The sequence below is a fragment of the Rhinatrema bivittatum genome, chromosome 19 (genome assembly GCF_901001135.1).
Source record: "Rhinatrema bivittatum chromosome 19, aRhiBiv1.1, whole genome shotgun sequence".
Classification (NCBI taxonomy): domain Eukaryota; kingdom Metazoa; phylum Chordata; class Amphibia; order Gymnophiona; family Rhinatrematidae; genus Rhinatrema; species Rhinatrema bivittatum.
In genome coordinates, this window is record NC_042633.1 from 39779410 (window position 1) to 39851258 (window position 71849).

The following is a 71849-nucleotide window of genomic DNA, read 5'->3' on the forward strand; positions in this document are numbered from 1 at the left end:
CCTGTGTTATTAAGGACTCGGAGCTGCCAAGGGACCCCGATTCTGGAGACAGTCTTGAAGCTAGATCTGACGCGCGCACTCTCCCTAAAGCGCTGATTTCTGAAGGAAAAGGGCTGTGAATACCATAATGCGGTGGGGATGCAACCAAGCCAAGCGATCCCCTTCATAAACCAGAGGACTAGCTTTCCAGGGGGGGGAGGGGGGGGCTGCACACTGAGGTGAAGGAACAGGCTCTCCGGTTGAGTCCGGGGGTGGTGGGTATGGGACTCGTGAGGCCCGAGGAACGGGAAGGGCTCGGCTCAGTCAGCCTGTAATAAAAGTAGGACTCTACAGTGCTATGGGCAACCATCCCCAACTGCTCCACGAAATGCCAGAGCTTCTGACTTTGTCCAGGAGCGTTTGCACGAACTCTGGGTCAGAGAAAAAAGCAAATGCGTCTGCAGTGAGGATCCGCAGTCCCCTGGAGGAGAAACAAGGGAAGTGCCTGACCAGCCTGTGCGCGGCAGAGCGCAGGGGATGCAGATAACCCACCGGTGTAGCTTGGCACCTTATTTACGCAGTCTCGGGTCGACAGTGAAGCCATTATGCCTGCCTGACTCGGCTGTCACGGTGAGTGCCTCTGAAAAAGGTTAGGGGCGCCTTGGAGAATTGTTCTGTTCACAGTTTATCTCCTCCAGGATCGGGGCCGTCCCCGGGTGCCCTTTCATCCGGCCTCCCTCCTCCTCCTCCTGAGGAATTTACCTAGATTGGTTTGTGGGACTTTAGTAATCCTGTCTTCTCTGCACGCGGTCCTGAGACCTGTTTGCCGGGCTGTCCCCCACCCACAAAAAAAGCGAAACCCTTAAACAGTGCCTGTCATCGGATTTCTTGTCTCGCCAGCTGAGTTACTTGCTTGAGGGAGCATAAAAATAACCTCATTGACAAAATCCACAACGATTGTGCAACTCTTTTTTTGTATATCATGGTAGCTAATCTGTTTAGGCCTCTGCACCGAAAGCAAAGGACCTTGCTGTGGTTTACAGAAAGAGAGAGAGAGAGAGAGCCAGAGCACACACTGCACTCTCTCATTCCCAGGCAGGCCCCCAGCTCCCAAGCCAAATCTGACCCCAGCTGCTAACACTTACCAGGGAGGTGGAAGCAAGAGGAACATTTTCCCATGGATGAGCTCAGCCCCCACCCAGACAAGGGAAGGGTGAAATATGAGAACACCCCCCCCCCCCCCCCCCCGACGGGACATGAGCAGCCTGAACACTGCTGGAAAGTTCAGCCGAATGTACGCCTGCTCTGAAATCTTCAATCAGCACTAGATATTAGCTAATTCATCTTTGGATTTTAAGTATTTCATTCTGGAGGTGATATTAGCATTTCACATTTCTAAAAACTCTCAATTGGTGAATTCTACTGTTAGACTGAGTAAATCAAGGGGGTTCTGTTGTGCTATGGTCTGAGACACTCCTCTCCACTTTCTCCTGTCGGTATCACACAATGGTAATCATCCTATGTAGGCTTTGCATTGACACACATAAAGCACAGACGGCTGAAGAGCAGATCTTCACCAGAGCCCCATGCAGGCGTCACACTGATACACATAAAGAATGAATACAGCACAAACAGCTGAAGAGCAGATCTTCATCAGAGCCTCATGCAGGCGTCACACTGATACAGGTAAAGCATGAATACAGCACAAACAGCTGAAGAACGGATCTTCATCAGAGCCTCATGCAGGGGTCACACTGATACACATAAAGCATGAATACAGCACAGACAGCTGAAGAGCAGATCTTCATCAGAGCCCCATGCAGGCGTCACACTGATACACATAAAGAATGAATACAGCACAGACAGCTGAAGAGCAGATCTTCACCAGAGCCCCATGCAGGGGGTCACACTGATACACATAAAGCATGAATACAGCACAGACAGCTGAAGAGCAGATCTTCATCAGAGCCCCATGCAGGGGGTCACACTGATACAAGTAAAGCATGAATACAGCACAGACAGCTGAAGAGCAGATCTTCATCAGAGCCCCATGCAGGCGTCACACTGATACAGGTAAAGCATGAATACAGCACAGACAGCTGAAGAGCAGATCTTCATCAGAGCCCCATGCAGGCATCACACTGATACACGTAAAGCATGAATACAGCACAGACAGCTGAAGAGCAGATCTTCATCAGAGCCCCATGCAGGCGTCACACTGATACACATAAAGCATGAATACAGCACAGACAGCTGAAGAGCAGATCTTCATCAGAGCCCCATGCAGGCGTCACACTGATACACGTAAAGCATGAATACAGCACAGACAGCTGAAGAGCAGATCTTCATCAGAGCCCCATGCAGGTGTCACACTGATACACGTAAAGCATGAATACAGCACAGACAGCTGAAGAGCAGATCTTCATCAGAGCCCCATGCAGGTGTCACACTGATACACGTAAAGCATGAATACAGCACAGACAGCTGAAGAGCAGATCTTCATCAGAGCCCCATGCAGGTGTCACACTGATACACGTAAAGCATGAATACAGCACAGACAGCTGAAGAGCAGATCTTCATCTGTACAGTCTCAGGTCCTGGTTTGCACGGCTTACAGAACAGCACTAGGGATGAAGAAGGCAGCGGCCCAGTTAGTTGGAACTTCCCCTCCTTTTATCACGTGAGTTTCCCTTGCCTGATGTCCTCCTTGTCATCCTGGCCTGCTTCACCAGGGCAGACCACCCGCCCAGCCAAGCCTATGATGGGACTGGATGCATTTCAAATGGCTTCCTGCCTTGGGAAAAGGCAGTTCTCCTGCACATGCTGACCCCAGCCCCAGGAAGTGGAACACACAGGGCTCTGGCCCTTCTGCTAGCAGTTGCAGCCTTAGCTAAGTGACCCGACAATTGCCTGTTTGTTCAGAAGAATGACAGCAGGAATGGGGGAAAACCTGTGGAACCAGAGCTTACATATTCCTCTCTGCTTGCATACGGTGCATCTGTTCTTTTGGGTGCCCACGCTCTAAAAGGACACCTCTCTTTCTCTTCCCCATCCCTCCTCCAAACCTCTAAAGTGTAGACCCTGTGCCCAGCCGTTACTTTTTCTGATGCGCAGCAAAATCAGATCCATTCAAGACATTCTTTTCAACCTTTTCTTCCAATTTTAATGGTTCAGTAATGTCTGGCAATTTTCAGTTCCTGTGTTCTGGAGTCTCCTCTGGTATTTCCAGCCCCTGCGCTCTCTGCATTTCTCAGGAGTCTCCTCTGGTATTTTCAGCCCCTGCACTCTCTGCATTTCTCAGGAGTCTCCTCTGGTATTTCCAGCCCCTGCGCTCTCTGCATTTCTCAGGAGTCTCCTCTGGTATTTTCAGCCCCTGCGCTCTCTGCATTTCTCAGGAGTCTCCTCTGGTATTTTCAGCCCCTGCGCTCTCTGCATTTCTCAGGAGTCTCCTCTGGTATTTTCAGCCCCTGCGCTCTCTGCATTTCTCAGGAGTCTCCTCTGGTATTTTCAGCCGCTGCGCTCTCTGCATTTGTCCAGAGCCTCCTCTGATATTTTCAGCCCCTGTGCTCTCTGCATTTTGCTACAGCATCTGGCATTTGTAGGGCCTGCACTGCCCTTGCAAGGAGAGGATGCCTGCACTCGGGGAGATGTCTACAGTGCAACTCAGCACTGTAACTCTGGCAGCCTAACACCAGAATGAGCCGCATACCAATGCATTTAGGTTTTCCCCTGAGTTCAGAACCTTTTCCCTTTGACAGCAATAATTTGATCTGGGCAAAATCTTGGTTAAGGGGGATCCCTCAAAGGGGAAAGGAAGCGGTGAGATCTTTCCTGCTGTTTGGTCGAATTAGAGGGCGCTTTTCTGGCTATTGTGTCTACCCAGGCAGTCGAGCCCGAACCTGATTGCCTTCCCCGCTTCACCTGTCGTCACCTAAGCGACTGCTGGCCCTTTAAATTGACTGGCTTGGTGGCACGCCACCGCCGGCGCTCCACCTAAGCCGCACGTACTGAAGGGGCGCGCAGCTTTGTCTACTTCGTCCAGCTTTGCCTAGGGAAGTACACTATATGCTCATGAAACGTTCAAAAAAATTCTTAAAAGAAGTATTGGCGTATAATGATGACCATATTCCTTGTATATCTAAAATCTTTTACCTTTCAAGTCAGGCTGGCGGAAGGACTGAATCTCAAAGGGAAGATGGTGATAACATAATTAGCCCAGGAGTTTTCTACTTTTCTAGAAGAATCGGGTGATACAATAAATAAAAGGGGTAAAGAATTAGGAACGGAGATGCACTCTTTTGTGGCCAGAAAATCTTTGTTTTCCCTGATGCAGGCTCACAGGAGACCACTGGGGCCACTTTCTTTTTAAATAAAGTTCCCCTGTAAATGTTTTGTTACTTTTCAAGGCAAGAAGTGTATATTTTCTGACCCCTTAGACCTGGAGGCTTTTCTGTTAGATAAAACCACCTTAAACGAGAGCCCACCTACCGCTAATTAATTTAAGACTCATGTAATTCTCTCCTCTCCCCAAAGATTATCTGTTATTTCTTTGTATTTTGCCTTCCCCCTACTTTATTATTGAGTTCTTGTATGCAGAAGTTGTATTAGTTCTTGTTTCTTGATGTATATGTATTCTGCAATGCAAGTTTTGCCTTTACTTTGCTTTTTGTATATAATTGAAAAGCTTAATAAAGAAAAAATTAAAACAAAATATTGGTTAATAGCTGGACGATATGTAGTGTTTCATTCATTGCTGTAGTTACACGATGTTAGGTTCCATATTAGGAGCTACCACCCAAGAAAGAGATCTAGGCGTCATAGTGGATAACACATTGAAATCGTCGGCTCAGTGAGCTGCGGCAGTCAAAAAAGCAAACAGAATGTTGGGAATTATTAGAAAGGGAATGGTGAATAAAACGGAAAATGTCATAATGCCTCTGTATCGCTCCATGGTGAGACCGCACCTTGAATACTGTGTACAATTCTGGTCACCGCATCTCAAAAAAGATATAATTGCGATGGAGAAGGTACAGAGAAGGGCAACCAGAATGATAAAGGGGATGGAACATCTCCCCTATGAGGAAAGGCTGAAGAGGATAGGACTTTTCAGCTTGGAGAAGAGACGGCTGAGGGGGGATATGATAGAGGTCTTTAAGATCATGAGAGGTCTTGAACGGGTAGATGTGACTCTGTTATTTTCACTTTCGAATAATAGAAGGACTAGGGGACACTCCATGAAGTTAGCAAGTAGCACATTTAAGAGTAATCGGAGAAAATTCTTTTTCACTCAACGCACAATAAAGCTCTTGAATTTGTTGCCAGAGGATGTGGTTAGTGCAGTTAGTGTGGCTGGGTTCAAAAAAGGATTGGATAAGTTCTTGGATGAGAAGTCCATTAATGGCTATTAATCAAGTTTACTTAGGGAATAGCCACTGCTATTAATTGCATCAGTAGCATGGGATCTTCTTGGTGTTTGGGTAATTGCCAGGTTCTTGTGGCCTGGATTGGCCACTGTTGGAAACAGGATGCTGGGCTTGATGGACCCCTTGATCTGACCCAGCATGGCATGTTCTTATGTGCTCATGAGAAGTGGTCATGCTTATTCAAAGTTCTCAGCACTGATACCCCCCACTTCCTGTGAGTCTGATAGTGGGGATGCACAGGCTTTCCGTTCTGTGGTTTAAACCTTCCTTTTTCAGAAGTCTGCAGTGTGCAATATTTAGAGAACCTCCCCCACTGTGACCAGAAACAAAGCTGCACCAGAGCAATGATGTCCTATAGTGTGTTAAATTTATAGCACTAGGGACCTATGACAATAACACAAATTAGTCAGTGGAAGTGTCATTTTTTTTTTGTTATAACATTGAAATATCCAGGGAAAATAAAATACAAAGGTCCCTAAATATAGTTAGGGTCACCCAATTTGCTCCATGCCCAGTGGGACAAGCTGTACCAGAACTGGTGATGCCCCGCTGCAAGCAGGGAAATGTAGTTCCAGTTCCCCCAGAAGTGCACGAGAGCATCTCCTTACGTGGTTCAGACTGCTTCAGCCATAGAAGGGCCGCGGGAATATCACATTTAGTGCTATCGCGGGCAGAAGGTGATGCCAGGATTACCCCGTTGCCTGACTTCAAAAGGGGTGAGGATGCGATGCGATCCATCGCCGTTTCCGTAGGAAGGCTGCACCTGCACGCCGACCGGTAGGACCTTGGCAGCCTTCAGTGATTCTAGGGCCGGAGCCGTCAACGCCTTCCCAAGCACATCGGCTTCAGCATTTTCAGCCACTCTTTTTTAAGTTTGCATTGAGATAGAAGGTGAATTCCAACCAAAGTCTCCCTCCGGAAAGTGGCCACGCTGGGTGGCTTTCCGAGTGCCACGCTCGGGGTATGCCCTGTCGCGCGTGAGAGAGACAGCATCTTGAGTTCTTGATGTGGTTGGCAAGGCTACACGGCTTCATCTCGTTGGCACCTCTGCACTCTTCACCCCCTTCCCCTTAGGAGCTCTAAGCCAGTGCCCCCGCCCCCTCATTCCCCGGGGCTGATGGCGCTTCACGGGCAGAAGTGTCCCTCAGTGCCGTGCCGGGGACACTAGGGCAGTAGCAGGGCAGAAGGAAGATCCCCCGTGGCCCCTGACATCTCAAGGAGCTGCAAAGAGAGAAGTCCTTCAGGTGAAGAATGAGGGAGATGGCCCTGGACGTATCACAAAAAAGAATTTTAATACAAAAGGTTTCGGTACATTTTTCTTCATAAACACAGGTTGTTTGTTTGTTTTTTTACAAGCCCTTCAGGACGTGACTTGTGGTTTGCATACAATACAGCTTAAAGTAGTGTTTTTCCCAGGAGATTGTCGCTGCTTCGGTGGGAAACGTTTCTTCTCAGGAACCAAAAAAAAAAAAAGAGACAGGAAGCCGGGAACGTTCACCTTTCAGATACCACAGGAGGGCAGGTAAAGACCAAGTGCCCCATCCAGTTACAAATCTTCCACCTCCCCCCCCCCCCTTCCCATCTATGTCTTACCACCTCCTCACAGCCCCCCCCAAACTCCCCAGGCTGCTGTCCAAATCCCCCAACGATGTTAGGGTTCCTCCCCCGTGCAATATCCCCCTCTGCCTTGTGCAACGCGATGAGAAATAAGAGGGACAGACAGATCCCCCCCAGGCAAGCGAGACGGGCAGGTCACTCATGACATAACCGGGGGGGGAAAAGGACAGCATAATGATAAGGGGAAGAGTCAGCTCTGTGCCCGACTTTAAGCCCCCCGTGTAATAAGGTATAACCTGAACTTCAACCCATGGTTTCTTAACCTGAGCGCTATAAAAGGAACCGATGGTAGGGCTACTGCGGTAGTTCTCAGCCCAGTCCCCGAGACACACCTAACCAGTCAGGGTTTCAGGATGTTCACAATGAATATGCATGAGATAGCTTTGCATGCAAAGCTATCTTATGCATATTCATTGTGGATATCCTGAAAACCTGACTTGCTAGGTGTGTCCCCGGACTGGGCTGAGAACCCCCGGGCTAATGCATCACGAGTTTATATAAGATACGCTAACCCCCGAAAATATGTCCACAGAGGCACCAACTCCAGCTTCAGCCCCAGCCTAGAAACGTTACCTCTCACCAGGGGGCATCGGGGAGTCCTAGCCGACTCCTTGATTAATGTGGGATTGGCACTGTGGCCTGCTACTTTCCATGTTAAATCAGGAGGAAAGGCAGGTGTACAAAAATGTGTGCAGCCTCACGCTAACCTGTGCACACAGCCAAGCTGCATGTCCGTAAGAGCAGCTGATGGTCTTACGGACATGCAGGACAGCAGGATGACATCAGCCAGAGCTCAGTGGAGCACGGAGACCTCACAGCGTGCACTACAGAGAACCTGGGAGCCCTATTAACACATCAGAGACTTCCAACGGGAACCTCGGGATCTATAAAAACGCATTATAAAATTATATAATTTAACTTCAGGAAGCCCTGAGAGCCTTCGAGTAACATAAGGGAATCCCCAGGAGCCTTGTAAGCAGAATGAAAAGCTCATAGCTAAATTGCAGGGAGCTTGGGAGCCTTGCAAGCACATTCGTTCAAACAGGATTCCCCAATGTGCTTTGTAAGGCAATGCATTGCCCTCGTTTGCTTCTTGGCCCATATCTAAGGATGGGGCGAGTCCCGGCCCAGACCTGCACCGTTCACTGCTTCAAAATCCTGCCTTGTCTTCTGTCTCTGCTTAAAAAAAAAAAAAAAAGCAAACAAATAACAGACTAGGCAAGCTGGAGGGAGGCTCTCCCACCACTTGTGCTGGGAGTATTTTTGCCTGCCCCCAACCCTCCCCAGGATGCAATTCTGGTGCAGGAGGAAGGGGGACTACAAATACCAGAATGCATTAGAATACATGGTGAACTACAACCGGGCTGGGCCAGAGTCGGGTCCCCTGGTGGCTTTCCGAATGGCCCTAGCGAGAGCGAGAAGTTTATTTTCACAGGACCCCCCTAACGAGCTCGGCAGATGGGAGCCGAATGTCACCAAGCTCCTGCGTTTTTTGGTTTGTTTTTTTTTTTTACAGACCAAACCGTCACACGGGCCACATGGGAATCAGGCCCCGGAGTTTAACAGCGACAAACATCGCGCTCCCATCAGTGCCTTCCCTCGTTTTTTTATGTACGTTATTTTACGGGGGCGTGCGATGGTAAAGCCACCTGTCTGCATACACAAGGTACGTAAAGGACCAGAATTTCCAGAACAGGATCTGGCTTGGAAAAATAAAAGAGGGGAGTGACCGAGCGGCCATCGACTGGGGCCAGGTAACACAAGTAGGAGGTTAAAATTGTCTTCAAAAGCTGTAACTGGTAATTACCAGCGTCTTGTCCTGACTTGTGCACGCGTGTTTCAGAGAGGTGCCCATGGTGGTTAGGTGAAGCAAGCTTCGGGATGCCTCGGCTGCTGCTTCTTGTTTGGGGGGGGGGGGGGGGGGGATGGGTTGGTGTTCACCGTCTCTCTCTCTCAGGCCCTTTGCTTTTTGCTGGGAGGTGAGTCGTGTGGTTTTCACACCCCACTGCCTCCTGTGACTGCATCATGGCTTCCGGGGCCCCGGGGGCCTGGGATGATAGGAGAAAAAGCTCCCATCTCGGGCCGAATAGGAGTCTGAGATGCACGAGCCATGCCCCACTGATCGCCCTGGGGTGGGAGGGGTGGCCTGAGCTACTCACGTCAAGGGCATCTGCTGAGCTGCAGATTTCAGGGCTGCCTGGGAGCCAGGTCTCTGCAAACAGCGCGGCTGAACACTACTTGGTGGGGTTGGTACCTGGCTCCGTGTCATAAGGAGGAGGCCGATCCAGTCCTGGTTTGTTTTTTTTTTTTCCCTGTCATATGCTGAGACCCGAGTTCTGATTGTGCCATTGATTTATCTAAGAAAATCAGAACTGGAAGCCTCTGCATGCGATAGGGTGAAAGCAGGACTAGAGTAGCCCTCTCCTTCCGACCTGGAGCCAGGTGGCAGTAGCTGAGCAGTCGGAAAGCCCTCTCTTTCCAGGCGGGTTTCTTTTGTACGTAACTTCGTTCGGAAGCCAGGGAATACTTTCAGTCTCTCAGCTTTACTGCTAATGCCTTCTTAGTACTTGCATTGCGGTAAAGAGCCGGCTGTAGGGCTTTCTCATGTCCCTGCTCTGCTCGTAGCACAAAATTAATATTTCCAGCAGCAGCAGGGAGCCCCCACCCTCCCCCCCTAAGGTTAGGACTGCTTACAAGCTCCAGTTCTGCCACTCAGGCTTGCAGGTCCCAGGGATTAAAAAAAACCCAAACAGGACTGGCGCGGTCTGCCAAGCAGAAGCAGAGCCGGCTGACGCTTTTGTTTGTGTCTGAAGCTTTAGCGAGAAGCACGAGGGCCCTTTTCACATTCCCTGCAGTCACGAGTGCCAGCGTTTTAACGTTGCGCTCGCGCATCTGATGCCTGCGCACGGATCCACGACGCCCGGGGGGGAACTGCACCGCCTTTTCCAGAGACACCACCCCCTCCCCATAGGCGACGGAGACCTCTATCCTGACTGCAGCTCTGTGGCAAAGCTGACATCTTTGGGCTCAGCGAGATCCAGCCTGGCCACAGTGATTTTTATCAACCACCGGACAAAGGCTGGAGGATAGAGCGTCTCAAGCAAACAGCAGGAAGGCAGGAAGTCTGTGCGTGAGTCACAGGAGACTAGAGCCGCTCAGATGAATGGCGCTTTTCATCTTTGCACAGGGGCGGGCAGGCGCTGCGAGTGATGCCTCTTAGGGCCCGAGATCCCTCGTCTCCACTCGCATTCGTTGGAAGGGGAGGCACGTGCTGCGAAGCCTAGGACTAGGACGATGTGGCCTGTGGAATAAGAATGCAGCTTACACAGCACCTGCCGACTTATTGCAAAAGCATCCTCTTACATACCTGTTTGTTTTAAATTAGGAAAACAGAGCAGCCCCTCCCTCCCGCCTTTTTTTTTTGCACACTGGAATATTCCAGTCCTGCAAGAGCACGGGAATGGGGGTGCGGGGCGAAGAAGAGTGCGAAGGCCAACCGGAGCTGGTCAGCCCCGTCTCCAGCGCGCTAAGGCAGGCCGTGAAAACGAAGGAAGGCAATTTTCAAAGGCATTTCCACGGGGGGGGGGGGGGGGGTCCTCAAAAACTAGTTTTACGTGCAGGGAGCAGAGGCGTTCCTGGGGGCGGAGTCTGAGCGGGGTCAGCCCTCATGCCCACACATACCTGCGTGCACACACGATTTCACAGATAACACCTGCGGCTTTCCCCTTGAAAGCCGATGCAACGTCTGCGGGTGAGAAGAATTATCCACAAACCTTACGCTTCTGTGCCCAAAACTGGCCAGGACATCAGAAACGAGCTTCCTATGGCAGAATTATTATTCCTTGGTTTGTTTCTCAGTGCTCTGTAAGTCCATGAGAATACTGCTACCAAGCCCTCCCCACTTTCCCCAGTGTGCAGCCTCCCCCCCCCCCACAACAGCGAGGGCCGCTTCACCACACCTAAACTCACACAAAGGTCGTGCAGTCCCGCATGATGGGGGAGCTGGGGAACTCGTGCTTGTGCGTGCAGCGCTCCAGGGAGCTGGAGCTGCGCAGGGGCGCCATGCAGCGGTCCGAGGCCTTGCTTCTGCGCAGCGCCCCCCAGCAGCAGAGCACCCTCACGAACTCTTTCCTCATGTCCTTGCTCCGCAGCGTATAAATGAGCGGGTTCATGGCAGAGTTCAAGGTCGCCGTGCCAAAAAAGTAGTCTGCCTTGTACAGGATGGGGCAGGATCTGACAGCGCAGGACACGTCCATCAGCAGGATGGAGAAGGCGGGAAGCCAGCAGACGATGAAGACCCCCAGCACAATGGTGACCGTCTTCAGCAGCGACAGCGTGTGGGGGGCAGCGATTTCGGCCTGGCTGGACTTGACAATGAAGTAAATGCGCACGTAGAGGACGACGATGGACAGGAGGATGGCGGTGAAGATGGTGACCACAAAGAGGATGTACTTCTTGGAGTACAGCGGGAAGACGGTGGAGCACTCGTCCAGCTTCTCCATGCAGTTCCAGCCCAGGATGGGCAGGCCTCCGATCATCATGGAGGTGACCCAGCAAGCCCCGATCAGCAGAATCATTCGGCAGTTCTTGTTGCTGCTGTAGACCTTCACCTTGGTGATGGCCACGTGGCGCTCAATGGCGATGGCCAACAAGCTGAAGACCGATGCCGACAGGGTGGTGAACGCAGTGCCCTCCCTGATAAACCACTGGACCGGAGTCAACGTAAAAGTCGTCTCACCGGAGAGCAAGATATTGGCGATGTAGGCTGCCCCGGTGAGAAGGTCCGAGAAGGCGAGGTTCCCGATGAAGAAGAACATAGCCGAGTGGAACTTCTTGTTCCTCCACACTGAGGCCAGCACCAGCAGGTTCTCCAAGATGATGATGCAGCAGATGATGATGAAGATGATGGAGATGACCTGCCGGGAAGAGTTTTCCTTCTTGCACACCTCCTTTGTGTAGTTGTAATGTTCGCAGATCTTCTGGGTGTTAAGGTAATTCTTATATATGCTTCCCATTGCTGTGGCACCGCAGCGCAGGCAGAGGGAATGGGCCAGACGGCCCTCGCCTCATGCCAGCACACACTGAAACGGGTTCAGCACTTGACCAAGAAGTGTCCAGGCTTGGCAAGATCCATCTCTGTTTCGCTTTCATCCAAAGGTGAAGAGTCTACCGCTAGAAAAAAAAAGAGAGAGAGAGAGAGAAATGTATTAGAAAGAGCAGCGAGACAGCCAGCATAATGGGATGGTGGTCAAATCTTCCCCAAAACCATATTTAAAGGAGGTATAGCTCAACAATATCTCTCTAAGCAGTATCTGAAAGTTGGCCGCCTTAGCTGTTTACAGCCTCCCGAGGACGGGATCCGGCTGGCCCCCGACTCCACGCCTGTTCCGGAGCTCAGCAGTAGAAGGAAGCCAGGCACAGCTGGATCCCAATTCTTCTCCGGCATTCACGGATGTGAGCCTGAGGCTACACAGCCAGCCCTGATCCCGCTTGCCTCCCACCAGGGCGTCTCTGAAGATGGCCCCCGGTCACGTCCTTCCACTTTCTCCAGTGGCCTCCTTCTGAACTCCCACGGCACCGGCGCTACAGAAATGAGAGAGTCCAGCCTTGAACCAGATCCCAGAACCTCAGAATACAGCAATCCCACCCGTAACTACTGGTGAGAGATCCCGCCCTTCAGGTGACTCCTAACTCACATCTGCTCGATGCGCTGCTTCCCAGTTACAAAACTTGCTGGTAAGACAAGGTAGGGGGATCCTGAATGCTCATCTCTCTAGGGTGGCAGAGAACCAGCAAGGCAGGCAGGATATCGTACAGGGGGTCCTGCGCCATATAACTGGCAGCATGCACAAGAATAACAGGGTCTTGTCTTTTCCTGCCATCAGCTACTATGGGGGGTGGGGTTGAATTTTTAAAAGCTTTACCTGGCTGTAAATGTTGCCCATTCAAAATGTCCCCCCTTTACCCGGCTGAATTTTGTGCATGTGAAATAGCTCCCCACACAATTTTTAGCTGAGAAAGGGAGATTCCCTAGGTGGGCTTTTCAGACGCAGCCCTGTAAAAGTGGGGCCTAAAATCTTAACCACGTGATCAGACAGATAAGTGCAGCTGAATGTCCAGATAAAAAGGACCAGCCTTCTACCCCTATGTGAAAACTGCGGTCGCTGGAAAGTCGGGATGTGTTGTCGGTATCCAGTGATAGCGTCGGCCGCAGAGAGCACACTTCTGAAATTAGTACGTCATTGTCAATCTGAAATATCCAAACAGAGGGGGGGGAAAGGCATTGATCTTTAGCCAGTAAACCGTGCAAACGTGAGCCGGAAGTCTCCAGAGCCAGCGACCCGAGAGCCACAGGCTTTTTATGACTGGAGGGGGACACTTCAAGAGCCAGCATGCGTCTCTTTGCGGTATAAGAGACACAAGGTGACGTAGGCCCCTGCTGCCTGCGCCCAACGTGCAAGCGGAGGATGTCCGTTGCAGACATGGTGCCCGGCTCGTGGACATCCTCTCTTTAATGACACTGGGCCAGATTCTTTACTGACGTGCAAGTTAACGTTACTGTTTCCTGCCGGGTTGGACTCGCTGCGCCGAGATCCGTCGCCTTGGGCATCGAGGCACAGTCCGTCCCCCCCCCCCCGACTCCTGAGCCCGAGCCTGCAGCAGCACCGTGACCAAACAGGGCGCAGGCAATGCCGCAAAATGTGTTTCTTTTTTGTTTTTTACCTAGCGCCTTTTTTTTCAGTTCCTCCCACTCAGGATCTTAAGTCGGAGGAACTACAGAGAAGCAGTATTTTCTGCTTTTCTGTGCACTTTCGGGGGGCTGCTCCAAACTTAATGCCTGCTCCCCGGGCAGGGGGTTAATTTCTGAGGGTGAAAATGTGCGCGTCGGGCGCAGTGGTATTTGTTTTGTGTTTTTGCACCAGGAGGTGATAAGCCGAGAGCCTCATCAACGTGACGTTCACGTGTGCCGAGCGCCGCCGGCACGTTTTGGACGCGCTGATCCCCTTACTGCCTCGGACCGCGGGTGTTTTTCCCTCGCACTCCACAGCCCCCGCGTCCCAGTCTGTGAGCGTGGAGCGTGGGGACGGAGGGCACGATCAGCAGAGTCATGTTTTGGGGGTCCCTGAATAGAAAGATTTTGGGGAGGGGGGGAAGGGCATCACAAAAAAAAAAGGGATGAACAGGAACAAAAATAATGAAAACATTAAATAAAAAAAAAAGGATCCCATTAGTGATTAAAATACAGGGGTGGGGGGAGGATTCCACTTGGTTTCACCTCCCCACTCCTTATCCATATTGCACCACAGCCCCCCAGCCCTCAGGGGACCCATGAGACCAGCTGGCGACCTATGGAGCTGGGAGAAGGTGACGTCCGAAGAGAACCTCGCAGCAAAGGCCTTGAGAATCATTTAAGGCGAGCGAGAGGGAAAGAGAGAGGGGGCCGGGATTAAGGCAGCGGTACCGGCAGCGTTGACCGACTCTGGCCTCTCCCGTCCTGCTCGAACCCAAGCCCGGTGCCGCTCTCCCTTCAACTCCGGCTGATCCCGGCGCTCGCCACCAGAGGATTCCCACGCAGCAACCCGGAAGCGGTCGTCCCTCCCACGCCCGGCCGGGGCCCGGATCCTGAAATGCACCGGGGGGGGGGGGGGTGCGGGCTTCAGGGCCGGGTTTAGGATGCAGGCATCCGCAGGTGGAGCTGCCACGGCGGATCGCCCTAAGGCAAGCCAGACATAGGCTTCGCTTTTGGCCTGGACACCCAGTGCCTTTTAAAACTTGTCGCCCTAGGCTGTTGCATTACAGTCTGGCAAAGTCCCTCAGGAGTGTGCAAACAAGAGGGAGTTGCTCTCGCTGCTCTGATCCCCCGCCCTCTCATTTCTGCACCTCACGCCAGGGCTGTGTCCCTGTGACCGGGCTCAAGCGAAGGAAAGAGCTCTTCTGCCTCTGAACAGAAATAACTTAAAGCAAGGGACACCAGAGTCGCAGCCCCGGGTCTGGCACGGGGTTTGCCGGTGCGCAGGGTCAGTGCAAGAGTATTTTAGCGTCCTAAGCAAACCTTGGGCTATTTGCCCCCTCCCCACTCCCCCTCACAAAATAATTCTAGCACAGTGCTCCCCGTTAGCAGCAGAAGTGGCGCCGGCACAGCGCCTCTCTGGGCTGATGGGGCTTCTGCCACCCTCAAAGGTTTGGCGCTCTAGGCAACCACCTAATTTGCCTGACGGAAGCACCAGCCCTGTCTGCCTGGCTTTGGCTGCCGCCTGTAATTATTCGATAGGAGCATGACCGGCGGGCGCGCAAAGGGTGCCGACCATCACCCTCCTTATTAAATCAGAACTGCGGAAAAACCATCGAGCCTGCATGGCAGCAGTGTCCAGTGGTTGTGATGACGACTTTGGATCACGGCGGCGAGGTGACAAGTGGTCAGGCCACAGAGCTGTGAAAGCAGGAGACCACCGCTCTCTCACACATTTATCAAGTCCTTTTTTAACCTCCACCTGTTCCCAAAGTCAGACCCCAAGCTCTTGGGGGGGCTGGGACACGGGGAGCCCGTTGCTTATTCTTCCACAGCCCCATGTGTGACCTGACAGTGACATAAACACATTTCAGGAATTTCCTTCCTGCTCAGGCATTGGGGTGAGAGGACAGGGCCGGTCCCTGGCCAATCTGGGGCAAGCGATGTCACAGAGCCAGGGCCGGCTTCAGGGCAGGGCGAGCAGGGCAGACGCCCAGGGCGCCCTGCAGCAAGGGGCGGTTTCCTGTGGTAGGCGCATGTGTCGCGGGCCATCCATCCCTGGAGGCGATAGGGAGGAGCAGCGGGCTCCTCAGCGTACAGGAAGCGCCAGGCCAGGAGCTCTGAACAGTGCTCGCAGGGCCGGCAGTGAGGCGGGGGAGAGGCGGAAGGAGCTCTGCCCTTAAACAGGAATTTTGCCTGGGAGAAGGCAAGGGGAACATGGGGGAAGAACAGATGAGGGGGGAGGAAGAGAAAGGCAGGAAACGGATGCCAGGAGACCTGGAGTAGGGATCAATTGGAAGAGGGAGACACCATCAACGATTTTCACCAAGGGATCCATTTGCCCTAGAGCTGGCCCTGGACAGAGCCCGCTGCTTCGACTAGCACATGACATCCCAAAGTCCAACACACACAGTCCCATCTTCTATCTGTACACAAAATTCACTGTCACTCCCTCCTACGTCACACACACAGTCAGTAACAGCCAGGGATTAAGAACTAAGAATCAAGGATAAAGTGACAAGCCCCAGGGTCACACACAGAGCATCAGTGACAGAGCCGGGGATTAGAGCTGAGGCAAAGGGGATAAAGTGACTCCCCCTGAGGTCACACACAGTCAGTGACAGAGCCGGGGATTAGAGCTGAGGCACAGGGGGATAAAGTGACTCACCCTGAGGTCACACAGAGAGAGTCAGTGACAGAGCCGGGGATTAGAGCTGAGGCACAGGGGGATAAAGTGACTCCCCCTGAGATCACACACAGAGAGTCAGTGACCGAGCCGGGGATTAGAGCTGAGGGACAGGGGGATAAAGTAAATCACCCTGAGGTCACACACAGAGAGTCAGAAACAGAGCTGGGGATTAGAGTTGAGGCACCGGGGGATAAAGTGACTCACCCTGAGGTCACACACAGAGAGTCAGTGACAGAGCCGGGGATTAGAGCTGAGGCACAGGGGGATAAAGTGACTCCCCCTGAGGTCACACACAGAGAGTCAGTGACAGAGCCGGGGATTAGAGCTGAGGCACAGGGGGATAAAGTGACTCCCCCTGAGGTCACACACAGAGAGTCAGTGACAGAGCCGGGGATTAGAGCTGAGGCACCGGGGGATAAAGTGACTCACCCTGAGGTCACATACAGTGACAGAGCTGGGGATTAGAGCTGAGGCACAGGGGGATAAAGTGACTCCCCCTGAGGTCACACACAGAGAGTCAGTGACAGAGCCGGGGATTAGAGCTGAGGCACAGGGGGATAAAGTGACTCCCCCTGAGGTCACACACAGAGAGTCAGAAACAGAGCTGGGGATTAGAGCTGAGGCACCGGGGGATAAAGTGACTCTCCCTGAGGTCACACACAGAGAGTCAGTGACAGAGCTGGGGATTAGAGCTGAGGCACAGGGGGATAAAGTGACTCCCCCTGAGGTCACACACAGAGAGTCAGTAACAGAGCTGGGGATTAGAGCTGAGGCACCGGGGGATAAAATGACTCACCCTGAGGTCACACACAGAGAGTCAGTAACAGAGCCGGGGATTAGAGCTGAGGCACCGGGGGATAAAATGACTCACCCTGAGGTCACACACAGAGAGTGACAGAGCCGAGGATTAGAGCTGAGGCACAGGGGGATAAAGTGACTCACCCTGAGGTCACACACAGAGAGTCAGTGACTGAGCTGGGGATTAGAGCTGAGGCACAGGGGGATAAAGTGACTCCCCCTGACGTCACACACAGAGAGTCAGTGACTGAGCTGGGGATTAGAGCTGAGGCACAGGGGGATAAAGTGACTCACCCTGAGGTCACACACAGAGAGTCAGTGACAGAGCCGGGGATTAGAGCTGAGGCACAGGGGGATAAAGTGATTCCCCTGAGGTCACACACAGAGAGTCAGTGACAGAGCCGGGGATTAGAGCTGAGGCACAGGGGGATAAAGTGACTCACCCTGAGGTCACACACAGAGAGTCAGTGACAGAGCCGGGGATTAGAGCTGAGGCACAGGGGGATAAAATGACTCACCCTGAGGTCACACACAGAGAGTCAGTGACAGAGCCGGGGATTAGAGCTGAGGCACAGGGGATAAAGTGACTCCCCCTGAGGTCACACACAGAGAGTCAGTGACAGAGCCGGGGATTAGAGCTCAGGCACAGGGGGATAAGGTGGCTGACCCCGAGGTCACACACAGAGAGTCAGGGGCTGAGGAGGGTCTTGCATTTGTGTGCCAGGACCTCTGCTGACTCACAGCTGGTCCTCTCAGCCCTTGTTCAGAAGACAATCTGCTGCAAGCCTAAACTTAAGAGCTGGTGCATTTTTGCATAAAGCTTTTACTGCAGTCCTAGAGTGGAGTAGGGAGACTTTCCAAGGAGAAGGAAATAATCCCTCTATGACGATTACCGCCCTAAGCAATATAAATAAAGGATCATAAAATACTTACCCTCCTTTTTCTGCTGTCCCCCGTTACCTTTCTCACGGGCTCCTCTTCTGTTTGTAATATACGTCATTTTCCGGACACCATCTCTCCCGATATTTTGCTCCCAACCGCAGAAAAGCTACAGAAAAGGACCAGAACCGAGCACCATAGTGACTGCAATTTCCTTCACTGCTGGGGGACGGTCCGGCCTGATTGCAGGAAGGGACGTTTGTGCTAATTCAGCACCCGTTTGGTGTGGTGAGGACGGCATCCAGTAAGCCGCCGCCACTCCCGGCTGCACAGGTGACAAGCACTCAGGCTGGAGAGGTGCAAGGGATAAAGATCAGCAGAGCTGCGTTATAAGTTCAGGTGCTCCTTCCTTCCTTCCTTCCTTTCTTGGTTTTTGTTTTTTTTCATGTAAAGAGAAAGCAAAATGCCAGGGAGTTACTTATCGTTTCCCTTGAAACAAAACGTCAACGAGCGGGTCGTAGGCGATACCATTTCCTGGCGTGAAAATCTGCAAAGACAAACCCGATGAGGTCTCCTTGGGGAAACAGAACAACTTTCTGGAAGCTGGAGGGCCTTTCAGCTCCGAGGCAACGTCTCGCAGGCATCTGGATCTTCCAGTCCAACCGTGCATGAAATGTCAGGCTAAAGAAACCAAGCAGCTTCTCATAAAGCGAAAAGAGAAGCATGCAAAACGCAGACCAACCTTGCCAAGTGCAGTGTGAGGGGCCATAAATCAGAAACAGAAGCTCCGACCCAGAGTGAACTGGAAACCCCGAAGAAGCAAAACCCTGCGTGCAATGCAGCACCAGAGACCAGGACGACATTTCCTCCAGTATTGTGTGCAACATGCAAAGAGAGAAAGAAAGCTGAGAGCAAATCAGAGGAGCTTGGTATGACTATGTGGAAAGAGAGGAAATGGCAACCCAGAATCTCTAGGACTGGAGGGCTCAGGGGTTGGGAGCAGGGATACGGAGCCCGTCACCTCTAGGACTGGAGGGATCAGGGGATGGGAGCAGGGATACGGAGCCTGGCACCTCTAGGACTGGAGGGATCAGGGGATGGGAGCAGGGATACAGAGCCTGGCACCTCTAGGACTGGAGGGAGCAGGGGATGGGAGCAGGGATACAGAGCCTGTCACCTCTAGGACTGGAGGGATCAGGGGACGGGAGCAGGGATACAGAGCCTGTCACGTCTAGGACTGGAGGGATCAGGGGACGGGAGCAGGGATACAGAGCCTGTCACCTCTAGGACTGGAGGGATCAGGGGATGGGAGCAGGGATACAGAGCCTGTCACCTCTAGGACTGGAGGGAGCAGGGGATGGGAGCAGGGATACAGAGCCTGGCACCTCTAGGACTGGAGGGATCAGGGGATGGGAGCAGGGATACAGAGCCTGTCACCTCTAGGACTGGAGGGATCAGGGGATGGGAGCAGGGATACAGAGCCTGTCACGTCTAGGACTGGAGGGATCAGGGGACGGGTGCAGGGATACAGAGCCCGTCACCTCTAGGACTGGAGGGATCAGGAGACGGGAGCAGGGATGCAGAGCCTGTCACCTCTAGGACTGGAGGGATCAGGGGATGGGTGCAGGGATACAGAGCCTGTCACCTCTAGGGCTGGAGGGATCAGGGGATGGGAGCAGGGATACAGAGCCTGTCACCTCTAGGACTGGAGGGATCAGGGGATGGGAGCAGGGATACAGAGCCTGTCACCTCTAGGACTGGAGGGATCAGGGGATGGGTGCAGGGATACAGAGCCTGTCACCTCTAGGACTGGAGGGATCAGGGGACGGGAGCAGGGATACAGAGCCCGTCACCTCTAGGACTGGAGGGATCAGGGGACGGGGGCAGGGATACAGAGCCTGTCACCTCTAGGACTGGAGGGATCAGGGGACGGGAGCAGGGATACAGAGCCTGTCACCTCTAGGACTGGAGGGATCAGGGGATGGGCGCAGGGATACAGAGCCTGGCACCTCTAGGACTAAAGGGATCAGGGGATGGGAGCAGGGATACAGAGCCTGTCACCTCTAGGACTGGAGGGATCAGGGGACGGGAGCAGGGATACAGAGCCTGTCACCTCTAGGACTGGAGGGATCAGGGGACGGGAGCAGGGATACAGAGCCCGTCACCTCTAGGACTGGAGGGATCAGGGGACGGGTGTAGGGATACAGAGCCCGTCACCTCTAGGACTGGAGGGATCAGGGGATGGGAGCGGGGATACAGAGCCCGTCGCCTCTAGGACTGGAGGGATCAGGGGATGGGTGCGGGGATACAGAGCCTGTCACCTCTAGGGCTGGAGGGATCAGGGGACGGGAGCAGGGATACAGAGCCTGTCACCTCTAGGACTGGAGGGATCAGGGGACGGGAGCAGGGATACAGAGCCTGTCACCTCTAGGACTGGAGGGATCAGGGGACGGGAGCAGGGATACAGAGCCTGTCACCTCTAGGACTGGAGGGATCAGGGGACGGGAGCAGGGATACAGAGCCTGTCACCTCTAGGACTGGAGGGAGCAGGGGATGGGAGCAGGGACACAGAGCCTGTCACCTCTAGGACTGGAGGGAGCAGGGGATGGGAGCAGGGACACAGAGCCTGTCACCTCTAGGACTGGAGGGATCAGGGGACGGGAGCAGGGATACGGAGCCTGTCACTTCTAGGACTGGAGGGATCAGGGGACGGGAGCAGGGATACGGAGCCTGTCACCTCTAGGACTGGAGGGGTCAGGGGACGGGAGCAGGGATACGGAGCCTGTCACCTCTAGGACTGGAGGGATCAGGGGACGGGAGCAGGGATACGGAGCCTGTCACCTCTAGGACTGGAGGGATCAGGGGATGGGAGCAGGGATACGGAGCCCGTCACCTCTAGGACTGGAGGGATCAGGGCATAGGAGCAGGGATACAGAGCCCGTCACCTCTAGGACTGGAGGGATCAGGGGATGGGAGCAGGGATACAGAGCCTGTCACCTCTAGGACTGGAGGGATCAGGGGACGGGAGCAGGGATACAGAGCCTGTCACCTCTAGGACTGGAGGGATCAGGGGACGGGAGCAGGGATACAGAGCCTGTCACCTCTAGGACTGGAGGGATCAGGGGACGGGAGCAGGGATACAGAGCCTGTCACCTCTAGGACTGGAGGGATCAGGGGACGGGAGCAGGGATACAGAGCCTGTCACCTCTAGGACTGGAGGGATCAGGGGACGGGAGCAGGGATACAGAGCCTGTCACCTCTAGGACTGGAGGGATCAGGGGACGGGAGCAGGGATACAGAGCCTGTCACCTCTAGGACTGGCGGGATCAGGGGACGGGTGCAGGGATACAGAGCCTGTCACCTCTAGGACTGGAGGGATCAGGGGACGGGAGCAGGGACACAGAGCCTGTCACCTCTAGGACTGGAGGGATCAGGGGATGGGAGCAGGGATACAGAGCCTGTCACCTCTAGGACTGGAGGGATCAGGGGATGGGAGCAGGGATACAGAGCCTGTCACCTCTAGGACTGGCAAGATTGGGGATGGGAGCAGGGATACAGAGCCTGTCACCTCTAGGACTGGAGGGATCAGAAGATGGGAGCAGGGATACAGAGTCTGTCACCTCTAGGACTGGAGGGATCAGGGGACGGGAGCAGGGATACAGAGCCTGTCACCTCTAGGACTGGAGGGATCAGAGGATGGGCACGGGGATACAGAGCCTGTCACCTCTAGGACTGGAGGGATCAGGGGATGGGAGCAGGGATACAGAGCCTGTCACCTCTAGGACTGGAGGGATCAGGGGATGGGAGCAGGGATACAGAGCCTGTCACCTCTAGGACTGGCAAGATTGGGGATGGGAGCAGGGATACAGAGCCTGTCACCTCTAGGACTGGAGGGATCAGGAGATGGGAGCAGGGATACAGAGTCTGTCACCTCTAGGACTGGAGGGATCAGGGGACGGGAGCAGGGATACAGAGCCTGTCACCTCTAGGACTGGAGGGATCAGGGGATGGGAGCAGGGATACAGAGCCCGTCACCTCTAGGACTGGAGGGATCAGTGGATGGGAGCAGGGATACAGAGCCTGTCACCTCTAGGACTGGCGGGATCAGGGGACGGGAGCAGGGATACAGAGCCTGTCACCTCTAGGACTGGAGGGATCAGGGGATGGGAGCAGGGATACAGAGCCCGTCACCTCTAGGACTGGAGGGATCAGGGGATGGGAGCAGGGATACAGAGCCTGTCACCTCTAGGACTGGCAAGATTGGGGATGGGAGCAGGGATACAGAGCCTGTCACCTCTAGGACTGGAGGGATCAGGAGGTGGGAGCAGGGATACAGAGTCTGTCACCTCTAGGACTGGAGGGATCAGGGGACGGGAGCAGGGATACAGAGCCTGTCACCTCTAGGACTGGAGGGATCAGAGGATGGGCACGGGGATACAGAGCCTGTCACCTCTAGGACTGGAGGGATCAGGGGATGGGAGCAGGGATACAGAGCCTGTCACCTCTAGGACTGGAGGGATCAGGGGATGGGAGCAGGGATACAGAGCCTGTCACCTCTAGGACTGGCAAGATTGGGGATGGGAGCAGGGATACAGAGCCTGTCATCTCTAGGACTGGAGGGATCAGGAGATGGGAGCAGGGATACAGAGTCTGTCACCTCTAGGACTGGAGGGATCAGGGGACGGGAGCAGGGATACAGAGCCTGTCACCTCTAGGACTGGCAAGATTGGGGATGGGAGCAGGGATACAGAGCCTGTCATCTCTAGGACTGGAGGGATCAGGAGATGGGAGCAGGGATACAGAGTCTGTCACCTCTAGGACTGGAGGGATCAGGGGATGGGAGCAGGGATACAGAGCCTGTCACCTCTAGGACTGGAGGGATCAGTGGATGGGAGCAGGGATACAGAGCCTGTCACCTCTAGGACTGGAGGGATCAGGGAATGGGAGCAGGGATACAGAGCCTGTCACCTCTAGGACTGGAGGGATCAGGGGATGGGAGCAGGGATACAGAGCCTGTCACCTCTAGGACTGGCGGGATCAGGGGACGGGTGCAGGGATACGGAGCCTGTCACCTCTAGGAGTAGTGTAAGAATAGAGCAATCAGTAGTTAGTTAAGAGGATGGACTGGATTTGTTGGTATTTCTGGATAGGAGCTCAGAGCAGACAAATAAACATCTTCTGAGCTGCTGCTAATTATCCCTGCAGTTGTGGGTGCTGGGCAGAGAGCCTGATCTGTTGCCTTTGCTCTTTGCTTGGAAGGAAGTACAGGGGGAGCTGCTCCTTTCTGCCGGTTCTGTGGCCCCTGCCCTGCCAGCCGGGCCCTGTCTGCTTCTCTGTCTCCCTGGGTCCCCAGTAACTCCCTGCCCGTCTGGACTCTCAGGGTCTCATCGTAAAGCTCCCTCTCCGAGCAGCCATGGTGCCTCGGCCTAGGGCCCGTGATGCCTATAACTGTCAGTAGTGAGCTGTAATTAGCTCGCTGCTTCCAGGGGATGAGATAATACTGTTATTACGTGACACTCGGCGCTGTCTATTTATAGCAGGGATGATGCCCAGAGCCCCTTTAACCGCTTGTGGGGCTCATTTTTATTTTACTGATGTCAAACATATAAACACGAGGTGGCCGACGTAATAAGACCCCACTGTGAAATTGGCGTTCGGCGGTCCGGGGGGGGTAGAGAGCACTGTCTGTTCCCTTGACGCTCGCTCTCCGAGTGCGTGGGAGCTGGGCCAGCGGAGGCGCGGGGAACGCGGCCAGGATTTTTTTTTCTGCTGGCCTGCAGAACGAAAAAAAACCCAACATGCGGGAAAAAGTGCAGGTAATGCATGGTCGTCCCCCCCCTCCCAGAGCCGCATGGACACAGGGGGTTCCCGGGAAGAGCGGCCATGACACTGGCACATGTTGCTGGCACCCCCAGCTCGTCTCTCCGGGCGCTCACTTCACGGTCGTCTTTGGCTTTCTTCTTCCGGCCTCCCGCTCAGGGGCCACAGAGATGAGGGGTGTTTGGGATGCAGGGGGGGGGGGGGGGGTAATGCCGGCCTCCCTGCTCCATTCTGTCACCCCCCCCCACATCGCAGAGAAGCCCCAGACACTGCAGAGCGACAGCAGCTCTCTGATACCACTGCCCTTTCAAGTGGCCATTCAGGGACGTTAGGATCTGCTCGGCCCCCGCCGGGCGAGTTACTTAACCCGCACTTAGCGCTGCAGCTCCTTCCAGCAAACGGCCCATAAAAATGAAATGCAGATTAAACTTATGACATGCCTCAAGAAAAAGGGTGCAGAGGCATTTGTCTCTGGCCCAAATGTTTGTTTGCTTTTCTCGTGTGTTAACTCAGTTCCCTGTTTTTCTTTTCATGCTCCGTTTTGTTAATGTTGGGGGAAAAAAAACAAACAAACCCAGAGTCTGTTTGCATCAGAACCTGCACATGTTTTATAAATACAGAATATCCTCTCTAGCCTTTTGCAGCAGGCTCACGGTCCTTTTGGGCCCGTTTGAAAGCTGGGCTTCCAGACCCGAATGCCAGCTGCAAACAGCGCACATGCATCCTTCAGCCCTCTGCCCGCCCTCTCTCCCTCTCTCTCTCTCTATTGTGCGTGACATGGAGGGCTTTACCCCTCTGGTTTTGGAAGGGGGAGCAGGGAAGCGTCTTTGTCCATTCTCCAGGGGGTGCAAAGTCCGCTTTAAGCCATCCCGCCAGCCCCAAAGGATGCAAGGAAGGCCAGAAAGGCTGCACGGTTAGAAATAGACTCGTCAGTGTGTGTATGTGTGGGGGGGGGGGGGGGGCTTTAAAATAAGAAACATGGGAGGTTTTATTCAACTATTCGTTTTAAAAGGTCAGTTTCAGGGGTCTTTCGGGTTTCCGGGCCCATTGTATGGCGTGAAAACGGAGGGAACTGAAAAATCAGGAAGCAGGAGGAGAGAAACAGCAGAGAGCCCGGGAGCCAGAGAACTAAATGTGACCCGTACCTGAGGAGGAAAGGAGAAATAAACCCCCCCATCCTTAATGATTGCTCCTCTCTCTCCTCAGACACATCTGAACTTTAAAAAAATGTTTGTGTGTGGGGGGGAAGCAGAGTTGGAAAACACAGATGTGAAGAGAGCCAGAGCCCTTCCCAGAGGGGTCACATCTGGATTGCGCTCTTGCATCCTAAGGGAGGCCCACGTTTCAGCCTCTGCTCAGCCCCGTCCCTCCTCCCTCTCGGATATTTATTCTGTGGTTACACGAGGTCCCTTTCCCTTCCCACTGCGGATCTGAAATCCACTTCCTGACCGTTGACGGCTGTCGACCCGCAGTGACCACGAGCAACCAGGAAGGACCGGGGCACGGATCGGCCCCTTTTTTTTTTCATATTTAAGCTCTGATCCGATTTACTCTGAGGCCCCCCCTCCCCCCAATCCTTTTCTCAGCTTCTTGGAAGGAACAGGACCCGCGACCCCCCCCCCCCCCTCTCGCCCAGGAAGTATTTATAAAATCTTCCGTTGCTTATCCATTGCTATTCCTTCCCCCCCCCCCCCCCCCCGAAAACCCCACATTCTTCCTGTATCCGATGGGCATTGACTTGCGTTAATGATGCCTAAATCCCTCTCCTCTCCTGCCGCCGCCCCCCCCCCCCCCCCCCCACGAGAAAGAGATGCGTAATGAACTGCCAGGGCCTTGGTGATGTCATGGAGCGGTCTGACCGCTCCATGACATCACTTTCACCTGACCGTCCCCCCCCCCCCCGGGGAGGGCGGCGTCACCCCCACCACCTCCTGAAGCCCCCACAGCAGGGCCCTGAAACTCTTGGTACCAAAAGAGATCCCCGTGCGCGTTTCTGCTGAAAGCTCTTTTTTTGGGGGTTTTTTACCGGCTGCATGAATAATAAAGTTTTGCATAAATGATGGTTACAGAGATGGAAACCCCCCTCCCCCCCCCCCCCCGCGTCCCCGGCGAGGTGGAACGGCGGGGACGGAGCAGACGTTGAGTCAGCCCGCGCCCTCGTGTTCTGGTATCACGCCGCCTCGTTTCCGTAAGGTCCTTTGTGACTCAGCGCACGAGCGCCTGCAGGCTGGCACCTCTCTCTGGCTGTGGCTACCGGGCTGGTGACGCCGGCGTCTGGAAGCCCACGTTTGCGTCGTCACGTGCGGCGTGTAAGCGGAGAGACGCGGGAGGGGGCGAGGGAGGGACGGGGACGACCCGTGTGGTTTGCAACGCTCGTCTACACTGCAACTTCTTCTTTTTTGGTCACTTCATTCGAAGGTGGCACAGTCTCGACAGAACCCAAGTCCCAACGTGAATTCTGAGCAAAACTGCACCCTGTGCTTCTGTTCTTAGATGTTGTAAAGTTAGGGGTTCATTTTCCACTAATTAGGTATTCACGGGAGGGAAGGGGTTAAAAAAAATCTTGTTTATGCATTTATTTATGAATTTGTAGCCCGCCTCTCTAAAATGCCAGGCGGTTCCCAGTAGCACATACACGGTCAGCATTTATCCAACAAACACCTGCACTGGAGGGGGTTTTAATTAGCTAAAGCCCGAGCACCGATGGACAGGCCCGAACCTACGGCAGAAGCGCTGTCAGCCCTTCCTCCTCCTCTCTCTTCCCAACCCTCCGCCTCCACCGTGGCGACGCGGCCTGTAGTTTCCAGAAGCGGAATCGTCCTCGCTAGCTCAGCGGCTGCGGTAGGGCCTCCACCACTTGAAATAGCAACGGTCTCCCTCCTTTTTCAGAGGCAGAACACAAAAATGCTGCTTCAAATAATGTACGAATCAATTGTACAATCTGCAGCTGAAAGGCAGAGGCGGCGCACGAGACAGCGTCCGTGTCAAATAATCAGATGATTTAAAAAAACAACAAAAAAAAACCACACCCTAAAGTACCCCTGGCAAGGAGGAGGTAGTTAGCGGTTGCGTCCACTTGCTCAAGGTGTGTGACCCTCATCTACCCTAATCCCTGCCCGATTAGGTCCTTCTGCAGTGACCTGATCACAGACCTATTAAGGGCCCGATGGGAATTAAATCTCAGCTCATGCCTTCCTTACTCTTGCAGTGGAAACTGAGTTAATTCCCGATGCAGTGAGCCATGGGTAGGCTAACGTATCAGTAAGCCGCTGCAACAAGGCGCGCCCAGCCTAGCGCACAGGATTACTCACGGCTGGGCGCGCGAGATTAGCATCCGATTCAGTAAGGATCCAACAGAAGAAAATAGGATAATGCATAAACGTTGGCAAGTTAAATGTAAGACATTGATAAGACAGGCTAAGAGAGAATTTGAAAAGAAGTTGGCTGTAAATGCAAGAACTCACAGTAAAAACTTTAAAAAATATATCCGAAGCAGAAAGCCTGTGAGGGAGTCAGTTGGACCGTTAGATGATCGAGGGGTTAAAGGGGCACTTAGAGAAGATAAGGCCATCGCGGAAAGATTAAATGATTTCTTTGCTTCGGTGTTTACTGAAGAGGATGTTGGGGAGGTACCCGTAATGGAGAAGGTTTTCATGGGTAATGATTCAGAGGGACTGAATCAAATCACGGTGAACCTAGAAGATGTGGTAGGCCTGATTGAGAAACTGAAGAGTAGTAAATCACCTGGACCGGATGGTATACACCCCAGAGTTCTGAAGGAAATAAAAAATGAAATTTCAGACCTATTAGTAAAAATTTGTAACCTACCATTAAAATCATCCATTGTACCTGAAGACTGGAGGATAGCAAATGTAACCCCAATATTTAAAAAGGGCTCCAGGGGAGATCCGGGAAACTACAGACCGGTTAGCCTGACTTCAGTGCCAGGAAAAATAGTGGAAGGTGTTCTAAACATCAAAATCACAGAACATATAGAAAGACATGGTTTAATGGAACAAAGTCAGCATGGCTTTACCCAGGGCAAGTCTTGCCTCACAAATCTGCTTCACTTTTTTGAAGGAGTTAATAAACATGTGGATAAAGGTGAACCGGTAGATGTAGTATACTTGGATTTTCAGAAGGCGTTTGACAAAGTCCCTCATGAGAGGCTTCTAGGAAAAGTAAAAAGTCATGGGATAGGTGGCGAAGTCCTTTCGTGGATTGCAAACTGGCTAAAAGACAGGAAACAGAGAGTAGGATTAAATGGGCAATTTTCTCAGTGGAAGGGAGTGGACAGTGGAGTGCCTCAGGGATCTGTATTGGGACCCTTACTGTTCAATATATTTATAAATGATCTGGAAAGAAATACGACAAGTGAGATAATCAAATTTGCAGATGACACAAAATTGTTCAGAGTAGTTAAATCACAAGCAGATTGTGATAAATTGCAGGAAGACCTTGTGAGACTGGAAAATTGGGCATCCAAATGGCAGATGAAATTTAATGTGGACAAGTGCAAGGTGATGCATATAGGGAAAAATAACCCATGCTATAGTTACACAATGTTGGGTTCCATATTAGGTGCTACAACCCAAGAAAGAGATCTAGGTGTCATAGTGGATAACACATTGAAATCGTCGGTGCAGTGTGGAGCAGCAGTCAAAAAAGCAAACAGAATGTTGGGAATTCTTGGAAAAGGAATGGTGAATAAAACGGAAAATGTCATAATGCCTCTGTATCGCTCCATGGTGAGACCGCACCTTGAATACTGTGTACAATTCTGGTCGCCGCATCTCAAAAAAGATATAATTGCGATGGAGAAGGTACAGAGAAGGGCAACCAAAATGATGAGGGGAATGGAACAACTCCCCTATGAGGAAAGGCTGAAGAGGTTAGGACTTTTCAGCTTGGAGAAGAGACGACTGAGGGGGGATATGATAGAGGTGTTTAAAATCATGAGAGGTCTAGAACGGGTAGATGTGAATCGGTTATTTACACTTTTGAATAATAGAAGGACTAGGGGTCACTCCATGAAGTTAGCATGGGGCACATTTAAAACTAATCGGAGAAAATTCTTTTTCACTCAACGCACAATAAAGCTCTGGAATTTGTTGCCAGAGGATGTGGTTAGTGCAGTTAGTGTAGCTGGGTTTAAAAAAGGTTTGGATAAGTTCTTGGAGGAGAAGTCCATTAATGGCTATTAATCAAGATTACTTAGGGAATAGCCACTGCTATTAATTGCATCAGTGGCATGGGATCTTCTTAGTGTTTGGGTAATTGCCAGGTTCTTGTGGCCTGGATTGGCCACTGTTGGACAAAGGATGCTGGGCTTGATGGACCCTTGCTCTGACCCAGCAGGGCAGTTTCTTATGTTCTTAAGGAGATCAGCATTTAACATGGGGGGGGGGGGGATATAACTCCAGCTCTGGAGGTGAATTAAAGTTAACTCGCAGGTAAGGGCTCGCGAGAAACATTAAAAATCTATAGTCCTCTGTGTTGCGATAAATGTCTCCTCCTCCTTAGTATCGTCCCGACTCTTGCATTTACTGCTTGCGGTGGAGAGAAATATATGAACCTTGATTTGATGAAAAAGAAGCGCGCATTCCTTACCACCGCCTAATTTAGTCGCCCGGGCGTCCGATGGAATAAACGTCGGCACTGAAATTGGCACCTCAGCCAAATAACCAAAAAAATGCTTTACCAGCTAAAAACCTGACTTGTGCGATCACATTCCCAGTGCAGGACCCTCCCCCCCGCACTGCAGACTTCAGCCTCACGGACGGACGTCAGCCCAAGTGACTTCACTGCGGCTCTGAGCGGGAGCTCCGTTAAGCCTCGCGCGCCTCCTCGCATCGGCGAGTGATAGCCGATGTCTTCCTTCACACGGGATGTGCGTGGAGGGGGCGCTAATCCGTGTGCAGGGGTCTGTGCTGACCCGTGCGCACGGTTTTTTTGGTTCTCCGCATCGGGAGTAAAGTCTGAAAAAAAAAAGCGCGTCCGTAGGTGGTAAACCGTGCGCCCAGCCCAGCGCACCTCATTACGCTGGGGCTGCTGGCAGCTCGGGGGGGGGGGGGGGGGGGGTTTCCCGTTCAGTCCCTACCCGAGTTCATTCCTGGTGCAGCACCGTAGGCCCCCGAGTGGGTCTCTGGCTTCCCGTCCTCTCCCTCATTACAAAGGACCCCGTGGACTTTCTTTAATTCTGCTACTGCCAACTGGCTCCGGATTTCCGCTCCTGGTTTTACTCTCCCCTCCCCCCTGCACGCAGGACCTTATAGTTTTGCTTTTCCTAGGGGATGCAATAGGGAAAGGAGAATAAGTCCCAGCCTGCAGGACTGGAAACCTGGAGCCACTTGGCCACCCTGTATTGCCTTTCCCTCCCACCTCCATGCACCCTGTAGCCTCCTCTCTCTGAAGGAGTCTGCGCCCTCCCGGCCTCCGCGGTACTACTTCTTTATCGGCCTTTTACTTCCATAATTCCTATTTGGTGATAAACCTGCAGGCAGGATTTATGCTCAGCCGGGGCGGGGGTTGAAAGAAAAAAACTGAATTTGGCGAGGCACTTCCTGCCTGTGCTTGATACGTGGAACATTTCAGAGGCCGAGGGGCTGCTTTCCATTAGTTAAAAAGAAACAGACTCCTCCGATCCTCTTTCTTAAGAGAGAGATTCATTGCTCCTGGGGGAGGCTGCCTTTTCTTCTTTTCTTTTTTTACTAACTTGACCTGCAATTTCCAAGAAAGATTAAACAAGATTTGCAGAGCTCTGCAAGCGACAAAAAAACATTTTCTGTGCCTGCCTACAATCCCTAACTCTGTCACGAGTCAAGAACAAAACAAAAATGCTGGCATTTCTCCCCCTTCCTTAAAAAAAAAAAAAAATATATAAATATATTTATATTTCATTCATTTCTGCCGCGGACGTTTGAAGGAGCAGGCGCTAAAGGGGCCCTCCCGGGCAGTCCCACGAGCTGGCAGGGGTCGCTGGAGATATCCACGAGATCCCGGCCTCTCCCACGCGCGCACGGATGTAAAGTCGCGCGTGTTTCGTTGTGGGCAGGGCCGGGAAAAACCCCAACCAGCCGTGGGGGGGACGGGGACTCCTGGGACGGCCTTGGGAGGCCCCCTGGCAGACGTGTGCCGGGAGCACTGATGCATGTCAAGGGACCACCCCCCTCCCAGTCCAAACGCAGGGACGGGGGAGGCAGGGAGTGCGCGCTGGCGATTAAAGGTGCCCACGCTTGTATTCTCAATATAAACGGTAAAGACTGGGGGGGGAGGTGCGGAATGGCAAGGAGACCCCCGAAGAAGATTAAAAGAAGCTGCAAGTCATTTCTCTAAGTCCGATGGTCAGTGGCAGAGCGATTTAGAAGACAGGGCTGGGTCATCGGCTTCCCTAAAATCCATGGCAGACGCGGGCCTTCTCTGAAAGCTACAAACACCCTCTCTTGTGTATTTAACAAGCCTAGGAGCCCCCTTCCAACTTGCCAACCTCCCCCCCCCCCCCCCCATCTCCAGCAGAATGGGTCCACGGGGCCCGCGTCCGGCCAGATTTTGGTGCGGGGCCTTGTGTGTCCTGGGTCCCGTTCCCCTCCCCGGACTGGCCAGGGGCCTGGGGATACTCCAGAGGCAGCAATCCTAGCCCCTAGTGGTGGGGGGGGGAGGGAATCCAAGCTATATCCGTGTTAGCTGGGATTGGAGAGAGAGAGCCAGCCTTGCAACCCTCTGGCTAGGGACCGGAGGATGTAAAAGTCCCCGTCCCCCCCAGCTGAAGCTGCTAAGATTAGAGCCCACAGAGAGAGATCATAATTATAATCCCTTGATAGGGAAGGGGGTTGGTGAAAGAGCTCCTTTATTAAATAAGGCAAAAACCAGAGCTCTGCTTTACGTTACGCTGCTCCCTCGGCCTTCCTGATCTCAACACTGCCTTCTTTCTTTCCCACTCTGCATTGTTTGCTGGGGGAGAAGATGTACAGATAACAGATGTAAATATGCACTTAGATCTGGCAGGTGAGGAAGTGCAAGGCCGTAGGTGTCCTGGGGCAAAACGAGGAGTGGCTCAGGCAGTCCTTGAGGAGCTGAAAGAAGCCCCCTTTGTACCAAACCGCCAGGCAGCGAGAGCGCAGAGCTGGGACATCCCGGCTTCCCTCCGATTCCACCGCTGGCACCATCTCGGGCGTCCACCTCAGCACCTCATGCAGTCTTGGCTCTGCCCCGCGTCTGAACTCCGTGCATGCAGTGGGTGGCACCATCTCAGCCGTGTGACCTTGAGTCAGGCCACCTGACCTTCGTTCTCACATTCTGCTTGTAGGAGTTTTCAGGGGGTGGGGGGGAGCGTGTGTATGTGTGACTGACTTGCTGCCTCACTTTTCACCTACCTAGTTTTCTCTAAAAAAATAAAATAAATAAATGCCGTCATACATAAACTGTACTGGGTAGGGAGGATGTTTCAAGGCCGGTCCTGGTTTTTTCCAGTTACTTCCCAGTGCATAATAAGTATGTGCAGTCCTTCTGTATTCCCGTTTGAAATCAGCACTGCCAGGCACCAGAGTGCATGTGGACGGGGGAATGGTGGGGGGGGGGTTTTGTCAGAAAACCAGTCCCCTCCCCCCCCCCCCCCCCCCCGTGCGAACTGAATCACTGGGCAGCTCTGAGCATTGCCCAGCCACACCAGAGCAGTCTGGTGACGTGACAGGAGGTCCCAGCTTAACCAGACTTCCTCTGCTGTCCCCCCCCCCCCCCCCCCAGGTAGCCACGTGAAAAGCTTCCTGCATGCAATGGGCATCTCCCCTCCGGGCAGCCCCGGCTTGTGGGTGGCTCTCGGAAACTCCCGCTTACAAGCGCGGTGAGGGCTGCTCACACTTTGACAGGCCCTTTGCACGATCTCAAAGCAGGTGAAAGGAAGACCTGGGAGGAGAGGCTTACAAAGGTAGCCACCTGATATTTAAAGGGGATGTGCCTTGGGGAAAAGCCCACCGCACGATGCTGCAATTATAAATATTTCAAAGGACGTTTAGGTCTGGTTTGGTTCTGAGCCACGTTCTGGGTTCGCTCAGTAAAAGTTGCTGAAACTGTATCTCTATTGGTCGGGCCGTGGCAGATTTCACCAGATACCCGTTTCCTGCAGCGTCACGGCGCCTAAAGGCAGGCAAGGTCTGGTAGGACTTTACTGGGAGAGGCGAGGAGACCGGGGGAGTGCAGTTAACAATAAGGAAATGATCATTTCTGTGGATAACACCATGAGTGTTAGCCACAGAATGATGATGAGATGCACCGGTAAGACGTGAGCAGATGCGAGCTGGCCCCCCGCAGAACAGAGAAACGCACGCACGCCGGCACCAAGGACGGCAACAGGATATTTCCCGAAGCCTCAGAGGAACCGAATTTACTGCTCCGGCACCTTCCGGCCAGTACTGGGCGGGAGAGACAATCTGCAGACGGAGCTGGATTTTGCCTTCTGATAGGGAGTAGGACGGCCGTGGCAAGGACAAGAAGAGATATCCCCCCCCCCCCCTAAAAGTACTCTTTTTATCTCCCCAGCCTTCAGCGAGGAGCAAGGCCACCTTCCCGTTCTGCCAGGCTCCCTCCGCCTGCTGGTTTTGGCCTTCACCTTTGTGCGTGCGATGTGAGTGCGCCTGCTAACGTGACAGTGCAGCTGCGTGTACTGTGTGCGTGTCTGGAAATGAGCAAGTCTGAATGTGTACGGCGAGTCCACCAGCGTGTGGGATGGCGAGTGCACGGGACTTTGTGTGCGTGCCAGTGTACGTGCAGGAGTGTGTCATGCATGTGTGTTAAAACGTGTGCATACAAGTGAGCATGAGAATGCATGCATACGTGTTATCAATGAGTGTGTGTGTGTGCGTGCAAGTGTACATGCAGGAGTGTGTCATGCATGTGTGTTAAAACGTATGCATACAAGTGAGTGAGAATGCATGCGTACGTGTTAGCAATGAGTGTGTGTGTGTGTGTGCAAGTGTACATGCAGGAGTGTGTCATGCATGTGTGTTAAAACGTGTGCATACAAGTGAGTGTGAGAATGCATGCATACGTGTTATCAATGAGTGTGTGTGTGTGCGTGCCAGTGTACGTGCAGGAGTGTGTCATGCATGTGTGTTAAAACGTGTGCATACAAGTGAGTGTGAGAATGCATGCATACGTGTTATCAATGAGTGTGTGTGTGTGCGTGCCAGTGTACGTGCAGGAGTGTGACGTGCATGTGTGTTAAAACGTGTGCATACAAGTGAGTGTGAGAATGCATGCATACGTGTTATCAATGACTGTGTGTGCGTGCAAGTGTACGTGCAGGAGTGTGTCGTGCATGTGTGTTAAAACGTGTGCATACAGGCCTCCAAACCAAAAGGAACGTGTGCATACAGGCCTCCAAACCAAAAGGAACGTGTGCATACAGGCCTCCAAACCAAAAGGAAGAGCTGGACAGAGATCTGATTGAAGACATCCACAGGATAGCAAAGAAAGGAGAAGTGGTGATCGTTGGAGACTTTAATATGCCAGATGTAGACTGGAGAATCCCATCTGCAGAATCTAAAAATAGTAGAGAAATAGTAGATGCCCTGCAAGTAGCTTTATTCAAACAAATGGTAATGGAACCCACGAGAGAAGGAGCTATACTCGACTTAGTGCTCACTAATGGAGATAATGTCTCAGACGTCCAGGTGGGTGCCCACCTCAGCACCAGTGATCATCAAACGGTATGGTTTAATATCACAAAAAGGACACGAAAAAGAAGCACAAAAACCCAAGTTTTGATGTTCAAAAACACAGACTTTGATGAAATGGGGAAGTACCTGGAGGAAGAACTAAAGGCTGGGAAAACGAGAGAGATGTGGATCAACAGTGGACCAATCTAAAAGGAGCAATCACCAAGGCAACTAATCTATATGTTAGAAAAGTAAAGAAAAGCAAAAGAAAAATGAAACCTATCTGGTTCTCAAAGGAGGTGGCTGACAAAATAAAGGCTAAAAGAACAGCATTCAAGAAATATAAAAGATCCCAAAAGGAGGAACACAAAGAAGAATATCTGGTAGAACTGAGGGAGACGAAGAAATTAATCAAGATGGCAAAAAGTCAAGCGGAAGAGAGGATTGCCAAAGAGGTAAAGAGTGGTAACAAAACATTTTTCAGATATATCAGTGAAAAGAGAAAAGTTCAAAATGGTATAGTGAAATTGAAAGGTGGAAAGGATCAATGCGTGGAGAGAGACGAAGAAATGGCAGAAATATTAAATGAATACTTCAGTTCTGTGTTCACTAAAGAGGACCCTGGAGAAGGACCGACACTAGTTAACAAGAAACTGGAGGGGAATGGAGTAGATGTAACTCCATTTACAGTAGAAAATGTATGGGAAGAGCTGGTGAAACTGAAAGTGGACAAAGCCATGGGGCCTGATGAAGTTCATCCCAGAATACTGAGGGAGCTCAGAGATGTGCTGGCAGGTCCGCTGTGTGACCTATTCAATAGATCCCTAGAAACGGGAGTGGTGCCGAATGATTGGAGGAGAGCGGTGGTGGTCCCGCTTCACAAGAGTGGGAACAGAGAAGAGGCTGGTAACTACAGACCGGTTAGCCTCACTTCGGTGGTGGGAAAAGTAATGGAGTCACTGTTGAAAGAGAGAATAGTGAACTATCTACAGTCGGGAGAATTGCTGGACCAGAGGCAGCATGGATTCACCATTGGAAGATCCTGTCAGACAAATCTGATTGACTTTTTTGACTGGGTAACCAAGGAATTGGATCGAGGAAGAGCACTCGATGTCATCTACTTGGATTTCAGCAAAGCTTTTGACACTGTCCCGCACAGGAGACTGGTGAATAAAATGAGAAGCTTAGGAGTGAGTGCCGAGGTGGTGGCCTGGATTGCAAACTGGTTGACGGACAGAAGACAATGTGTGATGGTAAATGGAACTCTCTCTGAAGAGAGAGCGGTTTTAAGCGGTGTACCGCAGGGATCGGTGTTGGGACCGGTCCTTTTCAATATCTTTGTGAGCGACATTGCGGAAGGGATAGAAGGTAAGGTATGTCTTTTTGCGGATGACACTAAGATCTGCAACAGAGTGGACACGCCGGAAGGAGTGGAGAGAATGAGACGGGATTTAAGGAAGATGGAAGAGTGGTCGAAGACATGGCAGCTGACATTCAATGCCAAGAAGTGCAAAGTCATGCATATGGGGAGTGGAAATCCGAATGAACTGTATTCGATGGGGGGAGAAAGGCTAATGTGCACGGAGCAGGAGAGAGACCTTGGGGTGATGGTGTCTAATGATCTGAAGTCGGCGAAACAATGTGACAAGGCGATAGCTAAAGCCAGAAGAATGCTGGGCTGCATAGAGAGAGGAATATCGAGTAAGAAAAGGGAAGTGATTATCCCCTTGTACAGGTCCTTGGTGAGACCTCACCTGGAGTATTGTGTTCAGTTCTGGAGACCGTATCTCCGAAGAGACAGAGACAAGATGGAGGCGGTCCAGAGAAGGGTGACCAAAAAGGTGGAAGGTCTTCATCAAATGACTTATGAGGAGAGATTGAAGAATCTAAATATGTACACCCTGGAGGAAAGGAGGAGCAGAGGTGATATGATACAGACTTTCAGATACTTGAAAGGTTTTAATGATCCAATGACAACGACAAACCTTTTCCATAGGAAAAAAATCAGCAGAACCAGGGGTCACGATTTGAAGCTCCAGGGAGGAAGATTCAGAACCAATGTCAGGAAGTATTTCTTCACGGAGAGGGTGGTGGATGCCTGGAATACCCTTCCGAAGGAAGTGGTGAAGACCAGAACTGTGAAGGACTTCAAAGGGGCGTGGGATAAACACTGTGGATCCATAAAATCAAGAGGCCGTCAATAAAGAGTGGGTGGCTCACCAGAATGACGGCTACTGCCTGGAGATAATACCCTTATTCAATAAACATACACATGGTTACTGTGACTCCAACATCACTCTAAGCTACAACAGCAAGAGGAAATGTGGAAAAAAGGATTCGCACTCACAAAGTGGGGAGTAGCTGGCTTGTTACGGCGGTTACTACCCCAAACCAAATAAGCCTGATACTTCACTTTCAATACATATCCAGCATAGCTCTCTGCTTCAACGGCAGGGGAGAAGAAAAACTGATACTTCACGCATAGCTCTCTGCTTCAACGGCAGGGGAGAAGAAAAACTGATACTTCACGCATATCCAGCATAGCTCTCTGCTTCAACGGCAGGGGAGAAGAAAAAAGGATTCGCACTCACAAAGCGGGGAGTAGCTGGCTTGTTACGGCGGTTACTACCCCAAACCAAATAAGCCTGATACTTCACTTTCAATGCATATCCTGCTTCAACCGCAGGGGAGAAGAAAAACTGATACTTCACGCATATCCAGCATAGCTCTCTACTTCAACGGCAGGGGGGAAGAAAAACTGATACTACACGCATATCCAGCATAGCTCCCTGCTTCAACGGCAGGGGAGAAGAAAAACAACCAATAAGGGCTGAATAACACAGTCTGGGTAAAACAAACATGGGTGTAGCTTGCTTATTGCGGCGGTTACTACCCCTACTACCCCTAACTAATCAAGCTTGATATTTCACTTGGTTGCAGCTCCATCACTGCTCTCTACATTAATGGTGGGGGTGGAAGGGAAATAGAACCAAAGAGCTAAGAGAAACAGATAAGTATGAGAGAAAAATGTGAAGCTTGCTGGGCAGACTGGATGGGCCGTTTGGTCTTCTTCTGCCGTCATTTCTATGTTTCTATGTTTCTATGAGTGTGAGAATGCATGCATACGTGTTATCAATGAGTGTGTGTGTGTGCGTGCAAGTGTACGTGCAGGAGTGTGTCATGCATGTGTGTTAAAACGTGTGCATACAAGTGAGTGTGAGAATGCATGCATACGTGTTATCAATGAGTGTGTGTGTGTGCGTGCCAGTGTACGTGCAGGAGTGTGACGTGCATGTGTGTTAAAACGTGTGCATACAAGTGAGTGTGAGAATGCATGCATACGTGTTATCAATGACTGTGTGTGTGCGTGCAAGTGTACGTGCAGGAGTGTGTCGTGCATGTGTGTTAAAACGTGTGCATACAAGTGAGTGTGAGAATGCATGCATACGTGTTATCAATGAGTGTGTGTGTGTGCGTGCAAGTGTACGTGCAGGAGTGTGTCATGCATGTGTGTTAAAACGTGTGCATACAAGTCAGTGTGAGAATGCATGCATACGTGTTATCAATGACTGTGTGTGTGCGTGCAAGTGTACGTGCAGGAGTGTGTCATGCATGTGTGTTAAAACGTGTGCATACAAGTGAGTGTGAGAATGCATGCATACGTGTTATCAATGAGTGTGTGTGTGTGCGTGCCAGTGTACGTGCAGGAGTGTGTCATGCATGTGTGTTAAAACGTGTGCATACAAGTGAGTGTGAGAATGCATGCGTACATCTAAGCCATGAGTGTGTGTGTGTGTGCGTGCAAGTGTACGTGCAGGAGTGTGACGGGCATGTGTGTAAAACGTGTGCATACAAGTGAGTGTGAGAATGCATGCGTACATCTAAGCCATGAGTGTGTGTGTGTGTGCGTGCAAGTGTACGTGCAGGAGTGTGACGGGCATGTGTGCGCCGGTGTGATTGTAGCTGTTGAAAGCCATGTGATTGAATGTGGACTCCTGCCACACACATCCCAGCAGGTCGTGGGGGGGAGAGGAAGGGAGATCGCTTATTGGGGAAGTTGGACCGGGTGCTGTAAGTGGTCCGGTGAGGGTTTTACTGCTCACTCAGTGAGAACGCCAGAGGGGGGGACGAGGGATACTCAGTAGCAGGGCTGGCAGTGACCCAGTAACTGCTGTAGATGACAGAGCCCTCCCTGGGTGGGGGGAGAGATTCCCTAAAGCGAGTGACTGGAAAACCGGAACCGGCCGATCCAGTCCTGGTTTTACTCTATGGCCTGCAGGGACCTGCAACTCCCTGCATGCATGGGGGCAAAACCCAGGACTGGCTGAGTGGCTGACCCTGCAGGGGTGGGGAGGGCTCATCTGACGTCACAGAGAAGCAACCGGGGAAACGTCCTCTACTGAGGCTGCGGCCCAACCCGCTGACCACCGGGCTTCAGCAGGAGGCGGGAGGGAACGGCAGACTTCACAGAGCCAAAAAAAACCAAACCCCCAGAGGTAGTACCATGGGGTGGCTGAGCGTTCGGGGGGGTCCTGTTTGACGAGATTTCATTTGCGTAATTCTCAGGCTCGTCAGACCCAGGAAATATTCCTCCTCCCATATCTGCAGGGAGAAGCTGAGCCGCTCCTTGCATGCGTGGGCTTGCGTGATTGCTGGGCCGTGCAATCCTACCCCCCTGCAGCGCGCCTTGCCTACATCTGCCTCCTGTGCCTGTGCAAAGCCCTTGTGTAGTAGCACTAGCCCCCTTTAAATTGTACTCTTTCCTGTACGGGCAACCCATGCAAGGCTTCCAGCACTGGGGTAATGTCACACTCCCCCGTTGGTGATTACCCTAACCACTGTGTCTTGCATGAGCTGTGATACTGGCAGAAATGGATCCGGCAAGCCGAGACAAAGTGCACTGCACTAATCTAGCTCGCCCAGATCAGCCTCTGATATACTCCCCCCTCCAACCTGCAGAGCACCCTCAGCTTAATTCAGCCCGGAGTCCAACACAATCCCTAGATTTCTCGCCTCGTGAACAGCAGGCAAGGTGCGGCTCCCAGCAGACACAGAAGGCATGCACAGGAAAGGGCGCCGGATAGGACTTACGGACTGTAGGCACTATAATAATATTTTGTGATTGAGCGTGTCAAAAGCCGCCACCGAGTCAAGCTTGAACAGGCATGCAGGTGAACCGTCACTGAAGTCAGGGCGAAGTGAATCTGTCAGAGAAAGCAGCACCTGTGCCCTTTGGAACCCGTATTGGAGCCTCTCCGTAATCCCATTTCCCTGCAAACTGCAGGAAGACCTACTTTTCCCCACTCCCTAAGCTTTGCCAGCATTGTGTGCCTGCCAGCTTCAGCCCGAAGGCCGGACGCACCGGTTATCACTCCGGCCTTTCACGCTCCGTGCTGCAAAGAGTCTGCTCCTCAGGGATATCCAGCAAAGAGACTGCTCCTCAGGGATGTCCAGCAAAGAGTCTGCTCCTCAGGGATGTTTAGCAAAGAGTCTGCTCCTCAGGGATGTCCAGCAAAGAGACTGCTCCTCAGGGATGTCCAGCAAAGAGTCTGCTCCTCAGGGATGTTTAGCAAAGAGTCTGCTCCTCAGGGATGTCCAGCAAAGAGTCTGCTCCTCAGGAATGTCCAGCAAAGAGTCTGCTCCTCAGGGATGTTTAGCAAAGAGTCTGCTCCTCAGGGATGTCCAGCAAAGAGTCTGCTCCTCAGGGATGTTTAGCAAAGAGTCTGCTCCTCGGAGATGTCCAGCAAAGAGTCTGCTCCTCAGGGATGTTTAGCAAAGAGTCTGCTCCTCAGGGATGTCCAGCAAAGAGTCTGCTCCTCAGGGATGTTTAGCAAAGAGTCTGCTCCTCAGGGATGTCCAGCAAAGAGTTTGCTCCTCAGGGATGTTTAGCAAAGAGTTTGCTCCTCAGGGATGTCCAGCAAAGAGTCTGCTCCTCAGGGATGTTTAGCAAAGAGTCTGCTCCTCAGGGATGTCCAGCAAAGAGTCTGCTCCTCAGGGATGTTTAGCAAAGAGTCTGCTCCTCAGGGATGTCCAGCAAAGAGTCTGCTCCTCAGGGATGTTTAGCAAAGAGTCTGCTCCTCAGGGATGTTTATCTTTCAGTAAACTCCTCCTGCTTTCCCCAGTTCTCTCCTGGCCTGTTGGTCCCCGGCCAGGGCAAGGGAAGTGGGTGGGTGTTTTGCCCCACACCTGAGGAAGATGTTGTGCTTTGAAAGGAGGGCTCCGGTAATTCCACTCCCAGATAATCTCAGACCATGACAAAGTGACCTTACAGTAACTGGATCACAAAGTAATTAGACCGAAACGTCTTCCTACAGACAAGAATATTTTTAGCAGACACATTTCCGCTCTCTGGTGTTGTTTCTTAGAAGCTCCCCAGAGTGTTAGGTGATAAGCACGTGAATGTACGGACATTGTGCACCGTTCAGTCTTTCACAGGGGAACCCCCATGCACGCCTTTGAAATTAGAACGACATTTTCTCTTTCATTTCCATTTGTGTTTTTAAAAGAAAATGTTGTTTGTTTAGCTTTAAAAAAAAAACAACCCTCCACCCCCCCGGCCCCTCTCACCCTGCCTTCACGGGGCGGGATCGATCGCCCACCGCTGCCGCTGTTGGAAATGCTGCCGGCCTGGCTGCGTGACGAAGACGAAGCGCGGTGCCAGCACCAGCCTGGCCAGCACCATTCCCGACAGTGAGAGGGCAGGAGGACGCAGGGATCTTGTCCAGGGAGGGGGGGTGGAATGGGTGAGGGCCTGGGAGTGATTGCGTTTTCATTTCATTTTTTGTTTTTATTCTAAAGAAATGAAAAAAAGAAAAGCAACTGCCCGTGCAAACCCAGAAATGAATGCAACGAGAAGGCGATGTCTTCAGTACCCCCCCTTAGGAGGCCGCCATGTAAAACTATTTCTCTCTGTAAGACGCTGGGATCTTATTGGATCTTGGTCGTGGGATCCTAATCTCCTTTACAAAAAATGTCAAATGTTAGGGCCCTGAATTCTGCTACCTCCCCTGGGAGGCTGCTGAAGGAACAGCTGGGAGGAGCGGGGCCGGGTGGGCTCAGAGCTTCCTGGTGCCCCTTGCAAGCTGCCTCACCTCTCTCTCTCTCTCTCTCTTGCCTCCGCTGCGAACTTGAGATCAGGGAACGTCCTCCTGCACAGAATTCCTTCCTTTTGCTTCTTGTGAATATCTCTTTCCTCTCCTCTGGCCCTTAAGCCTGACCTTTGGTGAGGACTGCACCGCGTTGCTCGCGCCCTTTCTCTGGACCGCCTCCATCCTGCCGATATTCTTTGCGAGATCACGGCCTCCAGAAACGGATGGCAGTACCGCAGGCGAGCTCTCCCGCCACCTCCTCTCAGGTACGCGGAAGCCGCGGTGCTGCTGTCGGCTGTACGTAGGGGGGATCTCTGCGCCACATTCCTCACCTGCCCACCCCAAGTTATTGGGCTTAAGGGGTCCTAAGCTATCCTTTCAAGCCGGGGATGAGAACATCACCTGTGTGTGTGGTGACCTGCATGAATGGCGTCCTGTTCAGGCACCTTTTGGGCCTTTCCTGGCTGGAAGGCTGAAACGTAATCCCTGCAGACATTTGCCATGAGAATGTAGTCACTGGATGATGCCGAATCAACGGGGGGGGGGGGGGGGGGGGGGAGGAAGGCTGCTCCAGGCCCCCTGACTCCAGGTCAACAGAGGCGAACGAATCCAGTCCCGGTTTTCTGTCTACTCCAGTCATGAACTTTCAGCCTCCCCCTTCCTTCAGAAACTGGACCACGGAAACACCGGGAGGCAAACTGGCGCCGGTACCCGCCAATCCCTGGATTCTTCTGGTGACCTTACAAGGTCTCCTAGCAGAGAATGCAAGCGAGCAAGTCCTACATAGACACTCTCCGGGGAGCAGCGTGAAACGTCTGCTAGGGCCCCCGATCAGTTGTGCTGGGTGAACACGAGCCCAGAGGCCCCACAGACCGCTCAGTACGCCAAAATCAGAGCCGTCTCCTAAAATGATAAAAAAAAGGATTTACTGCGTGACTTCCATGATACCTGCTGTCCAGCTGCCAGCCCCAGGGAGCAGAACAGGGGCGAGGAGGGGAATGTGTGTGTAGCTTAGTGTGTAGGGCCCAGAGATGTGTGAAACCCACAAGCCAGGTTCTGGTTACAACAGCTGGAACTGCTCCGCCACAGTGGCCCAGGCTCCAAGGATGTCCTGGGTGGTTTTGCTCCGTCCGTCCATTCGCGGCCATGATTGTAATCCCGTGACAAGATGTCCGTAGGGCACAGATGCACCTGGCACTGCACATCCGGAAGGGAAAGCGAGGAAACGCAAAACAAAAGGAAAGAGAATAGGGAGCAGAGCAGAGCAGACAGCACGGCCATGGGACCCGCACCGCGAGGATCAGCCCTGGGGGTAAAACAAGTCGTCCTGTTCTAACCCGGGGGGGAAATGTTAAATGAATACCGATGGCCTCTGCCAGTGCCTTGACCGCTCCATGGCACACCGGACAGGCCAAGCCCGGGCCCCCACAGAAAGGCTTCTCCATCCAGTGCCAGGGGCTCGTAACCTCTCTCCTCCCTTATTATTATTGTTAATTCTCCCTTCTTTGTAAAGCAGCCCTTGTAGACCGATAGGATGTGACTCTAGCAATGTGGGTATAAAAAAGCCATGAAATAAATACATAAAGGAAGGTGTGGAAAGGACCGTAACCCCCCCCCCCCCCCCCCCCCCAAACATCTCCCTCCATCCCTGCATGATGCCTCCGAGGCATCCTCTGACTACAACTTCCTGCCCATGCATCCCTTCTCCCTCCATGAACTGCTCCAGATGTTGAGGGTTGGGTTGGGTTTGTTTTTTTTTTGCAATGGTCAATGACTTTTTTTTTTTTTACGCGCCAGGACATTTCTACTTCCTGTCTCTCTCCCCCACCCCCTTCCAAAAATACATCCAGACTAATGAATATGCAATGGGAGTGACCCCCCCAAGCTTACTGGCATTCAGCCGGGAGTGGGAAGGGGCGCTGGGGTTCAGGATTTAACAGGGACCCAGGCTGCTGGTCCTACTCCCAGGGAAGGCTGCAGGAAGGGGGGTCCCAATCCCAGGTACAATCATGGATGGGGGGGAGAGAAGTCCTTTCTTACCAGCTCTGCCGCTCCAAGCCGCCTTCAATCCTCCGCACAATCCCGAAGCAGAAAGAGAAGAGGCAATGGGGTCTGACTCCGGATCCGAGGAGCCGCAAAGCAATCCTCGGGCTGCTGGCTCTTCTCCCCTCCTCGGGTCCCAATCCCTGTGCAGCTCATTCATTGCAAGGGGCGGGCTTCCCCTCAGCCCTGGGAGAAGCGGAGGAGCCGAGCCGCTCTCCCCCCCATCCCCCTCCACGTTTGCTGCACAATCCAGATGTTGCTGCTCCGCTAGGTCCCGGCTCCTCTGCCGCTTCCTGGGGAGGGGGTTTCTCTCTCTCGCCCTCTCGCTGCCTCAGTTCCAGGGAAGCAGAAGGCTGGCAACATTTGGGATAAAGAAGCGCTGCCTTGGTCCCTCCTCCGGCTGCCGAGGCACAGGCAGCCCCGTCCCAATGGAGAAGGCTGAACCAGCAGCAGCACAGCAGCAGCACCGCTGCTCCGCCCCCCTCCCTGCCAGGTCAGTCCCCTCCCCCTCCACCCCCGCCCTGCCGACACTGCCAGGCCTCTCAGGCTGGAGGGGGCACTGCCCCATGCTACTTCCCCCTGGCCACTCACTCCCCCCCGCCCCTGCAGAAAAACCTATACGGATAAACTCTTATAAAGTGAATACAGATCATGGGTCTCCATCAGGGCCTGAGGCTGAACTCTGACCTGCGTTCTGGGTCAGGGGGGGTGGCGAGAATGCAGAAGGGGGGGGGGGCAGATAAAGCTGCCCCCCTGCCCTCGGGGTAAGCCGTCTGCTCGGGTGGCATCGCCAGGGCTAGGGCCGGAGGAGTCTGAGATCGGGGACCAGGAAGAGCAGTGGCCACGAGGAGGTGCGAAACCTGCTGCCCAGCTAAGCCACCGCGGTGGGAAGAAGCAAGGGGTCAGCCGGGACCAGAGCCAGCGGTCCTTCTGGGGCAGGGAAGGCCGTGCTGGCGAGGGGCCAGGGCGCCCCCTCCCCCCGCCTGGAAAGAATAAGGGCCGGGGCAGAGGTCGGTGCCCTCCCACTTAGGACATTAATGCTGAAATCTGTTGTAACCTCGGGGCCAAGCCACTTCATCCTCCATTGCCTCGGGCACCTATTACGACTGTAAGCTCTCTGGGGCAGGGACTCGTGCAATCTGCCGTAAAATGCCGTATAGGAGTCGTTCCTCCAGGTTGGACACCCCCCACCCCTCCCCGTGGCATTATTGAAGCACCCCCCAGAGATCTTGTTGTTTCAGGAGGGGGGGGTCTCTGTCTCTACTTTCTGTCCACCTTTGCAATTTTGACGGAGTTTCCAGTACTTTTCAGCCCCCGAAAACTTATCTTGACCTTTGCCTCCTGCAAAATCAGGACCCTAAAAGCCCCTCGGAGGTTTCAGTGATGGGGGGGGGGGGGTGGAGGGGAGGGCGTTTAACAGGAACCTCCCAAGCTGAGCTCAGCAAGGTGTCAGTCACTTCCCACAGGCCCTGGTTAGGGTTTCTGGAGAAGGTCTCTGGTTTGGGGGGGGGGGGGGAGGGGTTTACTCAGCCCCTGTCCCATGCACCAGGAAGCTACCTGGGCAGAGACAGGACTGGGCCCCACTGTCTGTCCTGAGCTGCCCTCATAGTCTCTGTTTGAACGTTTCTGAACCATGGCCCTTGCCTCAGGCATCAAAATCCCTCCGAGGTCTGATTCCCCCCCCTCCCCCTCCCCCACCCCCAGGAGGCAGCAGCTGTAATTCCAGACTGTCCCCCCCCTCCCCCCCTTTCCGTATGTGTCCTGCCAGGGTCCCCTCTGCATGGTCTGGTTCTCATTTCAGAGCCTTGACTCCCTGCCCAGAATATCTTTTAACTGAAATCTGAAGGAAAAGTTTGCAAAACTTCTTTCCTTTCTGTGCGTTCCTCCTTCTCCCCCTCCCCGCCCCTGCCTGCAGGACCGGGCCCTGTTTTATTACCAGCGGACCATCAGCAGATTTTATTGGGAAAAGCGTGTGCAGAGTTGCATCGGATAAGTCTGGTGAATGATTAACCCTGGCGGTATGGGAACCCCCCCTTCCCCGAAGAGCTGAGAGAGCCTTGCAGCACTCCCAGGGCGCAGACCCTTCGGAGGAGAAGCAGGGACCGGGGCTGGCGGTTACCGCCATGCGCTTTTCCGGCCGATGCGATGTCGGCGCGCGTCGAAGCGGGGCGCTCACGACGGAGCGCCCCGCTCCCTCGACACTCGCCGATCCCCTCCCCCCCCCCCCCCCCCTCTCCGGGGCGCCCAGCGCCACACGCGAACGGGGCTGCCGTGCTGAAAGGGGAGGCGCCGGGAAGAGGTGGCCGTCAGCCGGTTAGGAAAAAACGGAGCCGCTGGGTTTCAGAACGTCGGGAAAATGGACGCGCGTCAACGGGAGCATCCGTTTCCCTAAGTCAGAAGTACGGAAAGGCAGTATTCGGGCTTCTCGAGACGACGCCGGCCCCAGAGCTGGCATTCATCTCCGAGAGCAAAAATGCGCACCAGAGGGGAGAATGGATAATAGCCTCGTCCACGTGCGTTTTGCACGTGATGAGCACTAGCGCGCGATAGGACGGGCATTTTGGACCGTGCGGCCCGTTTGTGTGCTTGGAGCGGGGAGAAAGGGCGTAGGAGGGATTGCGTTTTCCGAAACCGGGACCTGCAAGGCACCAGTCAGACAGAAACTTCTGAGGGGACACACACACACACCCCCACCCACCCCTCCTGCCGGCGACCAGGGATAATATGTCATTGATCAGGGAGCGGGCCCAGGCACCTCAGCCTGTCCACCTTTGGAAATGCTTCCCCATTACATCCGTGTAATGATTTACAGGCCGGCATGGCCTGCGTGAAGGCCAGAGTCCGTGTCCTTAATAGGCAGGTTTGGCTGCCAGGAGAACACACAGTGGTGATGTAAAAGAGCCCCGAGAGCATGGTCTGGGTGTTGAAAGGAACGAGCGTCACTGACGTGATGACCGTGTTGTGCCTGTTCTGGTAAATACCCTGCCTATGTAAATGAGTTCTTCCAATGAGCTAGACTTACCCTACCGAGCAGCACCTAACTCTGCATGGCAGAGGAGGAAGGGGGAGAGGAAGCTGTGGCTGGAGAGGTCGCGGGGTGGAATTACTCGGGGGTAACCTCAGGAAGGGTTGATCCGGGGGGGGGGGGGGGAAATTCCCGGAGTCTCTCCTTTGCCCTATTTGCTTTGATTACACCGTAAGCTCTACCGAGCAGGGACCCTCCCGTGTGTTTCCGAGCGGTGCTGTAGAAGTGGAATGTAAGGGCAGGGCTGGTGGTATTGTGAAGGAGAGCCGGGGATCGCCTGAGTGCTCCACCAGGAAGGGAGTGGGCAGAGCTGGGGACGGGCCTCAGGGTCCTGATCTGCTGTCACGCCTGTGAGGTTCCTCTTCTCTGTATTCCGCAGGGCGCTTACGTCTTCAACGCCTGCCGCTCTCCAGATTTTTCCTCCAATCCAATTTGCTTCCGATCCCAAACTTTTCATGCCCAAAATGCCAGCAGAGCAAGTCACTTTCAGCCGGGGGGTGACAGCGCCTGCTTGAAGGACAACAGCGCACAAGGATAATTCACCCGAAAACTAGAGCAAGGCCCGGGGGCCTTCAATGAATTGGCTATAATGATCCATGGGGGGATGGGAGGTGCGGGAACAAAGGAGTCCATTTTTCTATGATCTTACAGTACAAGAGCGAGGAACACTGGGAAACACGCAGCTAGAAGGAGCTTTACCCTCAGGAAACTTGTTCTTGGCCTCGTTTTGTTGAGGCTCCTGACAAAAGAACATAAGAAGTGCCGGGTCACACCCAGGACCCATCGGGCCTTCCATCCTGTCTCTGACATTGGCTGATTGGGTCAGAAGTACCCTGCAGGGACAAACAGTAGGTTTTCTGCAAGTCCTTAGCTGAGGGCGCTGGGGTTTTATCTCTGCTTAATACAGTGACACAGAGGGGGGGGGGGGGCATTCCCTGGTCTTGCGTAGCTGCAGACAAAGTGGACTGCTGGGGATGTAGGGATGGGTGCTCACGAGCTTAAACCATTTCTCTGGGTGAGGTGGCTCTCTGTGCTGGGGATCCCCATCTCTGTGCTGGGGGTCCCCGTCTGGGAAGCTGGGGGCAATGCACAGGAATTTAGCAAGAAGAGTGGCGGGAGGGCTGAGGTGGTGGGGGGGTGCTGAGGTAAGTGGGGTTCAGGAGGGGGGCGGTCTCCGAGTTTTCCATGCCGGTAATCTAAGATCTGTGCCGCTTAAAACAGCAACAGCAGCTATAGATCCAGCGCCGTGATATAGGCCAGGAATGGCAGGGACGGGACATTGTGTGCCTTCCCGGCAGGGTGCGAAGTTATTTTTAGGAAGATCATAGCTAAGACGGAGGACGCCAGGTCCCCAGGGCTTAGAAGGCTTCCAGGCTTTCGTGGAAAGGAAGCGGATCCCGATGGGGAGACGTCGGGTGCGTCTGCGGGCCCCAGACCCCCCCCGGGCCTGTTTTCTTTGGCAGGTCCGGCTGGCTTGGACTCTCGCACAACGGTCCCTCACCCTCCCATGTGGTAGCACCTCCTCTCCTCCCCGTCCACACCAAGGCCTGCCTCCTCAGCTTATTTATTTATTTACTCGAACCCCGACTGCACCGGATCCTGGAAGGATTGCTGCCGGGCTGGGAGTTTGCGGTGCAGATTCCGAATCCAAAATTAGGGGGTTTTTTTTTTTGCTTTTATCCTCAGAAACCCAGAGGCAGAGCAAGGAATGGGGGGGTTCAGCATAATTTCTTTCCCAGGTTTCTCAGCCGCTCCCCGCAAGCTCTCGGGGTGGTGAATCAGCTTCACACATTAATCCCCCCTTCCGGATAAGTTCATTGTTTTTTGTTTTTTTTCTGGAAACCTCTCCTCTCTCCCACCTTCCCCCCCCCCCCTCTAAATCAAGCAAGGGAGAAAAGCAGGTCTGGGGGTGGGCCCTGCCGTTTATATCCAGGAAGCGGAAGGCCCTGCAGAGGAGCGGCTAAGCCTGGACCTCCAGCTGTCAAGAGCCCAGGGCCGTTCCGCGTCCTGCCAGGGGGATGCACCAAGAGGCGAAAGCGACTGAAAGCACCAGGACAGGGCCCCCGGTTCTGCCGCTGGCCTCCTCTCTTTTCTTAGAGCCTCCTGCCAGGATCCTTGTGAAATGAAAAGATTTAGCAGCTTTCAAAGCTGATCCCTGGTGTTACTGTAAGAACGAATATTCCCCGCCAGGATCAGATCTGCCTCTTCCCCCCCCCCCCTCCCCCCCATCACCTCTCCTCTCTGCTCGCTGGCACGGGTCTGGAAAACTGGAGACGTGACGGGGGAAGCAGATGTGATCCCGGGTCTGCCGGCGCTTCCATTAGGAAAGCTAAGCGGTCGCCTAAACTGCCAGAATTTTTCCCGGGGCGGCGAGATCCCTCCGGCATGAGGGCCCGTAGGACTGCTGTGCCCCCACAGGCAACACTGCCAGAGAAAGGAGCCACTCGCTGCCTATGGCAGGTGGGAGGGCTGTGCCGGAGCTGACACACAGTAGGTAAGCTGGGGGAAGGGCACACCTGACGGAAGGTTTACATGGAGCTACAGCCCCAGCACTATACCCCCCACTTCCTGGCTCCAGCACATGTCTGCAAATCTTGCCTTCTTGTTGCTTTTAGCACCCTACGTCTTAGGGGTGTATCGTGAGGGTGGAGGGAGCCGGGAGAAAAGGGGATGCATCCCCCCCTTGTCCCTTCCAAAGCAATCCCAAAGATCCATGCTACAATCTATTTGGGGGGTTTTTTCCCCCCAATAAAATCAGATGGTTAAGCACAAGATTCATGCTAAATTCCAGAAAGCGTAATAAATAAATGAGGAAAACTGCCTCTCCCCCTCAATGCATACTTTTTTTCCCCCCCAAGCCTGATCAATGGGAGGTCTGTCCTTACTCCATTTCTATCTCAGAGGTACCTGGTCCCATTTCCGCACCCGATGCTCCTGCTGTGGTCTCGCGGTAGGTAACATGTAACGTCTTGACGTGCAGAGCCATGAAACCCACAGACCCGGATTCTAATCCCATACCTGCCACTATTTCTCACTGTGTATGAGAGGCTAGTGTTGATAGAACTGGGATCCAATCCCACTGCTGACACCAACATACTCTGCAATAGCATAGTGCTAAGGGATGCAGACCTGTGAAATCTACAGATTCTGTTTCCAGATTCAGAGTTAGGTAGTAAGTGGGGCTCAGAGGGGAGGTGGACAGGTTGAGATCTGAGGCATTACTAGACATGGCTTCCAAGGTTGCCCTAACAATCTCGCTTTTGTTCTCAGATGAGAGCCAGGATTATTTTTGCACATGTTTATGGATAGCTGTTTTTTTCTCCTTGTCCCTTGGACATGTCTCAAGAAGTTAACAGCATCTGGAGAAAAGGCTCATATGAGAAAGCCAGAAGAGAGGGAAGACAGCTGGGAAACATTAGCAGTTAAGCTGGCAACGCAGCAAAAAAAGGCAAGAAAAGAGCCTTAACAGTACAAATACTAATATACAGTGGGGCTTAACGCTTGTCTCTAAGTAGAGAGCGCCGCCCACCATGATAAATGTAAGTAAACCAAAGACCGCTGCTGTGCTGACTGTCATGCACACATCACACTGATACACATAAAGCATGAATACAGCACAGACAGCTGAAGAGCAGATCTTCATCAGAGCTCCATGCAGGCGTCACACTGATACACGTAAAGCATGACTACAGCACAGACAACTGAAGAGCAGATCTTCATCAGAGCCCCATGCAGGCGTCACACTGATACACGTAAAGCATGAATACAGCACAGACAGCTGAAGAGCATATCTTCATCAGAGCCCCATGCAGGCATCACACTGATACACGTAAAGCATGAATACAGCACAGACAGCTGAAGAGCAGATCTTCATCAGAGCCCCATGCAGGCGTCACACTGATACACGTAAAGCATGAATACAGCACAGACAGCTGAAGAGCAGATCTTCATCAGAGCCCCATGCAGGGTCACACTGATACACATAAAGCATGAATACAGCACAGACAGCTGAAGGGCAGATCTTCATCAGAGCCTCGTGCAGGCGTCACACTGATACACGTAAAGCATGAATACAGCACAGACAGCTGAAGAGCAGATCTTCATCAGAGCCCCGTGCAGGCGTCACACTGATACACGTAAAGCATGAGTACAGCACAGACAGCTGAAGAGCAGATCTTCATCAGAGCCCTGTGCAGGTGTCACACTGATACACGTAAAGCATGAATACAGCACAGACAGCTGAAGAGCAGATCTTCATCAGAGCCCAAAGCAGGCGTCACACCGATACACGTAAAGCATGAATACAGCACAGACAACTGAAGAGCAGATCTTCACCAGAGCCCCATGCAGGCATCACACTGATACACGTAAAGCATGAATACAGCACAGACAGCTGAAGAGCAGATCTTCATCAGAGCCCCATGCAGGCGTCACACTGATACACGTAAAGCATGAATACAGCACAGACAACTGAAGAGCAGATCTTCACCAGAGCCCCATGCAGGCATCACACTGATACACGTAAAGCATGAATACAGCACAGACAGCTGAAGAGCAGATCTTCATCAGAGCCCCATGCAGGCATCACACTGATACACGTAAAGCATGAATACAGCACAGACAGCTGAAGAGCAGATCTTCATCAGAGCCCCATGCAGGCGTCACACTGATACACGTAAAGCATGAATACAGCACAGACAGCTGAAGAGCGGATCTTCATCAGAGCCCAAAGCAGGTATGGCTGTGATATACAAAACATATACAACTGAAGAATAGATCATCAGAGCCCCGTGCAGGCCTCACTGATTGACATGAAGCATGAATACAGCCCCGATAAAAGGTGCGCACCTCTTGTTCTAAAAAGTGCTTACAGACATGGGAACTGAATAGGACAAAGGGAAAGGAGACCTCGGAGCAAGCTGTCCCCCGAGTTTAGTGCTTTAGGACATGGGCTCAGAGTCTGTCTGTCTGTCTGTCTGTCATCGTTTCATGGCTGTCAGACCCAGCAGCAGGCCGGATGGACCCTGCATGTGCTTTGGGTTCGCGGAGGCGGTGGTGGTAGTTATCCGGACAGAGGGGGCAGCAGCTGCGCGCGCAAACGCCCGCAGGTTCGAAGCCCCACCCTCGCCCAGCCAAATTCAGAAAAAAAAAAAAGAGGTGGGGACAGATAGCGATGGGTATTGCAGCCGAGCTCCCGTCCCTTTACTGGCTAAAGATGTTACAGTTTCCATCTCCTACGCATTATCCGTTCTTGGAAATAAGTGAGCGCGTGCTGCTGCTGAATAAACGTTGAATGGGAAAGCGCCTACGTCACGATCGGAGCGGCAGGAGGAAGCCCCCCCCCCACCCGTCAGCAGGTCTCGTGATTTCCATCCGGTGCAGGAGGGCAGGGAACCTTTAATATCGCTGCCTGAGATTTGTGTGTGCGGGGTCTGGCCGGCTAACAGCTCGATACTGTAACCTGCGGCTGGAGATTCCCCGTCTGTAACCCGCTGTGGGCGCACAATTCGGACGCGTAAGGCCATCCTGCAATCCAGTCTCCAGTTTCACGCGTCCTTAGCGCTTCTGGAAACCGACCCGTAACCCTTTCCGCACGCGGCATGTATATGATATGTAAATGAAGGAATTAGCTGAGGCAGCCCGTGCGATTTCGGCGCTCAAGGCAGAGCCGAAATCGCACGGGCGTACACAGGCGCGCATTCCTTCACTGCCGGCGGGGGCTGCCGGAGGCCGCTTTCGCCGCCGGCTCCCTCCGCCTGGATGAACGGGCGCCCACCCGCCCGCCAGTAAGTTTACTTTTTTTTTTACACTTTATTCCCTTTTGTTTTAATTTTCGCCCTGCACCGTGCTTCGGGAGAGGGGGAACCATCCACTTCCTGGTACCTGTCATTTCAAATGTCACTTGAAATGACAGGTACCAGCGCACCCAGGATACTGTATAGGCGCTGTATTAAGCACCTATACAGTAAAATGGGTTGCGCGGGCCTAACGCTTCGCAGACGCGGCTTGCATTTGCAAGCAATTTACATAGAGTATCAGGCGCTAGGTGAAGAGAACTGTGCGTGCGGGGAACGAGGGTGCGCCCGGCACTGCCGCACTCTTTCTAACGCGGCCTTACAGTATCGACCTGTAAGTGAGGAGTTAGCCGGCTAACGTCCCCTGCGGGGGCTGGCGGTAGGAGCTGCCGTGTAAGACCCGCGTGCCCAAGTTGTAGGCGTCTGGATTTCGGGGAGATGTTCAGCCTGCGTCGGGCGCTCGGGACCCCTTCAGCAGAGTAAACCCCACCCCCCCCCCCCCCCCGCCGGTATTTTATTACCCTGCCAGGTTTTCCTTCTGCAGCGGGCCTGAGGCTCTGGGATATGGAGCCGGCCCCCGGGGGGGGGGGGGGGAGCGTTTCTCTTGTGTGTGTGTGATTTTTTGCACTCCTCCCAGTCTGGCAGAGCAGAGGGAGGGCTGGGGGAAAATTCGATTCATCTTTATTCATTTTGACCGGCCGGGGGGGGGGGGGGGAGATACCAGATAATACAGGAACCTGAACGATTAGTACGGTAAATGCAGATGTTCCGCTCCCCCCCCCCACACACCCACGTAGAAAAGATGCCCCTTGCAGTCATTAGCAGGAAATGACTGGTGCGGGGGCACTGGGCTGCCGAGCTCTCGGGATGCCAGACAGAGACGGGGGGTGAAGGTCATGCAAAGTCCACATCTTACCAAGGGGGAAGCCCCTCTATAAGTTCAGAGGATGTCTCCTCCCCCCAACCACAGGGACTTTTTAAGTTTTGTGGGCGGCTTGGATTGACTCAGAGATTCACTTTTTACAGTGGGGGTGGGGGGGTGACATCAGGTGGCAATCCCCCCCCCCACACACACACACAGACACACAATCAATATCCACCCCAGAGCTTTGAAACAACAGTAAAAGAAAGAAGAACTGGGAATAAGACCAAAAAAGAGGTTGGATTGGCTGCCGCTCTGACGATCCCTGGAAATGGTTTGGGCTCTGCTTCCTTCTGCCTCACCCAGAGGCCTGAGGGTTATGTGGTAATTCCGGTTCCCATTTCGGTAGCGCAATCTGTGGGTTTAGAGAGAATTCTGTTACTGTTTTTAATTGGAAAGGGGCGGAGTGGACGTGACAGAGAGCACCCAGTGCCGGGCACTGACCTGGGAGGGTAAATGACAGCCCTGGAGGACTCTGTGCTCCTCCCAGTCTGCTCAGATGTTTCCTGCCCAGGCTTATTGACCACCCTGCAGGATAATCGCTCTTCATCCAACCCCGTCCACACCGTCTTTTATTATTCAACCTGCCTTGTTTATATTTTGTGTTCCGCTTTTTCAGGCAGATTATATTCAGAGGCTGTGGATATTCCTTACCGCTGCCCCAAACAGGTTTCACATGCTCTCGCGGTGCTGGGACACCATCATCAGGTCCCCGGGCTTTATCCGTTTTCATATATCTGAAGAAGGCGGCTTTCCCTCCTCCTCTGATGGACTGGCCAGTTTCCTCCTCCCTTTGGGCCCAGGGGTAATAACCAGAGATACAGGAACTGCTGAGGGTAGACGGGCAGATACGAGGAAAGCTGAGACGATAACCGGAGATACGGGAACTGCTGAGGGTAGACGGGCAGATACGAGGAAAGCTGAGACGATAACCGGAGATACGGGAACTGCTGAGGGTAGACGGGCAGATACGAGGAAAGCTGAGACGATAACCGGAGATGCGGGAACAGCTGAGGGTAGACGGGCAGATACGAGGAAAGCTGAGACGATAACCGGAGATGCGGGAACTGCTGAGGGTAGACGGGCAGGTACGAGGAAAGCTGAGACGATAACCGGAGATACGGGAACTGCTGAGGATAGACGAGCAGATACGAGGAAAGCGGAGACGATAACCGCAGATACGGGAACTGCTGAGGGTAGACGGGCAGATACGAGGAAAGCGGAGACGATAACCGGAGATACGGGAACTGCTGAGGGTAGACGGGCAGATACGAGGAAAGCTGAGACGATAACCGGAGATACGGGAACTGCTGAGGGTAGATGGGCAGGTACGAGGAAAGCTGAGACGATAACCGGAGATACGGGAACTGCTGAGGGTAGACGGGCAGGTACGAGGAAAGCTGAGACGATAACCGCAGATGCGGGAACTGCTGAGGGTAGACGGGCAGGTACGAGGAAAGCTGAGACGATAACCGCAGATGCGGGAACTGCTGAGGGTAGACGGGCAGGTACGAGGAAAGCTGAGACGATAACCGCAGATACGGGAACTGCTGAGGGTAGACGGGCAGGTACGAGGAAAGCTGAGACGATAACCGCAGATACGGGAACTGCTGAGGGTAGACGGGCAGATACGAGGAAAGCTGAGACGATAACCGCAGATACGGGAACTGCTGAGGGTAGACGGGCAGATACGAGGAAAGCTGAGACGATAACCGCAGATACGGGAACTGCTGAGGATAGACGGGCAGATACGAGGAAAGCTGAGACGATAACCGGAGATACGGGAACTGCTGAGGGTAGACGGGCAGGTACGAGGAAAGCTGAGACGATAACCGGAGATACGGGAACTGCTGAGGGTAGACGGGCAGATACGAGGAAAGCTGAGACGATAACCGCAGATACGGGAACAGCTGAGGGTAGACGGGCAGATACGAGGAAAGCGGAGACGATAACCGGAGATACGGGAACAGCTGAGGGTAGACGGGCAGATACGAGGAAAGCGGAGACGATAACCGGAGATACGGGAACTGCTGAGGATAGACGGGCAGATACGAGGAAAGCGGAGACGATAACCGCAGATACGGGAACTGCTGAGGGTAGACGGGCAGATACGAGGAAAGCGGAGACGATAACCGGAGATACGGGAACTGCTGAGGGTAGACGGGCAGATACGAGGAAAGCTGAGACGATAACCGGAGATGCGGGGAACTGCTGAGGGTAGACGGGCAGATACGAGGAAAGCTGAGACGATAACCGGAGATACGGGAACTGCTGAGGGTAGACGGGCAGATACGAGGAAAGCGGAGACGATAACCGCAGATACGGGAACTGCTGAGGGTAGACGGGCAGATACGAGGAAAGCTGAGACGATAACCGCAGATACGGGAACAGCTGAGGGTAGACGGGCAGATACGAGGAAAGCGGAGACGATAACCAGAGATACGGGAACTGCTGAGGGAGGGAGGGAGGGGAGGGAAAAGGGGGAACAATAACTGCAGATACAGGGAATACTGAAAGTAAAGAGAGGGGAAAAGCAGGGGTAATAAACCAGTCCTGGAGGCTGACACTTCCTTAAACCTGCTATTGGCTTTGTGACAAACTAAAAACATTTCAAAGAAAGCCAATCTGGAACTTGCAAGGATGTGCCATTTCTGGCCAGATGTGCCAGTTGTAGCCGAAGCTCACCAGATCCCTTCCCCACTGAACACATACACACACACACACACACACACCCACACACACACACACACAGTGCCCCAGCAAGGCCAGGTACAGCACAGGCAGCAGTAGTGCAAGCTTCACACACACACACATACATACATGCTGCCTTACCACAGAACAGGTACAGCACAGGCAGCATCAGTGCAAGCTTCATACACACACACACACATAGCCCCAGCCCAGGGACAGCACAGGCAGCGGCGGTGCAAGCTTTACATACATACGCACACACACATTCACTGCCCTACCACAGAACAGGTACAGCACAGGAGGAAGCACTGCAAGCTTCACACGTATGCACACACACAGACACACACACACAAGTTCCAACACTTTCAATCCACCTTCCCTGATGCTGCTGGTAAACGTTTTGTTCTCCTCAGGTGCATCTGCCTGGCACTTACTCAATACCTGGCAGAACCAAGGAGATTAATGCTCTCCCCCCCCCACGCGTCTACCATCTGATGAATCAGAAGCACCTGAGAGAGAGGAAAAGTGAGTGTGTGTGTGTGTGTGTGTGGCTTGCACTGCTATCTCCCGTGCAGTGGTGGAAAGAATTTAGTGGATGCGGGGGTGTTTGGAGAGTGTATGCAGAGCATCGTGGAAAGGAAGTGTGTGTGGGTGTGTGAGTGTGTGTGTGTGTGGGAGGGGGGAATTGTTTGCTACACTTGAGGTGTTAACTGGAGAGAGAGAAAGAGAGCATGTGTGTCTGGATAAATCAGACCTTAGGCAGGATGGGAAGAGGGGGGAGAGGCTGATGAGAAAGTCCCTGGCCTGAGTTCACGTCTCAGAATCACTTAAACCAGTTCTTTGAGCATAAACATCTCAGGCTGACGAAAAGCCTGGCTACATTTTTTTTTCCCCTTTTAGGATTTTGTTGTTCTCTAACGTCCCAGTCCCCAGCCACGCTCATCCCAAAACACGTGCCCAGCCACAAAATCCTTCACAGTCCAATATACCACTGTTCTGATGGGGGAGGAGAAGAGACGGGGGTTGTTTGTTTAATATCCAGATTTTTGGACTCTTATTTACAAAAATGTTTATGTGTGCATGCCGGAGTGTGTGTGTGAGTGAGAGTGTGTGTGTGTGTGCCTTGCACACACACACACACACACAGGCTCCCTTTTTCTCTCACGCATACACCCCCACACAGACTCGCTCTCACTCACCTGGCCCTGCTTCTTCTTTTCCGTGAGTGGGATGGGCTCCGCTCACGGGCCGCCAGGGCCTGCTCCAAATTCTGAATTCCGCGCTCCTCAGTAGCGCAGAATTTCCCCAGGTGTAATTAAGTGCACCCGTTAGGGCAGTCTTGCATGTCCTGCATGGCAGGGCTGCCACCTGCTTCCACCTTTTCCAGGACAGACTGGAGGAGGATTTGCGGCCTCTGCTTCCGTCCTGTGAAATCTGTGCCGGAGGGCGGTCAGGATGGGCTTTTCCATCAGTGTTCACGCTCACACCTCCTCTCCTGCCTCCCCACACTGCTTGTGGGGTGGGGTGATGGGGGGGTGGAGGGGCCTGCCTTTGCCGCGGGTTCTGCTTTTGAATGCAGTTCTTCCAGGCAGAGGCAGGAGAGAGAGAGAGCCATGTCGTTCACTCAGGCCCAAATGATCTGAGCTGACCCCGTCTCGTGCCACCCACCCACACACTCCCCCTCCGACCCACATCACCCCGGACTTTCCACCCTACAAAAATACTGGTGGCGAGCCAGCAGGGCTTGTCTCAGGTTCCTGGCTCCTGGGATGAGCAGAGCAACACTTGTCTCCCTTTTACCACACTGTGGTCCCTTTTTTCATGTAACATTTTGTACCTCTAGACCACCTGAGGATCGTGGGCCTCCAGGGACGGCTTCTCCTGTCCTGCACATTCCTGCGATTCTTACTGGCAGAGGAATGTTGGAATGAGGGGGTTACATACCTTACGTATTTATTTATAAAAATGCATCACATATGTCTGTGATTGGGAGGAGAGCTGGGGGGGGGGGGGGGGGGTCGTCCTCCTCACTCTGCCTCCTAGCGTCGGCCTGGATGAATCCCAGCAGAATCGGACACCAGGAAACGCCCTGTGCGGGGGGGGGGGGGGTGTTTATAACGTTTCCTGCAGAGGTGTGACCGCATGCCTGACGCTTTCCTGATCCACGCAGGTGTCGGCGCCCTCAGCGACTCTGTTCACCATTTCATGCAAATTGCTCTCTGATCTAGGAATCGCCTTCCACCTCTACGCCGACGGCGTTCGGTTTTACATACCGTGCCCCGGTTCTGCTGAGCATGCAACTCTACAGACCCTGGCGGCACACGTGAAGGCCATACAGCACAAACTATCCAAACCGGAAAAAAAAAACCTGAAATCATTCTATTAAGAAGACTCTAGAGCTGAGTAACTTTAATATTACCTCCTTCAGAGCAAGTACGGGACTTGGGGATACAGATTGACAGGAACCTGACAGTGGAAAAGCACGCAAATAAATAAATGAATCAAATCAGGCTCTGCTAAACTGAGATTACTACACAGGGTCCTGCAAACCCTCGTCTTCCCTAACATAGACAACGGTAACTCGCTCCCTGTCTAATAAAAGAAACTACAACTACTGCAAAATGCTGCTGCGACAAGGCTCTTAACGGGTTCGAGAAAATCTGACCGCATCTCACACTCACTGATAGATCTTCACTGCCTGCCCACGCAATCCCGAATCCGCTGCAAAGTTTTAACTTTAATACATTTTGCCATCCCACTCCCAAGGACTCTGGGTGGCATCGCAACCGTACGAGCCGCGGAGATCTGGAAGCAAAGGATTGCTAGCCGCGCCGCCGTCATTACAGAACAACCATCGCAGCCAAAATTAGGGACCGTGCCTTCTCCATAGCTGGCCCGAGACTATGGAACTCTCTACCCGAGACCCCCTATGGCTGACTCTCAAACGTGCACTGAAAACATGCTCATTTAGAAATGCCCCATAGCCTGACACACAACTCTCTGTCCCTATCTGAACCTCCATCTTTTTAAACCCCTCCGTCCCCCGACACCTTGGGTTTAAAGTCCCGGAACATCCCTGTCGCTCCATATCACCCCTGATTACATTAAGCCACGATGCACGTGTGGTTCTGCAATATGTAGCCTTTGAGTCCACACTGAGTCGGTGTGCGCGCCGATCTGTCGCGCGCACGTCACGCCGTAAACCGTTGTGATCTTCGTCTGGAGCGACGGGACGTGAAATGGCCGCGTAAATAAATAGCGTCCTAAGCCTCTGATCCGAGGGGGAGCTGGCGCCGTGCAACGTTGGGAAAGGCCCTGCAACGAGTCCATCTCTGGGCCTCACTTGCGGGGGGGGGGGGAGAGATGCTGGAGAAAGCCCGGAGACAGAAGCTCGGAGTGGCTTGTTGGCAACTTTCAGATACACCGAGAGGATCGGGCACCCAAGGGGTGACGCGGGCTTAAATCCCAGCAGGGGGGGCGATAAGGGAAGACAGTGAGGGTGGCCAAGCGCTGCAATCAGCGTCTGGGGCAGGGGAAGCTCTGTCACCGGAGGTTTTGGAAGAACTATTTAGGACGCAAAACCGCCAAGCTCACCCCTTTTCATTCTCCCTTCCCTCCTAGCTGGCAGGGAGACAGGGAAGCGGAGGCTGAGGATAACCTGTCCAGGGCCCCAGTCCCACCCTTTCCCAGGGCTGTCGGCCATAAATCCCCTTATCCAAAGCCAGCATCGGGAAGCAGTGTCCTGACCAGCAGTAACAGACACGATGGCTTATTATTGGAGCAGACCATTAAAAGAGGGAAGTCTCCAGGCGTGAAGGGATGCTGGAGATCCCTGCAGAACGCCGAAGGGTGAGGCAGCCTCTTGGATAGGGACACTGCTATCCCAGCAAGCCCTTTGCGTAGCCAGCGGCCGCCAGTCCTACCCCAGAGGAAGGCTCCCGTCAGCAGCGTGAGAAACTGCCCGGCTGGCCAGACCCGGCTTAAAAAGAAATTAAAGGGGGGGTGGGGGTGCTGGAGAGAAGTGAAACAGCTGGATAGATTCCAGATGTCCAAGCAACAAAGGTTTCTTATGACAGAACACGGCAAGTGAGCTCATCTCTTCCCCCGGCTCCCTCCGGCTCTCTTGCAACATCCCTCGCTGCCGGAGCCGTGCCAGGGCCTGGAAGCGGTGCGGAGGAGGCAGGGCATGTGCTGGGGTGCATGATGGGGGGTGGGGGCGGCTGTGATTCTGCTGGGGGAGATATGGGTGTATGTGATGGGGGTGAATGTGCATGTATATGGTGGGGAGGATGTGTGGAGGTGCGTCTGTAGCTGGGGATGGAGTGTGTGTGTGTGAGTGTGTGTGTGTGAAGCTTGCACTGCCGCTGCCTGTGCTGTCCCTGTCCTGTGGTGAAGCAGCGTGCATGCTGTGTGTGTGTGTGTGTGTGTGAGTGTGAAGCTTGCACTGCCGCTGCCTGTGCTGTCCCTGTCCTGTGCTGGGGCAGTGAGTGTGTGTGTGTGTGTGTGAGTGTGAAGCTTGCACTGCCGCTGCCTGTGCTGTCCCTGTCCTGTACTGGGGCAGTGAGTGTGTGTGTGTGTGTGTGTGTGAAGCTTGCACTGCCGCTGCCTGTGCTGTCCCTGTCCTGTGCTGGGGCAGTGAGTGTGTGTGTGTGTGTGAGTGTGAAGCTTGCACTGCCGCTGCCTGTGCTGTCCCTGTCCTGTACTGGGACAGTGTGTGTGTGTGTGAGTGTGAGGGAAGCTTGCACTGCCGCTGCCTGTGCTGTCCCTGTCCTGTACTGGGACAGTGTGTGTGTGTGTGAGTGTGAGGGAAGCTTGCACTGCTGCTGCCTGTGCTGTCCCTGTCCTGTACTGGGACAGTGTGTGTGTGTGAGAGTGTGAGGGAAGCTTGCACTGCCACTGCCTGTGCTGTCCCTGTCCTGTGCTGGGGCACTGTGTGTGTGTGAGTGTGAGGGAAGCTTGCACTGCCGCTGCCTGTGCTGTCCCTGTCCTGTGCTGGGGCACTGTGTGTGTGAGAGTGTGAGGGAAGCTTGCACTGCCACTGCCTGTGCTGTCCCTGTCCTGTGCTGGGGCAGTGAGTGTGTGTGAGTGTGAGGGAAGCTTGCACTGCCACTGCCTGTGCTGTCCCTGTCCTGTGCTGGGGCACTGTGTGTGTGTGTGTGGGGGGGGGGGGGGGGGTAGTTGGGTGTGAGAGCTTTCCCACTAGCACCAGAGGATCCTTCAAAAATTGTAATAGTGGGGAAATGCAGTTTATTGGGATACTTCCTGATAAGTGACCCATGCCTGGTGCTGGGAGGAGCAGGGGGGTGTTAAAGGAAGCAAAGTGAATCCTGAATCAAGGAGAAGTGGTCGCAAGGGTTTAACTGCGAGGGTGGGAGTTTCTGCCCGTGCACCCCCCCCCCCTCTAAATTGAAAGCTTGCCGGAATCCCAGGACTGAAGCTTGACAGACTCAGGTTTCGCTTCTCCGCTGTACCAAACCACTTTCCGTGCGTGGCCGTATGGCGTGAGGTTGGTGCCAGTGGCGGGACTGGAAGCTGTGACTTGTCAGCAGCAGGTCACACGCAGTGAGATGCTCTCTCGGCTTCCCAGCTCTGCCCTCTCAGCACAAGATCGCAAGATTGCTAGGTGTGGTTGAATTAGAACCTGGGCCTGAGGGTTTCCCAGGTCTGTGCTCGGAGTATGAAGAAAGACAAATCAGACAGGCATGAGAGGCTATTCCTAGATATCTCCAGCTCAGGAAAGGGTTTTACGCACCGTGCGCGAGTGCCAGACGCCGCCTTCGCCATGCACTGCCCGTGAGGCAGATCCAGCATGTCTGGATTGCATCAAATCCAGGGCATCCTGTCAGAGAGCCCCTGGCACTGGCAGTGGAGGCGAGACTCTGTGAGCTGAGATGAATCCTGCATATACAGGCTAACAAGCCTGGACATGAGGGGCAGCTGTGCAGAAACGCTGAGTGCACTGGGACAGCACCTCCCATCCGTCTACTCTGCAGAGGCGAGGAAGTGGAGGAAGTGCCATGATGGGTCAGACCCAGGAACCCCTCGAGCCCCTCATCCCGTACATAAGAACATAAGAAGTGCCGGGTCACACCCAGGACCCATCGAGCCCCTCATCCCGTACATAAGAACATAAGAAGTGCCGGGTCACACCCAGGACCCATCGAGCCCCTCATCCCGTACATAAGAACATAAGAAGTGCCGGATCACACCCGGGACCCATCGAGCCCCTCATCCCGTACATAAGAACATAAGAAGTGCCGGGTCAGACCCAGGAACCCCTCGAGCCCCTCATCCCGTACATAAGAACATAAGAAGTGCCGGGTCACACCCAGGACCCATCGAGCCCCTCATCCCGTACATAAGAAGTGCCAGGTCACACCCAGGACCCATCGAGCCCCTCATCCCGTACATAAGAACATAAGAAGTGCCGGGTCACACCCAGGACCCATCGAGCCCCTCATCCCGTACATAAGAACATAAGAAGTGCCGGGTCACACCCGGGACCCATCGAGCCCCTCATCCCGTACATAAGAACATAAGAAGTGCCGGGTCAGACCCAGGAACCCCTCGAGCCCCTCATCCCGTACATAAGAACATAAGAAGTGCCGGGTCACACCCAGGACCCATCGAGCCCCTCATCCCGTACATAAGAACATGAGAAGTGCCGGGTCACACCCAGGACCCATCGAGCCCCTCATCCCGTACATAAGAAGATAAGAAGTGCCGGGTCACACCCAGGACCCATCGAGCCCCTCATCCCGTACATAAGAACATAAGAAGTGCCGGGTCACACCCAGGACCCATCGAGCCCCTCATCCCGTACATAAGAACATGAGAAGTGCCGGGTCACACCCAGGACCCATCGAGCCCCTCATCCCGTACATAAGAACATAAGAAGTGGCGGGTCACACCCAGGACCCATCGAGCCCCTCATCCCGTACATAAGAACATAAGAAGTGGCGGGTCACACCCGGGACCCATCGAGCCCCTCATCCCGTACATAAGAACATAAGAAGTGCCGGGTCACACCCAGGACCCATCGAGCCCCTCATCCCGTACATAAGAACATAAGAAGTGGCGGGTCACACCCAGGACCCATCGAGCCCCTCATCCCGTACATAAGAACATAAGAAGTGCCGGGTCACACCCAGGACCCATCGAGCCCCTCATCCCGTACATAAGAACATGAGAAGTGCCGGGTCACACCCAGGACCCATCGAGCCCCTCATCCCGTACATAAGAACATGAGAAGTGCCGGGTCACACCCAGGACCCATCGAGCCCCTCATCCCGTACATAAGAACATGAGAAGTGCCGGGTCACACCCAGGACCCTTTGAGCCCCTCATCCCGTACATAAGAACATAAGAAGTGCCGGGTCACACCCAGGACCCATCGAGCCCCTCATCCCGTACATAAGAACATAAGAAGTGCCGGGTCACACCCAGGACCCATCGAGCCCCTCATCCCGTACATAAGAACATAAGAAGTGCCGGGTCACACCCGGGACCCATCGAGCCCCTCATCCCGTACATAAGAACATAAGAAGTGCCGGGTCACACCCGGGACCCATCGAGCCCCTCATCCCGTACATAAGAACATAAGAAGTGCCGGGTCACACCCGGGACCCATCGAGCCCCTCATCCCGTACATAAGAACATAAGAAGTGCCGGGTCACACCCAGGATCCATCGAGCCCCTCATCCCGTACATAAGAACATAAGAAGTGCCGGGTCACACCCGGGACCCATCGAGCCCCTCATCCCGTACATAAGAACATAAGAAGTGCCGGGTCACACCCAGGACCCATCGAGCCCCTCATCCCATACATAAGAACATAAGAAGTGCCGGGTCACACCCGGGACCCATCGAGCCCCTCATCCCGTACATAAGGACATAAGAAGTGCCGGGTCACACCCGGGACCCATCGAGCCCCTCATCCCGTACATAAGGACATAAGAAGTGCCGGGTCACACCCGGGACCCATCGAGCCCCTCATCCCGTACATAAGGACATAAGAAGTGCCGGGTCACACCCAGGACCCATCGAGCCCCTCATCCCGTACATAAGAACATAAGAAGTGCCGGGTCACACCCAGGACCCATCGAGCCCCTCATCCCGTACATAAGAACATAAGAAGTGCCGGGTCACACCCAGGACCCATCGAGCCCCTCATCCCGTACATAAGAAGGGCCGGGTCACACCCAGGACCCATCAAGCCCCTCATCCCGTACATAAGAAGTGCCGGGTCACACCCAGGATTCATCGAGCCCCTCATCCCGTACATAAGAAGTGCCGGGTCACACCCGGGATCCATCGAGCCCCTCATCCCGTACATAAGAAGTGCCGGGTCACACCCGGGACCCATCGAGCCCCTCATCCCGTACATAAGGACATAAGAAGTGCCGGGTCACACCCAGGACCCATCGAGCCCCTCATCCCGTACATAAGGACATAAGAAGTGCCGGGTCACACCCAGGACCCATCGAGCCCCTCATCCCGTACATAAGGACATAAGAAGTGCCGGGTCACACCCAGGACCCATCGAGCCCCTCATCCCGTACATAAGAACATAAGAAGTGCCGGGTCACACCCAGGACCCATCGAGCCCCTCATCCCGTACATAAGAACATAAGAAGTGCCGGGTCACACCCAGGACCCATCGAGCCCCTCATCCCGTACATAAGAAGTGCCGGGTCACACCCAGGACCCATCAAGCCCCTCATCCCGTACATAAGAACATAAGAAGTGCCGGGTCACACCCAGGACCCATCGAGCCCCTCATCCCGTACATAAGAACATAAGAAGTGCCGGGTCACACCCAGGACCCATCGAGCCCCTCATCCCGTACATAAGAACATAAGAAGTGCCGGGTCACACCCGGGACCCATCGAGCCCCTCATCCCGTACATAAGAACATAAGAAGTGCCGGGTCACACCCGGGACCCATCGAGCCCCTCATCCCGTACATAAGAACATAAGAAGTGCCGGGTCACACCCGGGACCCATCGAGCCCCTCATCCCGTACATAAGAACATAAGAAGTGCCGGGTCACACCCGGGACCCATCGAGCCCCTCATCCCGTACATAAGAACATAAGAAGTGCCGGGTCACACCCGGGACCCATCGAGCCCCTCATCCCGTACATAAGAACATAAGAAGTGCCGGGTCACACCCAGGACCCATCGAGCCCCTCATCCCGTACATAAGAACATAAGAAGTGCCGGGTCACACCCAGGACCCATCGAGCCCCTCATCCCGTACATAAGAACATAAGAAGTGCCGGGTCACACCCAGGACCCATCGAGCCCCTCATCCCGTACATAAGAACATAAGAAGTGCCGGGTCACACCCGGGACCCATCGAGCCCCTCATCCCGTACATAAGAACATAAGAAGTGCCGGGTCACACCCGGGACCCATCGAGCCCCTCATCCCGTACATAAGAACATAAGAAGTGCCGGGTCACACCCGGGACCCATCGAGCCCCTCATCCCGTACATAAGAACATAAGAAGTGCCGGGTCACACCCGGGACCCATCGAGCCCCTCATCCCGTACATAAGAACATAAGAAGTGCCGGGTCACACCCAGGACCCATCGAGCCCCTCATCCTGTCTCTGACAGTGGACAAGTCCAGGTCATTTGGATGTAGCCAGCAGATCTAATGGGGAGATCCACTTCCCTGCTGCTCACCCATAGGTGGTGATCCCTAAGTGTTTCTGGCTAATAATTGTTCATGGACCTGTTCTCCAGGAACATCCAAAGCTTTTTAAAAACTTGTCTTTGCTGTTACGTTTAAGCACATCCTCTGGCTGAATTTGTACATGGAGTTTAACAATCCCTCACTCGTTAGTTTTAGGCAGTGTCCCCTCATCCTAGTTCTGACCCTTTCCCAGCCCGCTCCTGAGCTTATGAACCTCTGCCAGGGCTCCTCTCAGCTGCTGCCTCGGGTGGGGGTGGGAGAAGCTCCTGTGACAGTGCTGTGAGAGCCGGGGCCTGCCTCTGGACAGCAGCTGGATCCCGTCTCCGCCGGAGATGAGGCCGGGCAGCTGGCGATGGCGTCACCACTGCGCTGCTGCGCCCGCCCGTCTCCTCATACTTTCAGCCTGGCGTCAGCAAGTCCCGAACGTGATCCAGCCTGCGGGGACTACCCAAACGGGCCAAGCCGGTCCTGGTTCTGCAGCTGTTCTTAGGGCGCCCGGAACTACGGCTCCCTGCATGCACTTGGGCAACGAAAACCAGGACTAGCTCAGCCTCTGGGCATTGGCGTGGGTCGTGCGGACGCCTCCAGCCCTGGCTTCCACCCTCCCCCACTCCCTCATCATGGGGATGGGGGGGCTCCCCCCAGTCCTTTTGGGGAAGGGGAGGGCACAGTCAGACTCTTCTGGAACAGGCCTTGCTGACTGAATATTGTTTCAACTTTTGGGATGAGGAGAGCACATCTGGAAAGCATTACCTTCCCTCTTCGCAGGGGTTTGGATTTATGAATGACGCCAGCATCCGGAGGAGAAGGCACCGGGGATCTGAGTGGGAGATGCCATGGGTGCATAACATATACACACACTCACTCACTGACTCAGATACTGACACCATCACACACTCACACTCACTCACTCACTCACTCATACTCACACCATGCACACACACACTCAGATACAGACACCATTACACACACACACATACTCACACACTCAGATACAGACACCAGCACACAGATACCCAAACATACATGCACTCACACACACTCAGATACTGACACCATCACACACACATACTCACTCAGATACTGACACCATCACACACACACACACACTCACTCAGCTACAGACACCATCACACACAAACACACACTCACTCACTCATACTCACACCATGCACACACACACTCAGATACAGACACCATTACACACACACACACACTCACTCAGATACTGACACCATCACACACACATACTCACTCAGATACTGACACCATCACACACACACTCACTCAGCTACAGACACCATCACACACAAACACACACTCACTCACTCATACTCACACCATGCACACACACACTCAGATACAGACACCATTACACACACACACACACACTCACTCAGATACTGACACCATCACACACAAACACACACTCACTCACTCATACTCACACCATGCACACACACACTCAGATACAGACACCATTACACACACACACATACTCACATCACGCACACATACACTCAGAATCAGACACCATAACACACATACCCAAGCACACACACATACTCACAGACACCATCACACACACACACACACACTCAGATACTGACACCATCACACACACATACTCACACACACTCAGATACAGACACCATCACACACAAACACACACACACTCAGATACTGACACCATAACACACACACACACATACTCACATCACACACACACTCAGAATCAGACACCATAACACACATACCCAAGCACACACACATACTCACAGACACCATCACACACACACACTCAGATACTGACACCATCACACACACATACTCACACACACTCAGATAAAGACACCATCACACACACACTCAGATACTGATACTGACACCATCACACACACACACACATACTCACACACACTCAGATAAAGACACCATTACACACACACACATACTCGCACACACTCAGATACAGACACCATCACACACACACTCAGATACTGATACTGACACCATCACACACACATACTCACACACACTCAGATAAAGACACCATCACACACACACACACTCAGATACTGACACCATCACACACACATACATACTCACACACACTCAGATACAGACACCATCACACCCAAACACACACACACTCAGATATTGACACCATAACACACACACACATACTCACACACACTCAGATAAAGACACCATCACACACACACACACACATACTCACACACACTCAGATACAGACACCATCACACACACACTCAGATACTGACACCATAACACACACACACACACATACTCACACACACTCAGATACAGACACCATCACACACACACACACACTCAGATACTGACACCATAACACACACACACACACTCACTCAGATACTGACACCATAACACACACACACATACTCGCACACACTCAGATACAGACACCATCACACACACACATTCAGATATAGACACCATAACACACACACTCACTCAGATACAGACACCAGCACACACACACACATACTCAGACACCATAACACACATACCCAAGCACACACACATACTCACAGACACCATCACACACACACACATTCTCACACACATTCAGATATAGACACCATCACACTCATACCCAAACACACACTCACTCACACATGCACAAGCAGACAGCCTCACATCTACATTGACACACACACTCACACTTGTACACAAAAATACAGACATACACATACACTTCACTGATGCACACACACACTCATGTACATATTATATACACATTCACACACACACACTGGGAGTGGCCTGAGAAGCAGCCTAAAAAGGGAAAGCACCCTCCGGGCTGAAGGCAAATCCCCCCACTTTGCCATTTTCAGCTGAAGCACAGGCAAGGTCAAGCAACTCATTCTCAAGGTGAAGCCAGTTTCCCAGCCTTGGACAGACCCGACCTCTCAGGGTGAAGGGGTGCTTCAGTCTCCGTGCCCCGGCAGGGATGTGAGAAACACAATGAGATGGGTAGTTTCGGCTCATTTATGAGTCAAAACGATCAACACATTTTATTTTGTTTTGTGGTTTTTTAGCACACACTACAGCATGCAAAAGAAAACAAAATTATCAGAAAGCGAAGGGAGAAGTTTGTGTCCATGTACACCCTCTACTGCACCCGAAATGTCAGCAGCTTCCAATAATTGTCCTCCCTGCCTCCTCCACCCTCCAAATCCCCCCAGCAAAGAAGCTCCAGTTCTCCCCCTCTGCCTCGCCCAGCTCCGGAGCAGCCTCTGCCACTGGCTGGCAGCTCCCGTCGAGGTCCAGAATAAGGCACACGAGCCGGCAGGGACGTAAACGAGTATTTCTCATGAGCCCTGCAGCGTCGGACCCGCTTGGCAGTTCATAATCCCGGCTTCTTCCGGGTTTTCCTCTCCTTTATATGCTGGGGTACTGCAGCGAGGAAATGGCGCAGGACGCTCGGGATGTGTTCTGCACTCGGAGGATGTTGTCGGATGCTTTCCTTCCCCCTCCCCCCCCCCCACCCCCATTAGACTCAGGCTGTCCTGTGATGTCACTTCGGAAAGTTTACATCCCAGGCTTCCTGCTCCACTTTCTCTCTGTAGCAACTTCAACGCTTTTTATGAGGTAGATGCGGATTCAACGCGAAAAGGTCGGGGAGGGCATCTCAGATTCAGCACAGAGAACTCGGGGTTACAACAAACCAGGTCGTCAGATAGCCCTGAGCATTTTACTGCCTGCATATAGGGACAGACAAAAAACGTTAACCCCCGGGGGGGGGGGGGGGAAGGTGTCTTCTGCTCTCAGACTGGTCCGCCATAGGCACGGCGGGCGCCAGCTCATTTGTGCCACTATGGCAGGACGGTGGCAGCTCATGGGGGGGGGGGGGGGAATTCTGCAGGGCCCCGGCAGGTCTATGGCTAAGGTTCCAGCCCAGAACCACTCATGGACCAGTTTGTACCCTTTTTCACTGCTTCTCGTCCTAAGACCACCTATTATAACAGTAAGAGGTCCTGACAGGCTGGGGCTCATTCCTTCAAGCGCTGCCACAAGGGCCTTTCTGTCAGCCCTGGGGACCGGGGTGAGGGCTGAATCTCAGCCATTCCCTCGTGGGGGAGGGGAAGCTGAGAACCTGATCCCACCGCCACCGCCAGGGTGGTTAAGAGTACAAGCCAGAACCTCCCCAGAAACGAATTCTGCGCAGCCACTAATGACAGGGTGGGAAGGCTGGAGGGTTTGCGGGGGCAGCTGCTCCTGTGATTGATGGGCTCGGGAGAGTGTGTTTGGGTGGAAAGGAATTTTCGGCAGCCGAGGGAGGAAGGGACTGGGATCCTGTCCTGGGTAGATTCATCTGGTGAGGGGAGGGGGGGGGGGGGGCGTTGGGGGTGGGGGTTCAGCTCCGGGTCAAGGAGAAGGAGTGACCTCCAGGTTAGAGCAATGTGTTAAGGACCAGGGGAGCCAGGGTTCAAACCTTGTGACCTTTTGAGACGGGAACTTGCCATGCCCGACTATTATTGTATGGCGTTAATGTAAAAAAACCCAAAAATGCTGAGTATCTTATCAAGGCAGAGCAGGTTAAAGGTGCTGGAGAGGAATTAAATCCTTTCAGGAGGAGAGGAATAGTGTGCGTTAGGAAAATGCCAGCTACAGACAACCCAGCGCCTTCCCTGGCAGCAAAATGGAGCAGGGAGACTGCAGGGTGTCTTCAGAGGCCATCGAGAAAGGGGATGAGATGGGGCCAGGGTTGTGCTGCCTCCCCCCCCCCCCCCCCCCCCCCCCCCCCCCCCCCCCCCCCCCCGATCCATTCAGTCACTGTCCCAGGCCGCTCAAAGCAAAGCCCATCTCCCTCCAATAAACGATATTTTTATCAACCGACACCTATCCCACTCCTCCCCAGAACCCCCGGTCAAGGGAAGGGTATTGCACGCCCTAGGGAACTCTTCCAGCCTTGCACACCTCCCACCCCCCTCTATAGCCACGCAAATGCGACTATGCACGTGCAACACATTTTACAAGAAAAAAGAACATTCACAAATACAGTCTTCTGAGGCAAAACATCCCTTACAGCCTATATATTATATTTACACGCACCGCCGCGGTGCCAGCCAGGAAACGCAGCAAAAAAAAGACACTTGGAACTCCTATGGAATTTATAATGGCACCTCAGAAAGCCACGAATAAACGTAATCACCATTACAATATAGTAAGCCTCCCATACCACAACAACCCTAACTACCAGCACTCAAACAGTAGCAACCTTATCTATGAAAAGGCAGCACTGTAAATATTGCACCAGGCCCTAGAACACCAATACACCACCTATAGGGAAACTAGAACAAGCCAGGCTACTATAGATCCCCTACACAGAAAGTACATGCCAGCAAAATAGCTCACCTCGGTCACCTATGCAGAATAATGACCGACCCCGACCAAATATAGAACAAAGAGTCCAGAAAGTACAAATAGAAACGTGCAGGGAAGAACTGAGCTGGAACCCAGAACAAGCCCAGCAACAATGGAAAACAAAAACATGAACATTCTTCATAAAACATTAAATAATAGATTTGAGAAATATAAAACATAATAATAGTAAAATATATTCACAAAAAGAATAACGATTTCAAACCAGTTAATAAATAGAATATCCAACATTTCCCAAACACCAATACAACATTTCAAAACATCCAATAATTACAAAATATTCATATTATACCCAGTAATTAAAACTAATAAGGATTTTAAAATCTCCTGCTCTCCATACCTGGAATCTTTTTATTTCCATTCACCCTGAGATTTTCAAGGAGTCGGGAAGATAGGGCCGCACACATTTTATCTTTTTTCTCTCTCACACACACACAAAAACACATAGATTCTCTCACACACTCCCTGTCTGATATATATGCCTATGCTCTCACACATACTCCCTCTCTCCCTCAGACACATAAAATGTGTGTGCATGCTTGTGAGAGGCTCTATGTGATACAT

The 71849-nt window shown here is 53.2% G+C and overlaps 1 protein-coding gene across 3 annotated transcripts; it reads right to left on the bottom strand.

Moving 5' to 3' along the window:
* Positions 1-8466: 8466 nt before the first annotated feature.
* Positions 8467-44151, bottom strand: S1PR2 (sphingosine-1-phosphate receptor 2). Of its 3 annotated transcripts, XR_003853692.1 has the most exons (3): positions 43716-44151; positions 42352-42578; positions 41515-41589 (listed from the first exon to the last, which is right to left on the bottom strand). XR_003853692.1 is itself a non-coding variant. In XM_029585328.1 (2 exons), the coding sequence occupies exon 2, from the start codon at positions 12032-12034 to the stop codon at positions 10985-10987; it is 1050 nt and encodes a 349-aa protein (XP_029441188.1). In that variant the 5' UTR covers positions 12035-12191; positions 43716-44151; the 3' UTR covers positions 8467-10984. The 3 variants fall into 3 exon arrangements, 2 of the variants coding, with proteins under 2 accessions (XP_029441188.1, XP_029441189.1); XM_029585328.1 differs by lacking the exons at positions 41515-41589; positions 42352-42578 and adding an exon at positions 8467-12191; XM_029585329.1 differs by lacking the exons at positions 41515-41589; positions 42352-42578; positions 43716-44151 and adding exons at positions 8467-12191; positions 18170-18895.
* Between the last annotated feature and the right edge of the window lie 27698 nt (positions 44152-71849).

Coding starts and splice junctions, on each gene's coding strand:
- S1PR2 (XM_029585328.1), bottom strand. CDS start 12,034: ATGGGAAGCATATATAAGAATTACCTTAACACCCAGAAGATCTGCGAA.